Here is a 72,089-nt window from a genome sequence, read left to right on the forward strand (position 1 = left end):
AAATAATAAAACAAATTAAAATCTGTAAAAAAGTAAGATATATATAAAACAAATAATGTTAAATCAAAATTCATATGCCTACAAAAATATAAACTATTAAAAATCAATCATATTTTATTATTATATTTGAATAAATTTATATATTAAATTATTAATTAATAATAAAGATATAACTAAAAATTTATCAATGATTATTGAATTTATATTTATAAAATTTTATAAATATATAATTAGAAAAATTAAATTATATAGAAAGAAGAAGTATATACCTGAAATAAGTAAACAATATAATATAAACTGAATTGTTTTCTTGTCCGTAGTTATCAAATTATATTTTTTTTAAACTTATTATGCAATGGAGAGTTATTTGTTTGATTTATACAGTAGTTCTGATGTATACCTACACAAACACATTAATTAGTAAAATATTTTAAGTTAATTTTAATAAAAATAGTGATAATCTCTTTATTAAATATATAATATGTAACAAAATATAATTATTTAGAGAAGATATTATGACAAAATATTATTAATAAATTTAATAAGAAATATATATATATATATATATATATATATATATATATATATATATATATATATATATATATATATATATATATATTAGAGATTATAACCTAAAAGATTAAAGAAAAAATTATTATAATATTTTATTAATAAATTCAATGAAAAAGTATAATCCTTTATTAAACTATTATTACCATGTTTATTAATATTATCAAAAGGAATTAGGTTAATGTTTTAAAAATTAAATTTATTTTTATATTTAGTTGTCTAATTTAGTAAAATATTAATAAGATTTTAAATTATTAAAATTATCACAAGAAATTATGTTAATGTTTTATAAATAATTGTATTTATATATTTTGTTTATAGACAATTAATATGAAAAAAACACTTCATTTCTTGACTTATACACTTGTACTATCATATTGGTCCATTTTGAATTTTATTTTATAAATTTTAATAGTATTAAAAATTATAAATAATTATTATTTAAATTTTAATAATCTAAGAGTCAAATATTAGTTTGGCCAAAACCCGGTTCAAATTAATTTAACATAACTAATTCAAACAAGATTAGTTATTTGAAATCAGAGTCGCCAAGTGATTTTAAGAAAATCAATAAAATGATATGTGTATAAAAGTATTTATACTAGAATTTCTATAAGGGTTCATGTCTTAGTTACACTCGGAAAAAGACTTTTGCGATATGACCTCTACGCCTGTCAAATGACGACATTTATTTTTAAAAAATATACTTTGGCTATTTGAAAAAGTTTATTGATAACATTATTTTCTATTTTAGTAGTACATGGGTCCTAAACAAGGATAGTTTTAGATGTGATAAATAATTATACGAAATTATTAAAAGGGTGTACCTGTTACACTTATATCAAGTTTAACAAAACCTGAAAATATAAGAGAAAGGTATTAGAATTTAAAAATAAATTCAAATAGGGTCTTAGTTGAAAATATTTGTTTTTAGGAGACATTCCAGGAATATTTTATTTTTTTACTTCAAAAAACCATTTAAAAATGGAGCGGAGTTCCCAAAATTATAAAAATAAATTGGGTTTTGAAAAGTAGGACCTATTAGGCCTTAGGATCTAAATCTTAGGGCTTGGGTCCATTTAGATCGATATGGGCTCGGTCGGGCTCGGAAAGCACGGTACCGGACTCAGGTTACTTGATTAGGGTCCTAGGTCTTAGGTTAAGGTCTTATGTCTAAGGTTAGGGTTAAGTCTACCGGTTATGTGTCAAGTTAAGTCTTGGTCCTAGGTCTATGGTTAGGGTTATGTTTATCGGTCCTAGGTCAAGTTAAGGCTCGGTCCTAGGGTTAGAAACATTGATCCTAGGCTAAGAGGTGGGCTCGGTCCTAGGGTTGGAAACATCGTTCCTAGGTTAATAGGAGGGTTCAGTTCTAGGTTTAGAAATTTCCGTCTAGGGATAAGAAAAGGGCTCGGTCCTAAGTTAAAAACATGGTTGGAATCCGCAGTCCTAGGATAAAACCATCGGTCGTGGGGATTTTTCCTTCTTAAAGAACACTGGTACTAATCCTCAGTCGGAGTTGAAGAACATCTGTCCTAATCTTCGGTTGGAGCTGAAGAACAACGGTCCTGATCCTCGGTCGGAGGTTAAATTTCTCGGTCCAGATTTTGACCCAGGTTTGATTTCTCGGTCACGGCTGAAGAACCGAGGATTCCGGTATTAGGTTAAAGTCTTAGGACCGAGGTGTTCTTATTTTGGTCAAATTTTCAAATGGCTATAACTTTTGATTCAAATAATGGAATCATGATCTGTAACCTACAACTTGTTCATATGATCATGTAAAACAAAATCCATAACATAATTTACAATTGTTGGATCTTTACAAAGATCAATTTCAAAATACCATTTTTAGTTCAAATCTTGGATTTTAAAATTAGGTCATTTCAATGCCTGATTTTTGGTCTATTAGCTTTGAAATGATAAATATATAATTGATAACAACCAAATAAGAACATCATTCAAACATCAAAACCGTTTTTGAAGAATAATCAAAATTTAAAATTTTTTAAAAACACAGTTTGATCAAACATGAACAAAATGATGTTACAGTTGTTTGGAAATCATCATAACACATTGACAAAAATGTATATCTATAAATTGAATAAAAAATCATACTAAACTATAGAACACAAGATTTCAAAAATCCAGGTTTTGAACTTAAATTTTATAAAACGCAGTCAAATCGTTATTACAGTTTCTTGGAAATTATCCTAACACATCAAAAAAAACATGTATAGCAATTACTTGAATCAAAAAAATCATATTAAACTCAAAAATACCAAATTTTAAAAAATTCAGTTTTCAAACTAAATTTTTCAAAAATTATTTATTTAAATTGATTTGTTCTGTTTTTTTCAACAAAAAGTTCATACATGATATGTAGAATAATTCTAAACAAAGAATCACATAATTAAACTTCAGAACAGATCAAACCCGAACAAACAAGAAAATATGAAAAAAATTAAAATTAAAATTACAAATTGATATATATGAGTTATAGATTCATACCAATACTTGGAGAACACTCCCAAGGTATGTTGGAAGCTATCCAAAAGCCTAGATCGAAGAAGGAGTCACTGGAAAAGGTTTTTGACAAAAAAAGGTTCTTGATTGATTCTTCAATCTTTGATTCAAGTTGTATTTTTGTGTAATTTTTAAATGATCTACTTTAGAAAAAACTATGTAATATTTATACTGCTTCAAGGTCAGTTGAGGTAAGCCAATTCAAGTCGGATTTGATGATCTCCGATCTTATCCCTAGTTCTTATCCTAAATGTGGAAGCCTAGTTTTGGATAAGGTAAGTATAATAGGTTGAGGGTTATTGTAGGCAATAACGAGATGGAGATAAGGGAAAAAGAATCAGCGGATAAGGTGGAGAAATGACCCTGGTAACCCTTCTGGAAGAATCGCATTGGCGATGATTACGAATCTGGCGATCGATTGGACTAGAGAAAAAGACGATGCGAAACGGCATTGTTTCGTGTAATGAGACGCGAGATTCCGTTGTGTTACGTTCGCGATTAGCTCCTTTGACCAACAGGCGTCAACCAACCCGTTAATTCTTCTAGTATGGGAAGGGACGTGTGGCTTTGTTTTATCTCACTACGTGAGAGCGTCTAGGCTGTTGGATGAAGCGTGGGGGCGCTCATCTGTTGTCCATGTCTCTATTGCAAAAATTAAAATAAATCATGTTACACTGGATTATCAAATTTGTTTATTTTTATAAAAAAAAAGTTATATAAAATCGATTTTTAATCATTTTTTACGTCTTTCTTCACTAAAGATTTCACAAAAAAATATTTATATAATCATAATAAAAATTATGATCATATTTTATTCCTTGGATATTTTTGGGAGTTTTTTGGGTATTTATTTAATTTGTTTAAGTCATAAATTAAACATAATTCATGATTAAATCAAAATTAAAGATTTGTAACCTCTTATTTGGTCCAATTTGATATTTGGTCCAATTTGATTAAAATATATACATTATTTTATCCTTAAATTATTTTTGGAGTTTTGAAAATTTAATTATCACAATAATTAACCCTTAACTAGGGTTTAATTCCTAGTTTGAGTTATTTTGAATATAAAAATTCAATATATTATTTTAATATTATTAAAAATAATATTATTATTTAAAAATGAAGGTAAGTCAAATTTGTATACTTACAATTTTGTTTTATTTTATTTATAGACAATTAATATAGAAAAAACACTTCATTTATTTACTTATACTATCATATTGTTCCATTTTGAATTTTATTTTATTAATTTTAATATTATTGAAAAATTATAAATAATTAAACGATTTTCAATATTTATAGATGAACAGTACTATAATCAAATTAACTTGGTACAATAATAAAAAGAACTATTTCTCATTGAAGAAAACAATCATTATTTTAAAAAAATTAAGTTATAGAAATAAATAGTTATTCTCTTGAAACGATTAAAGGATTTTTTAATTTTTTATTTTTTATTAATTTTTAATTTTTTAACGATTAAATAGTTATAGAAATAAATATTTTTAATTTTTTTATTAATTTTAATAGTATTAAAAAATTATAACTAATTAAACGATTTTTTAAATATTTATAAATGAACAGTAATATAATTATATTAACTTGATATAATAAATTATTCTCTTGAAAAAATAAACAATACATAAAATATATATATAATCTTTAATTAATGTTTGAGATTAAAAAATTATCCTATATGGAGAATAAATAAAAAATTTATATTTCTTTTTAAACTAGGTTAGTCATTAAAATATAAATCTTAAATCATATAGTTCAACTTAAATATAAATCCAAATCATATTTTAGGAAAATCTTAATGATCCATATTTTGTGAGATTTAAGTATACCATTATTAAATTAATATAGTAAGTGAAATATATAATTATTAAAAGAATATATATAATAAATTTTACTTATATATTTTTAATAAATTTATATTATTAATTTATTAATAATAGATTCATATAATATCATAACTTTGTACATAAATATAATAATTATTATTATTATTATTATATTCTCTTGTCTTTATAATGGTAAGGCTTTTTACCAAAAAAAAAAAAAAAGTAGTTATTAACAATATTCTAAACACATTGCTATTGACCCAAAATATATAGACTCAAAACCCCCTATAGCAACAAAAACATGGATATATATTTTTACAACTTCTTTGTACATTACCAAATTACCAGTGTAAGATCCGCCTCCGGTTACTTAAGTTAGTAACCAATATGTTGTACACAAACAAAAAGAGTTAAAATAAAATTAAATATAAAAATCAATCATTTTAACGTGATTATATATTAAGTAAAATCAATTTATATTTTTTAATAGAAAATAATAATTTTATAATTTATTTAAAAAAGTTTATTTCACTATTAAATAAAAATATAATATTTACATTTAAAATTTGTATATAATACTCCACAATATTATATCTTTATTACTTTTTATTCATTCATGGATCTTTAAATGATTCTTATAGTTCTCTATAAATATTAAGATAAATAAAAATATACATTTAAACCAATTGAAAGTTTTGTATGGATAATATTAATATTATTTAAAAATTTAATTTTTTTTATAATACTCTACCTTGCAATGTGTTAAAATTTGAATTTGCACCATTCTCTTGGTCATGTGTAACCATGTAAATACTTGTCATATTAAATAAATAAGAATTAAAAATTATATATTATTGAAAAATAAATTAACAATCTTATTTATTGTCCATATAATTCATTTTTCATCTTAATCAACATAAGTAAAAGAGTCTTTAAATTTATTCATTTTTTAAAATTAAAACAAACTATTATGTGTCATATTTGTTTTAAAGGTAAAACCACTACAAGTTTAAATTATGCCTAAAAAACCACCTCTCATATTAAATAATAAAACAAATTAAAAGCTTTAAAAGATAATATATTTAACCAAAATTTAATATTAAATCAAAATTCATATATATTCCTACAAAAATATACACTATTAAAAATCAGTCATATTTTATTATTATATTTGAATAAATTTATATATTAAATAATTATTTAACAATAGAGATATAATTAAAATTAGACCAAACTTTATTGAATTTATACTTTTAAAATTTCATAAATATATATAATTAAAAAATTAAATCATATAGAAGGAAGAAAATATATACATAAAATAATAATTAACAACATAATAGAACATAATAGAAACTGAATTGTTTTATTGTAAATATTTATCAAATTAATTTTTTTATAATTTATTATGCAATGTAGAGTTAGATTGTTGATTTATAAAGTATACCTATTTTATAGGTACACAAACAAATTAATTAGTATAATATTTTAAGGTGATTTTAAAAAAAATGGTGATGATCTCTTTATTATATATATAATAGGTAACAAAATATAATTCTTTATAAAAAATATTATGAAAATATTATTAATAAATGTAATAACAAAAACATAATTTTTTATTTAAGAGATTGTAACGTAAATTATAAAATAAAATTTTATTAATAAATTGAATAAAAAATATAATCTTTTATTAAATTATTATAATCATTATTTTATTAATGTTATCATAAAGAATTATGTCAATGTTTAAAAAATAAAATTAATTTTTATATTTAGTTGTATAATTTAAAATAACAAAATATTATAAGAGATTATGATATTATTTTTAAGGTAAGAAATAAAAATTTAATAAGATTTTAATTTATTAAAATTATAATAAGAAATTATGTTAATGTTTTATAAATAATTTTATTTATATATTTTGTGGACCCCGGGAATGGGCTCTGCATCTCTTAGCACGTGTCGTAAATGACGCGTGACAATACAAATGAATACATTGTGGAGTGGTTCAAGGTTCGATGCGTTTCAAACTTAGTTGCGTGTCAAGCTTCTTTTAAAAGAAAACATTATTTTAAAATGTTTGGAAACTTTGAAATTAATTATGTAAAAATAATTAATTTTTATTCAAATTTTAATAATTTGGGAGCCAAATAATAGTTTGGCCAAAAATCGGTTCAAACTAATTTAACATAAATAATTCAAAAGAGATTATTTATTTGAAATCAGAGTCACCAAGTGATTTTAAGAAAATCAATAAAATGATACGTGTATAAACGTATTTATACCAGAATTTCTGTAATAGTTCATTTCTTAGTTACACCCGTCAAATGACGACATTTATTTTTTTAAAATATACTTTGGTTATTTGAAACAATTTATTTATAACATTATTTTCTATTTTAGTAGTACACGGGTCCTAAACAAGAATAGGTTTAGATGTGGTAAATAATTGTATAAAATTATTAAAAGGGGTGTATCTGTAACATTGGTATCAAGTTTAACAAAACCTGAAAATGTAAGAAAATGGTATTCGAATTTAAAAATAAATTCAAACAGGTTCTTAATTGAAAATATTTGTTTTAAAGAGACATCCCATGAATAATATATTTTTGGACTTCGGGAAACCATTTATAAATAGAGAGGAGTTCCCAAAATTATTAAAATAAATTGGGTTTTTACAAATAGGACCTAATAGGCTCGGTCGGGCTTGGAAAGCTCGATACTGGACTCAGATTACTTGATTAAGGTCCTAGGTCTAGGTTTAGGGTTCAGTATACCGGTCCTATGTCAAGTTAGGGCTTGGTCTTAAGTGTAGTGTTAGGGTTAGCTTTATCGGTCCTAGGTCAAGTTAGGGCATAGTCCTAGGGTTAGAAATATCGGTCATAGGCTAAGAGGAATACTCAGTTCTAAGTTAAAAAATTGGTCGGAATCCTAGGTCATCGGATAATACCATCGACCGTGGGGCTTGGTCATTCTTGAAGAACACCGATACTAATCCTCGGTCGTAGTTGAAAAACATCGGTCATGATCTATGTTTGGAGCGGAAAAACAACGGTCCTGATCCTCAGTCGGAGGCTAAATTTTCTTAGTTCCAGGTTTTGACCCGGGTTCGTTTTCTTGGTCTCGATTGAAGAACCAGAGCAATGATTATCGGTATATGGTTTAAAGCCTTAGGACCGATGTGTTCTTATTTTGGTAAAAAATTTAGAAGGCTATAATTTTTTATTCAGATCATGGAATCATGATCTGTAAGTTACAGTTAATTCATATGATCATGAAAAACAAAATCCATAACATAAATCACGATTATTGGATCTTTACAAAGATCAAATTCAAAATACCATTTATAGTTCAAATATTGGGTATTTTCAAATCAAGACATTTCAAGACCTGATTTTTGTTCTATTAGATTTGAAATGATGAATATAATTGAACACAATAAAAACAAGAACATCATTCAAACATTAAAACAATTTTTGAAGATTAATCAAAATCCAATTTTATTTATAAACACAGTTTGATCAAGCATGAACAAAATGATTTTACAGTTGATTGTAAATCATCATAACACATTAACAAATATGTTTAGCAACTAACCGAATCAAAAAATTCAGACTAAACTCAAGAACACAAGATTTCAAAAATCCATGTTTTAAGCCTAAATTTTATAAAACACAGTTCGATCAAACGTTGTTATAGTTGCTTGAAAATCATCCTAACACATCAACAAACATATATAACAACTAATTGAATCAAAAAATTCAGATTAAACTCAAAAATACCAAAATTTTAAAAAATCTTGTTTTCAAACTAAATTTCTCAAAAAATATTTATTAAAATTTATTTGTTTTTGTTTTATTTCAACAAAAAGTTCTGTTAACATGATATATATAGAATAATTCTAAACAAATAAATCACATAATGAAATTTAAGTACAAATCAAACAAGAAAATGTGAAAATATTCAAAATTTTCAATTACATATTGATATATATATATATATGAGTTCTAAATTCATACAAACATTTTTAGAACACTCCAAAGGTATGTTGGAAGATATCCAAAAGCCTGGATCGATAAAGGAGTCACAGGAAAAGGTTTTGACAAAACACGGTTCATGACTGATTCTTCAATCTCATATTCAGGTCGTATTGTTGTGTAATTGTTTAATGATCTATATAGAAAGAATTATGTAGTATTTATATTACTTTAAGGTCGGTTGAGATAAGCCAATTCAAGTTGGATTGGATGATCTCGGGTCTTATCCCTAGTTCTAATCCTAAACGTGGATTCCAAGTTTTAGGATTAGGTAAGGTTAATAGGTTGAGGGTAATTGTAGGAAATGGCAAAGTGGAGATAAAGACGAAAGAATCAGCGAATAAGATGAAGAAATGACCCCAGTAACCCTCATGGAAGAATCGCGTCTTGCGAATCTTGCAATCGGCTGGCCTATAAAAGAAGACAATGCGAAACGATGTCATTTCGTGTATCGAGACGTAGGATTCCGTTGCATTTCGTCCACGGTCAGCTCCTTTGACCAACAGGCGTTAGCCATGTTAGTTGTTCTAGTGTGGGCGGGCACGCGTGACTTCGTTGCATCCGACTGCATGAAAGCATCTAGGATGTTGGATGAAGCCTGGGGGCGCTCATCTGATGGTCCATGTCTCTACTGCAAAAATTAAAAATAATCCGGTTACACTGGATTATCAGATTTATTTATTTTTTTTTATAAAAAAAGGTTATTTAAAATATATTTTTAATCATTTTTTACGTTTTTCTTCAAAAAAAAATCACAAAAAATATTTATATAATCCTAATAAAAATTATTATGATATTTTATTTTTTGGGGAATTTTTAGGGTATCTATTTAATTTGTATAAGTCATAAATTAAATATAATTAATGATTAAATGACAATTAAATATGTATAAACTCTTCATTGGTCTAATTTGAGTAAAATAAATACAATATTTTATCCACAAATTATTTTTGGAATTTTAAAAAATAAATTATTAATTAGAGTTTAATTATCAAAATAATTAAGTCTTAATTAGATTTTAATTCTTTTTTGAGTTATTTTGAATACAACATCTCAACATAATAATTTAATATTATTAAAAATAATAATATTATTCAAAAATTAGAGTAAGTCAAATATTTATACTAAAAATTTTGTTTTATTTAATTTATAGACAATTAATAGGTAAAAAACACTTCATTTCTATACTTATACTATCATATTGTTCCATTTTGAATTTATTTTATTAATTAAAATAGTATTGTAAAATTATAAATAACTAAACCATTTTTTAATATTTATATATGAACAGTAATATAATCAAATTAACTTGATACAATAATAAAAAGAACTATTTCTTATTGAAGAAAACAAACATTGCATAAAAAAAAAAAAAAAGTTATAGAAATAAATAGTTTTGACCATATTTATAATGTCTATGAAGTTGATTACATTGATTGTATAAGAAATATAGACTTAATTGAATTTGGGTATACAATTTTCTCAAATCAATTATCTAATGCAATCTTTATAATTAGGGTTATATATAATAAAACCAAACCATAGATTATAGAATTAAAGTATCATATTTGGTTTCTTTATTATGTACCAAAAGATTAATTAAGGAAACTTAATAAACATTAAGTTAAACATTATTTTTAATTTTTTCAATAAATAGTTATTTCTTTAAATAACTTTAATGTTGAATTAACTAAAACTCTAACTATAATCATAAACTAAGTAAGAATTAAAATATAAAAATTTAAAATAAGAAATAAATCCACCTAAATTTTGAATGAAACCAATTTAAAAACAGAATTTAAGTCGACATATCTTAAATAGTAGTTTAATTGAGAAATAAAAATTATTGTCAAAATACTAATAAGATATGAATGCAAAACAAGAATTTACAATATTTAATCATTAATTAATGTTTGAGATTAAAATATAAAATAACCTATATTGAGAATAAATAAAAAAAATTATATTTCATTTTAAACTAGGTTAATCATTAAAATATGTATTTTATTACCTTATATAATTTATCTTAACTCAAAATCATTTCATTGTTTTAATTTGTCTCAATATATTATAGTGTGTATTTAGATTACATAATATTCTAAATTTATATTTAATTTCTTTAAATAAACTTAAATTTAAATCCAAATCATATTTTACAAAAATCTTAATGATCCATATTTTGTGAGATTTAAATATACCATTATTAAATTAATATAGTAAGTGAAATCTATAATTATTAAAAGAATTTATATATTCTTAATATATTTATATTATTAATTTATCAATAATATATTCATAGAATATCATAACTTTGTGCATAAATATAATTATTATTATATTCTCATATCTTTAGAATTGTAAGGTTCTCGTACAAAAGTAATTATTAACAATATGCTACACACATTGCTATTGACCCAAAACATATAGACTCAAATCCACTATAGCAACAAAAACATGGATTCATAGTTTTACAACTTCTTCGTACATACAAGTGTAAGATCCGCCTCCTAACCCATTAGGTTGTACATTGATTCCTGTTACGTCCACAAACAAAAATAGTTAAAACAAAATTAAATATATAAATTAATCATTTTAACGTGATTATATGTTAAATAAAATGAATTTATATTTGTTAATAATATATAATCATTTTTATAATTTATATAAAAAGGTTTATTTCACTTTTTAATAAATACATAATAATTATATTTAAAATTTGTATATAATACTCCAAAATATTATATCTTTATTACTTCTTATTCATTCATGGATTTTTTATGATTCTTATAATTCATTATAAAAATTAAGATAAATAAAAATATTAACTTAAACCAATTTAAAATTTTTATGGATAATATTAATATTTATTAAAAATTTAATTTTATTATACTCTACCTTGCAATGTATTATTATTTGAATTTGTTCCATTCTCTTGGCCATTTGTAACCATGTAAATACCTGTCATATTTAAATAAATAAGAATTAAAAATTATATAATATTGAAAGATAAATTAACAATCATATTTATTGTCCATATAATTCATTTTTTATCTTAATCAATATAAGTAAAAGAGTCGAATAAAATCATCCATTTTTTAAAATTAAAACAAACTATTATGTGTCATATTTGTTTTAGAAGTAAACGACTAAAAGTTCAAATTATGCCTATAAAACCAGCTCTCATATTAATATGATAAAACAAATTAAAAGCTGTAAAAAATAAGATGTTTAACAAAATTTTAATGTTAAATCAAACTTCATATATAGCCGTACAAAAATATACACCATTAAAATCAATCATATTATATTATTATATTTGAATAAATTTATATATTAAACAATTAATTAAAAATAGAGATATAATTAAAAATATATAAAAAATTATTGAGTTTATACTTATAAAATTTAATAAATATATATAATTAGAAAAATTAAATCATATAAAAGGAAGAAGTATATACATGAAATAAGTAAATAACATAATAGAAACTGAATTGTTTTATTGTCCATAGTTATCAAATTATACTTTTATAACTTATTATGCAATGTAAAGTTAGATGTTTGGTTTATATACTATTTCAAATGTATACATATACAAACAAATTAATTAGTAGAATATTTGAAGGTAATATTAATAAAAATGGTGATAATCTCTTTATTATATATATAATAGGTAACAAAATATAATTCTTTAAATAAGATATTATTGATAAATGTAATAACAAAACAATAATTTTTTATTTAAGAGATTATAACATAAATGATTAAAGAAAATTTTATGATAATATATTATTAATAAATTGAATAAAAAATATAATCCTTTATTAAAGTATTATTACCATTTTTATTAATGTTATCATAAGGAATTATGTTAATGTTTTAAAAATTAAATTAATTTTTATTTTTAGTTGTATAATTTTAAATAATAAAATATAATAAGAAGAGATTATGATATTACTTTTTAAGGTAAGAAATAACAATTACTAATGTTTTAACTTATTAAAATTATAATAAGAAATTATGTTAATGTTTATAAATAATTTTATTTATATATTTTGTGGACCCCTGGAAATTGGCTTTGCATCCGTAGCTTAGCACATGTCGTAAACGACGCGTGGTAATACAAAGGAATACATTGCGGGGTAATTTGAGGTTCGATGCGTTTCAAACTTGGTTTGCGTGTCAAGCTTCTTTTAAAATAAAAACATTATTTAAAAAGATTTTTATATTAATGTTTGGGAGCTTTGGAATTAATTAGGTAAAAATAATTAGTTTTTGTTCAAATTTTAATAATCTAGGAGCCAAATAATAATTTGGCCAAAACCCGGTTTAAATTAATTTAACATAACTAATTCAAAAGAGATTATTTATTTGAATTCAAAGTCTTTAAGTGATTTTAAGAAAATCAATAAAATGATACGTGTATAAACGTATTTATACCTGAATTTCTATAAGGGTTAATGTTTTAGATACACTCGGGAAAAGACTTTTGTGATCATTAAATGACAGCATTTATTTTTAAAAAAATATTTTGGCTATTTCAAAAACTTTATTTATAACATTGTTTTCCATTTTAGTAGTACAGAAGACCTAAACAAGGATAGGTTTAGATGTGGTAAAAAATTGTACGAAATGATTATAATGGGGTGTACTTGTTGCATTGGTATCAAGTTTAACAAAAACCTAAAAATGTAAGAGGAAGGTATTAGATTTTAAAAATAAAATCAAATAGGGTCTTAGCTAAAAATATTTGTTTTGGGGAGGCAACTTGGGAATATTTTATTTTCTGACTTCAGGAAACCATTTAAAAACGGAGCGAATTTCCCGAAATTATAAAAATAAATTAGGTTTTGAAAAGTAGAACCTAATAGGCCTTAGGATTAGAAACCTAGGGCTTTGGTCCATTTAGATCGATATGGGCTCAGTCGGGCTTAGAAAGCTCGGTACCAGACTCGGGTTACTTGATTAAGGTCCTAGGTCTTAGGTTAGGTCCTAGGTCTAAGGTTAGGGTTAAGTCTATCGGTCATGGGTCAAGTTAGGGCTTGGTCCTAGGTCTATGGTTAGGGTTAAATTTACCGGTTCTTGGTCAAGTTAAGGCTCGGTCCTACAGTTATAAACATCAATCCTAGGCTAAGAGGAGGGCTTTATCCTAGGGTTGGAAACATCATTCCTAGGCTAAGAGGAGGGCTCGGTCCTAAGTTAATAACTCGGTCGAAATCCTTGATCCTAGGTTAAAACCATCGATCGTGGGGCTCGGTCCTTCTTGAAGAAAACCATTCCTGATCCTAAGTCGGAGTTGAAGAACATCGGTCATGATCCTTGGTTGGGGCTGAAGAACACCAGTCCTAATCACCGGTCGGAGGCTAAGTTTTATCGATCCCAAGTTTTGACCCAGGTTTGTTTTCTTGGTCGCGACTGAAGAACGAGATTGAGGATTACCGGTACTAGGTTAAAGCCTTAGGACCGAGGTGTTCTTATATTGGTCAAATTTTCAAAAAACTATAACTTTTGATTCAAATCATGGAATCATGATCTATAAGTTATAGTTTGTTCATATGATCACGAACAAAACCCAAATATAAATCACGATTGTTGGATACTTACAAAGATTAATTTCAAAACACCATATCTAGGTCAAATTTTAGGATTTTTCAAATCAGGCTATTTCAATGCCTGAGTTTCATTCCATTATCTTTGAAATGATAAATATAGTTGAACACAACCAAAACAAGAACATCATTCGAATATTCAAATAGTTTTGAAGATTAAATTAAAATTCAAAAATTTTTATTAACACAATTTCATTAAACATGATCAAAATAATGTTACAGTTACATGAAAATTATCCTAACAAATTAACAAAGATGTATAACAACTAACTGAATAAAAAATTTAGACTAACTCAAAGAACACATGATTTTAAAAATCCAGTTTTAAAGTTTAAATTTTAAAAAACGAAGTTTGATCAAACATTGTTACAGTTGTTTAAAAATTATCTTAACTCATTAACAAACATGTATTAAAACTAATTGAATCAAATTAAAGTCAAGAAATCCAAATTTTTAAAAATCCAGTTTTCAATGTTAAATTTTAAAAAAAGTTTATTCATATTGATTTGTTTTGTTTTATTTCCTTGGAAAATCCATACATGATATATAGAATGATTCTAAAAAAAGAAATTACATAATCAAAATCAAGAACAAATCAAACACGATCAAACAAGAAAGTTTGAAAAAAAATCAAAATTTTCAATTACAGATTGATATATGTGTTTTTGATTCATACCAACACTTGTATTTGAGAGAGGAACTTGTGATTAGTGTAATTGAGAGTAGTGTTATTCCCATAGGCATAATAGTACTATTATGACTCATGGAAGTGATGAGTCCACAACAATAGATTCTCATTATCTAACAAGGCCATTCTGTGATGTATAATCAACTTTGACAAATATGTCGCTTGATTTTGATAAAAGAAAACATGATTAGAGATGTATAGTAAATCTATGATAGATATATGCATTTATAATAAATAAGCACAAACTGAGTCGCCAAGAGATTTAATGAAATATCAAGAAAATAATATATGTTCAAACGTATTTATATAAGAGTTTCTAAAAAAGGTAGTTCGTTGTCTGTTTACGCTCGGGAAAGGGCTTTCACGCTATGTCCTCTAAGTCCACCTAAGGATGGTTTTTAAAAAATTATTCTAAAATAAACAAAGTCTGACTTATATAAATCCAATTATAATATTTATTACCATTAATTAGTAGTCTAAGGATGCTATGTAAGGGTGGGCTTTAAATAATTGTACAAAATTATTTAAAAGGGACGTCGACATATTGCGTTGGTATTCAGATTTAATAAAACCGAAAAATATCAAGTAATAATGTTAAAATAATTTTGTATTTTGAAAAGTAGAATCAAACAGACCTTAGGACCAGAGTCTTAACATTTGGATTCGGTTTGGCCGATCTAGGCTCGGTGGGGCTCGGTGAGACCTGGGTGGTCCGGACTAGGACTCGGGAGGCTTGGTTCCAAACTCGGGTGGCTCGGTCGAAGACTGGAGAGGCTCGATTCTAGATCAAGTCTACTGGTCTAGGTATTTAGTCATAGGGTTAGGAAGCTATTGGTCCTAGGTCTAGGGTTAAGGATATGTTTATTGGTCCCAAGCTACGTGAGGGCTCGGTCCTAAGGTTAGAAACATCGGTCCTAGGTCTAGGGTTAAGGTCAAGTATACCGGTCCTAGCTCAAGTGAAGGCTAGATCATATGGTTAGAAACATTGCTCTTAGGCCTAGGGTTATGGTTATGTTTACAGGTTCTAGGTCAAAGTGAGGACATAGGGTTAGAAACATTGGTCTTAGGTCTAGGGTTAATGTCAAGTTTATTAGTCCTAGGCTAAGTAAAGGTTCAGTCCTAGGGTTAGAACATTCGGTCTTGATCCTCGGTCCTAGCTGAAGTACATTGGTCCTGGTCCATAGTCCTGACTGAAGATCACTGGTCCTAGTCCTCGGTCATAGTTGAAGAACACTAGTCTATGTTCAGAAAACTCGGTTCAGGGATTCTCGATCTTGTGTGCAATTTCTCAGTCCTAGGTTTTGACTTGGGGTCCGTTTTCTCGGTCCCTATTGTAGAATAGAACCGAGAATCACCAGTCCTAGGCTAAAACTTTAAGACCATGTGTACTTATTTTGGTCCAAATTTCAGAACTCCAAAACTTTTGATTGGGATCATAAAATTATGATCCATAATCTATAGTAAGTTCATATAATCATAAAGAACAAATGTATTAACATAAAGCACAATTTTTAAGTCTTTACAAGGATCAATTTTAAAACACCATTTATAGGTCAAATTTTGGGATCTTTCAAATTAGGTATTTTCAAGGCCTCATTTTTGTTCTATTAATTTTGAAATGGTGAATATTGTACTTAATCTTAACCAAAATAAGAATATCATAACATCATTAAAATATTTTTTAAAGATTGAATCAAAATGTAAAATTTTCAAAAACAACATTTGATCAAAATGATCAAAGTGATGAAACAGTTACTTGGAATTTATCCTAACATGTTAACAAACATGGATATCAACTAACTGGATCAAAAATCCAGATTAAAACCAAGAACACAGAGATTTTAAAAATCCTGTTTTCAAACTTAAATTTTCAAAATTTTGATTCAAGTAGATTTGATCGATTCTCTTTAAATAGAAAGTTCATACATGATATACATAATGATTCTCAACAAAGAAATCACATAATTTTAAAGTTTAGAACAACCTAAATACGATCAAACAAGAAAAAATTGAAAAAATTCAAACATTACAATCACAAATCGTGATACAAACAATATGGATGCATACCAACATTGGGAGAACACCCCTGAGGTGTATTAATAGCTATTCAAGGGCCTGGATCCAGATTTGGATAGTCAGAACCGGTTTTGACAAAAATCAGTTCGCTAGAATTTTCAAAGTTTGGATTTAGGTGATAAAATCGGGTGATTGATGAATGATTGTTTGATGGTTTGGTAGTGAGAGGGCAATGGGCTATTTATAGTGCCTCTAAGGCGGTTGGGTATGGGTAATTGAAGTTAGATTTACCCTTCTCCGATCTTAACCCGAAATCGTGGAAGCCTTATCTACAACATGATAAGGGGGAAATGTGGGCACTGATGAGGGGGATTCGTGGACAAAATTTGGAGCGATAAGGATGCATGTAGCATGAGCTAAAGCTTCTGCAAAAATCGCGTCGGAGAGGTGGCGATTTTGGGGAGTCCTATATCCTAGTGAAGAAGAAGACTGAAACGACGTCGTTTCATCTAATGTCGGCCACGTTCCGTTGGACGATCAGCGGCTTGACTAACGGGGTTAGTAAGTCCTATTTGTTTATCCGGTGCGGTTGATTGCGCGTTGGATTCGTTGTAGTAAGGATCTAGCGCGATCTAGGCTGTTGGATAAGATCTGGGCGCTCATTTAATATTCCAGAATCCTGCTGCAAAAATTAAAAATAATTTATGCTACACACGATTATTAAATTTTATTTTTATTTAAAAGTTTATTAAAAAACGAATTTTAATCCCTTTTAAATCGGTTTCTTCAAAAAAAAATTCACAAAAATAATTTATGGAACCATAATAAAAATTATTATCACAATTTACTTTTTTTTGGTATTTTCAGGAATTTTAAGATATTTTATTTAATCAGTGTAAGTCATGAATTAAACATAAATCATGATTAATTCACAATTAAATATTGTTAACTTCTTCTTTGGTCTAATTTGAGTAAAATAAATATAATATTTTATTCTCAAATTATTTTTGAAATTTTGAATAATTTTCTTAATTAGGATTAATTATCACAATAATTAACCCTTAATTAGGTTTTAATTCCCTCTTTAAGTTGTTTTGAATATAAAATTTTAAAATATTATTTTAATATTATTAAAAAATCATTATATTATTTTAAAATAGGATAAGTAAAATTTTCATACTTACAAAAATTAATTTTTTTGAGAAAACGCTTAAACCATTTCATTAAAATCTCAAAAGTGGAAGGGTAAAAAATGAAAATTAGACAAACCCTAGCTAGATTAAAAGATGACAATTAAACGACCCTACAAACCTAATTAGTAGCAATCAAACATACAATCAGATTTTATAAACAAAGTTTATAAACTGTATCAAATACTAACTATCCCAATTAGAATTTTTATTTCCAAACCAACCTGTTGAATCAACAGGTTGTCTTTCTCTTTCCCTTTTCCTTACTCTTCCTCTTCTCTTTCTTTTGCAATGAAAAAATGATAACCGAAGAGATTGTTGAATATTGTCTATTCTTATTTTGATTTCTTTCTTTATATTAATGTCTTTATTATACATTAACTTACAATGTATTATTATTTGAATTTGTATCATTCTCTTGTCCATGTGTAACCATGTAAATATATGTTATATTTAAATAAATTATAATTAAAAATAATATAATATTAAAAGATAAATTAACAATTATATATATTGTCCATATAATTCATTCTTCATCGTAATTAATATAAGTAAAACAATCATTAAAATTATTCATTTTTTGAAATTAAAACAAACTATTATTATGTGTTATATTTTCTTTTTAAAGGGTAAACAACTAACATTTCAAATTTATGCTTAGAGAACTATCTATCAAATTAAATAATAAAACAAATTAAAATCTGTAAAAAAGTAAGATATATATAAAACAAATAATGTTAAATCAAAATTCATATGCCTACAAAAATATAAACTATTAAAAATCAATCATATTTTATTATTATATTTGAATAAATTTATATATTAAATTATTAATTAATAATAAAGATATAACTAAAAATTTATCAATGATTATTGAATTTATATTTATAAAATTTTATAAATATATAATTAGAAAAATTAAATTATATAGAAAGAAGAAGTATATACCTGAAATAAGTAAACAATATAATATAAACTGAATTGTTTTCTTGTCCGTAGTTATCAAATTATATTTTTTTTAAACTTATTATGCAATGGAGAGTTATTTGTTTGATTTATACAGTAGTTCTGATGTATACCTACACAAACACATTAATTAGTAAAATATTTTAAGTTAATTTTAATAAAAATAGTGATAATCTCTTTATTAAATATATAATATGTAACAAAATATAATTATTTAGAGAAGATATTATGACAAAATATTATTAATAAATTTAATAAGAAATATATATATATATATATATATATATATATATATATATATATATATATATATATATATATATATATATATATATATTAGAGATTATAACCTAAAAGATTAAAGAAAAAATTATTATAATATTTTATTAATAAATTCAATGAAAAAGTATAATCCTTTATTAAACTATTATTACCATGTTTATTAATATTATCAAAAGGAATTAGGTTAATGTTTTAAAAATTAAATTTATTTTTATATTTAGTTGTCTAATTTAGTAAAATATTAATAAGATTTTAAATTATTAAAATTATCACAAGAAATTATGTTAATGTTTTATAAATAATTGTATTTATATATTTTGTTTATAGACAATTAATATGAAAAAAACACTTCATTTCTTGACTTATACACTTGTACTATCATATTGGTCCATTTTGAATTTTATTTTATAAATTTTAATAGTATTAAAAATTATAAATAATTATTATTTAAATTTTAATAATCTAAGAGTCAAATATTAGTTTGGCCAAAACCCGGTTCAAATTAATTTAACATAACTAATTCAAACAAGATTAGTTATTTGAAATCAGAGTCGCCAAGTGATTTTAAGAAAATCAATAAAATGATATGTGTATAAAAGTATTTATACTAGAATTTCTATAAGGGTTCATGTCTTAGTTACACTCGGAAAAAGACTTTTGCGATATGACCTCTACGCCTGTCAAATGACGACATTTATTTTTAAAAAATATACTTTGGCTATTTGAAAAAGTTTATTGATAACATTATTTTCTATTTTAGTAGTACATGGGTCCTAAACAAGGATAGTTTTAGATGTGATAAATAATTATACGAAATTATTAAAAGGGTGTACCTGTTACACTTATATCAAGTTTAACAAAACCTGAAAATATAAGAGAAAGGTATTAGAATTTAAAAATAAATTCAAATAGGGTCTTAGTTGAAAATATTTGTTTTTAGGAGACATTCCAGGAATATTTTATTTTTTACTTCAAAAAACCATTTAAAAATGGAGCGGAGTTCCCAAAATTATAAAAATAAATTGGGTTTTGAAAAGTAGGACCTATTAGGCCTTAGGATCTAAATCTTAGGGCTTGGGTCCATTTAGATCGATATGGGCTCGGTCGGGCTCGGAAAGCACGGTACCGGACTCAGGTTACTTGATTAGGGTCCTAGGTCTTAGGTTAAGGTCTTATGTCTAAGGTTAGGGTTAAGTCTACCGGTTATGTGTCAAGTTAAGTCTTGGTCCTAGGTCTATGGTTAGGGTTATGTTTATCGGTCCTAGGTCAAGTTAAGGCTCGGTCCTAGGGTTAGAAACATTGATCCTAGGCTAAGAGGTGGGCTCGGTCCTAGGGTTGGAAACATCGTTCCTAGGTTAATAGGAGGGTTCAGTTCTAGGTTTAGAAATTTCCGTCTAGGGATAAGAAAAGGGCTCGGTCCTAAGTTAAAAACATGGTTGGAATCCGCAGTCCTAGGATAAAACCATCGGTCGTGGGGATTTTTCCTTCTTAAAGAACACTGGTACTAATCCTCAGTCGGAGTTGAAGAACATCTGTCCTAATCTTCGGTTGGAGCTGAAGAACAACGGTCCTGATCCTCGGTCGGAGGTTAAATTTCTCGGTCCAGATTTTGACCCAGGTTTGATTTCTCGGTCACGGCTGAAGAACCGAGGATTCCGGTATTAGGTTAAAGTCTTAGGACCGAGGTGTTCTTATTTTGGTCAAATTTTCAAATGGCTATAACTTTTGATTCAAATAATGGAATCATGATCTGTAACCTACAACTTGTTCATATGATCATGTAAAACAAAATCCATAACATAATTTACAATTGTTGGATCTTTACAAAGATCAATTTCAAAATACCATTTTTAGTTCAAATCTTGGATTTTAAAATTAGGTCATTTCAATGCCTGATTTTTGGTCTATTAGCTTTGAAATGATAAATATATAATTGATAACAACCAAAATAAGAACATCATTCAAACATCAAAACCGTTTTTGAAGAATAATCAAAATTTAAAATTTTTTAAAAACACAGTTTGATCAAACATGAACAAAATGATGTTACAGTTGTTTGGAAATCATCATAACACATTGACAAAAATGTATATCTATAAATTGAATAAAAAATCATACTAAACTATAGAACACAAGATTTCAAAAATCCAGGTTTTGAACTTAAATTTTATAAAACGCAGTCAAATCGTTATTACAGTTTCTTGGAAATTATCCTAACACATCAAAAAAAACATGTATAGCAATTACTTGAATCAAAAAAATCATATTAAACTCAAAAATACCAAATTTTAAAAAATTCAGTTTTCAAACTAAATTTTTCAAAAATTATTTATTTAAATTGATTTGTTCTGTTTTTTTCAACAAAAAGTTCATACATGATATGTAGAATAATTCTAAACAAAGAATCACATAATTAAACTTCAGAACAGATCAAACCCGAACAAACAAGAAAATATGAAAAAAATTAAAATTAAAATTACAAATTGATATATATGAGTTATAGATTCATACCAATACTTGGAGAACACTCCCAAGGTATGTTGGAAGCTATCCAAAAGCCTAGATCGAAGAAGGAGTCACTGGAAAAGGTTTTTGACAAAAAAAGGTTCTTGATTGATTCTTCAATCTTTGATTCAAGTTGTATTTTTGTGTAATTTTTAAATGATCTACTTTAGAAAAAACTATGTAATATTTATACTGCTTCAAGGTCAGTTGAGGTAAGCCAATTCAAGTCGGATTTGATGATCTCCGATCTTATCCCTAGTTCTTATCCTAAATGTGGAAGCCTAGTTTTGGATAAGGTAAGTATAATAGGTTGAGGGTTATTGTAGGCAATAACGAGATGGAGATAAGGGAAAAAGAATCAGCGGATAAGGTGGAGAAATGACCCTGGTAACCCTTCTGGAAGAATCGCATTGGCGATGATTACGAATCTGGCGATCGATTGGACTAGAGAAAAAGACGATGCGAAACGGCATTGTTTCGTGTAATGAGACGCGAGATTCCGTTGTGTTACGTTCGCGATTAGCTCCTTTGACCAACAGGCGTCAACCAACCCGTTAATTCTTCTAGTATGGGAAGGGACGTGTGGCTTTGTTTTATCTCACTACGTGAGAGCGTCTAGGCTGTTGGATGAAGCGTGGGGGCGCTCATCTGTTGTCCATGTCTCTATTGCAAAAATTAAAATAAATCATGTTACACTGGATTATCAAATTTGTTTATTTTTATAAAAAAAAAGTTATATAAAATCGATTTTTAATCATTTTTTACGTCTTTCTTCACTAAAGATTTCACAAAAAAATATTTATATAATCATAATAAAAATTATGATCATATTTTATTCCTTGGATATTTTTGGGAGTTTTTTGGGTATTTATTTAATTTGTTTAAGTCATAAATTAAACATAATTCATGATTAAATCAAAATTAAAGATTTGTAACCTCTTATTTGGTCCAATTTGATATTTGGTCCAATTTGATTAAAATATATACATTATTTTATCCTTAAATTATTTTTGGAGTTTTGAAAATTTAATTATCACAATAATTAACCCTTAACTAGGGTTTAATTCCTAGTTTGAGTTATTTTGAATATAAAAATTCAATATATTATTTTAATATTATTAAAAATAATATTATTATTTAAAAATGAAGGTAAGTCAAATTTGTATACTTACAATTTTGTTTTATTTTATTTATAGACAATTAATATAGAAAAAACACTTCATTTATTTACTTATACTATCATATTGTTCCATTTTGAATTTTATTTTATTAATTTTAATATTATTGAAAAATTATAAATAATTAAACGATTTTCAATATTTATAGATGAACAGTACTATAATCAAATTAACTTGGTACAATAATAAAAAGAACTATTTCTCATTGAAGAAAACAATCATTATTTTAAAAAAATTAAGTTATAGAAATAAATAGTTATTCTCTTGAAACGATTAAAGGATTTTTTAATTTTTTATTTTTTATTAATTTTTAATTTTTTAACGATTAAATAGTTATAGAAATAAATATTTTTAATTTTTTTATTAATTTTAATAGTATTAAAAAATTATAACTAATTAAACGATTTTTTAAATATTTATAAATGAACAGTAATATAATTATATTAACTTGATATAATAAATTATTCTCTTGAAAAAATAAACAATACATAAAATATATATATAATCTTTAATTAATGTTTGAGATTAAAAAATTATCCTATATGGAGAATAAATAAAAAATTTATATTTCTTTTTAAACTAGGTTAGTCATTAAAATATAAATCTTAAATCATATAGTTCAACTTAAATATAAATCCAAATCATATTTTAGGAAAATCTTAATGATCCATATTTTGTGAGATTTAAGTATACCATTATTAAATTAATATAGTAAGTGAAATATATAATTATTAAAAGAATATATATAATAAATTTTACTTATATATTTTTAATAAATTTATATTATTAATTTATTAATAATAGATTCATATAATATCATAACTTTGTACATAAATATAATAATTATTATTATTATTATTATATTCTCTTGTCTTTATAATGGTAAGGCTTTTTACCAAAAAAAAAAAAAAAGTAGTTATTAACAATATTCTAAACACATTGCTATTGACCCAAAATATATAGACTCAAAACCCCCTATAGCAACAAAAACATGGATATATATTTTTACAACTTCTTTGTACATTACCAAATTACCAGTGTAAGATCCGCCTCCGGTTACTTAAGTTAGTAACCAATATGTTGTACACAAACAAAAAGAGTTAAAATAAAATTAAATATAAAAATCAATCATTTTAACGTGATTATATATTAAGTAAAATCAATTTATATTTTTTAATAGAAAATAATAATTTTATAATTTATTTAAAAAAGTTTATTTCACTATTAAATAAAAATATAATATTTACATTTAAAATTTGTATATAATACTCCACAATATTATATCTTTATTACTTTTTATTCATTCATGGATCTTTAAATGATTCTTATAGTTCTCTATAAATATTAAGATAAATAAAAATATACATTTAAACCAATTGAAAGTTTTGTATGGATAATATTAATATTATTTAAAAATTTAATTTTTTTTATAATACTCTACCTTGCAATGTGTTAAAATTTGAATTTGCACCATTCTCTTGGTCATGTGTAACCATGTAAATACTTGTCATATTAAATAAATAAGAATTAAAAATTATATATTATTGAAAAATAAATTAACAATCTTATTTATTGTCCATATAATTCATTTTTCATCTTAATCAACATAAGTAAAAGAGTCTTTAAATTTATTCATTTTTTAAAATTAAAACAAACTATTATGTGTCATATTTGTTTTAAAGGTAAAACCACTACAAGTTTAAATTATGCCTAAAAAACCACCTCTCATATTAAATAATAAAACAAATTAAAAGCTTTAAAAGATAATATATTTAACCAAAATTTAATATTAAATCAAAATTCATATATATTCCTACAAAAATATACACTATTAAAAATCAGTCATATTTTATTATTATATTTGAATAAATTTATATATTAAATAATTATTTAACAATAGAGATATAATTAAAATTAGACCAAACTTTATTGAATTTATACTTTTAAAATTTCATAAATATATATAATTAAAAAATTAAATCATATAGAAGGAAGAAAATATATACATAAAATAATAATTAACAACATAATAGAACATAATAGAAACTGAATTGTTTTATTGTAAATATTTATCAAATTAATTTTTTTATAATTTATTATGCAATGTAGAGTTAGATTGTTGATTTATAAAGTATACCTATTTTATAGGTACACAAACAAATTAATTAGTATAATATTTTAAGGTGATTTTAAAAAAAATGGTGATGATCTCTTTATTATATATATAATAGGTAACAAAATATAATTCTTTATAAAAAATATTATGAAAATATTATTAATAAATGTAATAACAAAAACATAATTTTTTATTTAAGAGATTGTAACGTAAATTATAAAATAAAATTTTATTAATAAATTGAATAAAAAATATAATCTTTTATTAAATTATTATAATCATTATTTTTATTAATGTTATCATAAAGAATTATGTCAATGTTTAAAAAATAAAATTAATTTTTATATTTAGTTGTATAATTTAAAATAACAAAATATTATAAGAGATTATGATATTATTTTTTAAGGTAAGAAATAAAAATTTAATAAGATTTTAATTTATTAAAATTATAATAAGAAATTATGTTAATGTTTTATAAATAATTTTATTTATATATTTTGTGGACCCCGGGAATGGGCTCTGCATCTCTTAGCACGTGTCGTAAATGACGCGTGACAATACAAATGAATACATTGTGGAGTGGTTCAAGGTTCGATGCGTTTCAAACTTAGTTGCGTGTCAAGCTTCTTTTAAAAGAAAACATTATTTTAAAATGTTTGGAAACTTTGAAATTAATTATGTAAAAATAATTAATTTTTATTCAAATTTTAATAATTTGGGAGCCAAATAATAGTTTGGCCAAAAATCGGTTCAAACTAATTTAACATAAATAATTCAAAAGAGATTATTTATTTGAAATCAGAGTCACCAAGTGATTTTAAGAAAATCAATAAAATGATACGTGTATAAACGTATTTATACCAGAATTTCTGTAATAGTTCATTTCTTAGTTACACCCGTCAAATGACGACATTTATTTTTTTAAAATATACTTTGGTTATTTGAAACAATTTATTTATAACATTATTTTCTATTTTAGTAGTACACGGGTCCTAAACAAGAATAGGTTTAGATGTGGTAAATAATTGTATAAAATTATTAAAAGGGGTGTATCTGTAACATTGGTATCAAGTTTAACAAAACCTGAAAATGTAAGAAAATGGTATTCGAATTTAAAAATAAATTCAAACAGGTTCTTAATTGAAAATATTTGTTTTAAAGAGACATCCCATGAATAATATATTTTTGGACTTCGGGAAACCATTTATAAATAGAGAGGAGTTCCCAAAATTATTAAAATAAATTGGGTTTTTACAAATAGGACCTAATAGGCTCGGTCGGGCTTGGAAAGCTCGATACTGGACTCAGATTACTTGATTAAGGTCCTAGGTCTAGGTTTAGGGTTCAGTATACCGGTCCTATGTCAAGTTAGGGCTTGGTCTTAAGTGTAGTGTTAGGGTTAGCTTTATCGGTCCTAGGTCAAGTTAGGGCATAGTCCTAGGGTTAGAAATATCGGTCATAGGCTAAGAGGAATACTCAGTTCTAAGTTAAAAAATTGGTCGGAATCCTAGGTCATCGGATAATACCATCGACCGTGGGGCTTGGTCATTCTTGAAGAACACCGATACTAATCCTCGGTCGTAGTTGAAAAACATCGGTCATGATCTATGTTTGGAGCGGAAAAACAACGGTCCTGATCCTCAGTCGGAGGCTAAATTTTCTTAGTTCCAGGTTTTGACCCGGGTTCGTTTTCTTGGTCTCGATTGAAGAACCAGAGCAATGATTATCGGTATATGGTTTAAAGCCTTAGGACCGATGTGTTCTTATTTTGGTAAAAAATTTAGAAGGCTATAATTTTTTATTCAGATCATGGAATCATGATCTGTAAGTTACAGTTAATTCATATGATCATGAAAAACAAAATCCATAACATAAATCACGATTATTGGATCTTTACAAAGATCAAATTCAAAATACCATTTATAGTTCAAATATTGGGTATTTTCAAATCAAGACATTTCAAGACCTGATTTTTGTTCTATTAGATTTGAAATGATGAATATAATTGAACACAATAAAAACAAGAACATCATTCAAACATTAAAACAATTTTTGAAGATTAATCAAAATCCAATTTTATTTATAAACACAGTTTGATCAAGCATGAACAAAATGATTTTACAGTTGATTGTAAATCATCATAACACATTAACAAATATGTTTAGCAACTAACCGAATCAAAAAATTCAGACTAAACTCAAGAACACAAGATTTCAAAAATCCATGTTTTAAGCCTAAATTTTATAAAACACAGTTCGATCAAACGTTGTTATAGTTGCTTGAAAATCATCCTAACACATCAACAAACATATATAACAACTAATTGAATCAAAAAATTCAGATTAAACTCAAAAATACCAAAATTTTAAAAAATCTTGTTTTCAAACTAAATTTCTCAAAAAATATTTATTAAAATTTATTTGTTTTTGTTTTATTTCAACAAAAAGTTCTGTTAACATGATATATATAGAATAATTCTAAACAAATAAATCACATAATGAAATTTAAGTACAAATCAAACAAGAAAATGTGAAAATATTCAAAATTTTCAATTACATATTGATATATATATATATATGAGTTCTAAATTCATACAAACATTTTTAGAACACTCCAAAGGTATGTTGGAAGATATCCAAAAGCCTGGATCGATAAAGGAGTCACAGGAAAAGGTTTTGACAAAACACGGTTCATGACTGATTCTTCAATCTCATATTCAGGTCGTATTGTTGTGTAATTGTTTAATGATCTATATAGAAAGAATTATGTAGTATTTATATTACTTTAAGGTCGGTTGAGATAAGCCAATTCAAGTTGGATTGGATGATCTCGGGTCTTATCCCTAGTTCTAATCCTAAACGTGGATTCCAAGTTTTAGGATTAGGTAAGGTTAATAGGTTGAGGGTAATTGTAGGAAATGGCAAAGTGGAGATAAAGACGAAAGAATCAGCGAATAAGATGAAGAAATGACCCCAGTAACCCTCATGGAAGAATCGCGTCGGTGATGATTGCGAATCTGTCAATCGGCTGGCCTAGAAAAGAAAACAATGTGAAACGATGTCATTTCGTGTATCGAGACGTAGGATTCCGTTGCGTATCGTCCGCGGTCAGCTCCTTTGACCAACAGGTGTTAGCCATGTTGTTAGTTGTTCTAGTGTGGGCGGGCATGCGTGACTTCGTTGCATCCGACTGCATGAGAGCGTCTAGGATGTTGGATGAAGTTTGGGGGCGCTCATCCGATGTCCATGTCTCTACTGCAAAAATTAAAAATAATCCGGTTACACTGGATTATCAGATTTATTTATTTTTTATAAAAAAAAGTTATTTAAAATATATTTTTAATCATTTTTTACTTTTTTCTTCACAAAAAAACACAAAAAAATATTTATATAATCCTAATAAAAATTATGATCATATAATATTTTTGGGGAATTTTAGGGTATTTATTTAATTTGTATAAGTCATAAATTAAATATAATTAATGATTAAATCACAATTAAATATGTATAAACTTTTCATTGGTTAATTTGAGTAAAATAAATACAATATTTTATCCACAAATTTTTTTTAAATTTTGAAAAATAAATTATTAATTAGAGTTTAATTATCAAAATAATTAACTCTTAATTAGATTTTAATTCCTTTTTTGAGTTATTTTGAATACAATATCTCAACATAATAATTTAATATTATTAAAAATAATAATATTATTTAAAAATTAGAGTAAGTCAAATATTTATACTAAAAATTTTGTTTTATTTAATTTATAGACAATTAATAGGTAAAAAATACTTCATTTCTATACTTATACTATCATATTGTTCCATTTTGAATTTATTTTATTAATTTTAATAGTATTGTAAAATTATAAATAACTAAACCATTTTTTTAATATTTATATATGAACAGTAATATAATCAAATTAACTTGATACAATAATAAAAAGAACTATTTCTTATTGAAGAAAACAAACATTACATAAAAAAAAAAAAGTTATAGAAATAAATAGTTTTGACCATATTTATAATGTCTATGAAGTTGATTACATTGATTGTATACGAAATATAGACTTAATTGGATTTTGGATATACAATTTTCTCAAATCAATTATCTAATGCAATCTTTATAATTAGGGTTATATATAATAAAACCAAACTATAGATTATAGAATTAAAGTATCATATTTGGTTTCTTTATTATGTACCAAAAGATTAATTAAGCAAACTTAATAAACATTAAGTTAAACATTATTTTAATTTTTTCAATAATTATTTCTTTCTTTAAATAACTTTAATATTGAATTAACTAAAAGTCTAACTATAATAATAAACTAAGTAAGAATTAAAATATAAAAATTTTAAATAAGAAATAAATCCATCTAAATTTTGAATGGAACCAATTTAAAAACAGAATTTAAGTCGACATGTCTTAAATAGTGGTTTAATGGAGAAATAAAAATTATTGTCAAAATACTAATAAAATATGAATGCAAAACAAGACTTTACAATATTTAATATTTGAGATTAAAATATAAAATAACCTATATTGAGAATAAAAAAAAATTATATTTCATTTTAAACTAGGTTAATCATTAAAATATTTATTTTATTACCTTATATAATTTATCTTAACTCAAAATCATTTCATTGTTTTAATTTGTCTCAATATATTATAGTGTATATTATAGTGTGTATTTATATTACATAATATTCTAAATTTATATTTTATTTCTTTACTTAAACTTAAATTTAAATCCAAATCATATTTTATAAAAATCTTAATGATCCATATTTTGTGAGATATAAATATACCATTATTAAATTATATAGTAAGTGAAATCTATAATTATTAAAAGAATTTATATATTAAATTTTATTTATATATTTTTAATAAATTTATATTATTAATTTATCAATAATATATTCATAGAATATCATAACTTTGTGCATAAATATAATTATTATTATATTCTCATATCTTTAGAAATGTAAGGTTCTCTTACAAAAGTAATTATTAACAATATGCTACACACATTGCTATTGACCCAAAACATATAGACTCAAAACCTCTATAGCAACAAAAACATGGATTTATAGTTTTACAACTTCTTCGTACATTACAAGTGTAAGATCCGCCTCCTAACCCATTAGGTTGTACATTTATTCCTGTTACGTCCACAAACAAAAACAGTTAAAACAAAATTAAATATATAAATTAATCATTTTAACGTGATATATATTAAATAAAATAAATTTATATTTTTTAATAATATATAATCATTTTTATAATTTATATAAAAAAGTTTATTTCACTTTTAAATAAATACATAATATTTATATTTAAAATTTGTATATAATACTCCAAAATATTATATCTTTATTACTTCTTATTCATTCATTGATCTTTTGATGATTCTTATAATTCACTATAAAAATTAAGATAAATAAAAATATTAACTTAAACCAATTTAAAATTTTGTATGGATAATATTAATATTTATTAAAAATTTAATTTTATTATACTCTACCTTGAAATGTATTATTATATGAATTTGTTCCATTCTCTTGGCCATTTGTAACCATGTAAATACCTGTCATATTTAAATAAATAAGAATTAAAAATTATATAATATTGAAAGATAAATTAACAATCATATTTATTTTCCATATGATTCATTTTTTTTATCTTAATCAATATAAGTAAAAGAGTCAAATAAAATCATCCATTTTTTAAAATTAAAACAAACTATTATGTGTCATATTTGTTTTAAAATTGTTTTAAAAGTAAACGACTAAAAGTTCAAATTATGCCTATAAAACCAGCTCTCATATTAAACAATAAAACAAATTAAAAGCGGTAAAAAATAAGATGTTTAACAAAATTTTAATGTTAAATCAAAATTCATATATAGCCGTACAAAAATATACACTATTAAAATCAATCATATTATATTATTATATTTGAATAAATTTATATATTAAACAATTAATTAAAATAGAGATATAATTAAAAATATATAAAAAATTATTGATTTTATACTTATAGAATTTAATAAATATATATAATTAAAAAAATTAAATCATATAAAAGGAAGAAGTATATACATGAAATAAGTAAATAACATAATAGAAACTGAATTGTTTTATTGTCCATAGTTATCAAATTATACTTTTATAACTTATTATGCAATGTAAAGTTAGATGTTTGATTTATATACTAGTTCAAATGTATATATATATACAAACAAATTAATTAGTAGAATATTTGAAGGTAATTTTAATAAAAATGGTGATAATCTCTTTATTATATATATAATAGGTAACAAAATATAATTCTTTAAATAAGATATTATGAAAAAATATTATTAATAAATGTAATAACAAAACCATAATTTTTTATTTAAGAGATTATTACATAAATGATTAAAGAAAATTTTATGATAATATATTATTAATAAATTGAATAAAAAATATAATCCTTTATTAAAGTATTATTACCATTTTTATTAATGTTATCATAAGTAATTATGTTAATGTTTTAAAAATTAAATTAATTTTTATTTTTAGTTGTATAATTTTAAATAACAAAATATAATAAGAAGATATTATGATATTACTTTTTAAGGTACGAAATAACAATTTAATAAGGTTTTAATTTATTAATGTTATAATAAGAAATTATGTTAATGTTTTATAAATAATTTTATTTATATATTTTGTGGACCCCGTGAATGTGTTCTGCATTCTCTTAGCACGTGTTGTAACGACGCTCGATAATACAAATGAATACATTAGGGAGTGGTTCGATGCGTTTCAAACTTGGTTTGCGTGTCAAGCTTATTTTAAAAGAAAACGTCATTTAAAATTATTTTATAATAATGTTTGGGAGCTTTGAAATTAATTATTATTCAAATGTTAATAATCTAGGAGCCAAATATTAGTTTGCCAAAACCCGGTTCACTAATTCAAAAGAGATTAGTTATTTTAAATCAGAGTCGCCAAGTGATTTTAAGAAAATCAATAAAATGATACGTGTATAAACGTATTTATACTAGAATTTCTATAAGGGTTCATGTCTTAGTTACGCTCGGGAAAAGGCTTTTGCGATATGACCTTTGCGCCTGTCAAATGACGACATTTATTTTTAAAAAAAAATACTTTGGCTATTTGAAAAAGTTTATTTATAACATTAAAGGTTTGTTTTCTTGGTCGCGACTGAAGAACGAGATTGAGGATTACCGGTACTAGGTTAAAGCCTTATGACCGAGGTGTTCTTATATTGGTCAAATTTTCAAAAGACTAAAACTTTTGATTCAAATCATGGAATCATGATCGGTAAGTTATAGTTTGTTCATATGATCAAGAACAAAACCCAAAAATAAATCACGATTGTTGGATACTTACAAAGATCAATTTCAAAACACCATATCTAGGTCAAATTTTAGGATTTTTCAAATCAGGCTATTTCAATGCCTGAGTTTCATTCCATTAGCTTTGAAATGATGAATATAGTTGAACACAACCAAAACAAGAACATCATTCGAATATTCAAATTGTTTTGAAGATTAAATCAAAATTCAAAAATTTTCATTCACACAATTTAATCAAACATGATCAAAATGATGTTACAGTTGCATGAAAATCATCCTAACAAATTAATAAAGATGTATAACAACTGACTGAATAAAAAAATTCAGACTAACTCAAAGAACACATGATTTCAAAAATCCAGTTTTAAAGCTTAAATTTTAAAAAACGCAGTTTGATCAAACTTTGTTACAGTTGTTTGAAAATTATCTTAACTCTTTAACAAACATGTATAAAAACTAATTGAATAAAAAAAAATCAAATTAAAGTCAAGAAAACCAAATTTTAAAAAATCCAGTTTTCAAGGTTAAATTTTAAAAAAAGTTTATTCATATTGATTTGTTCTGTTTTATTTCCATAGAAAATCCATACATGATATATTGAATGATTCTTAACAAAGAAATTACGTAATCAAAATCAAGAATAAATCAAACCCGATCAAACAAGAAAGTTTGAAAAAATTCAAAATTTTCAATTACAGATTGATATATGTGTTTTGGATTCATACCAACACTTGTATTTGAGAGAGAAACTTGTGATTAGTATAGTTGAGAGTAGTGTTATTCCCATAGTCATAATAGTACTATTATGACTCATGGAAGTGATGAGTCCACAACAATAGATTCTCGTATCTAACAAGGCCATTCTGTGATGTGTAATCAACTTTGATAAATATGTCGTTTGATTTTGATAAAAGCAAACATGTCGTTTGATTTTGATAAAAGAAAACATGATTAGAGATGTATAGTATATCTAATATAGATGTATGCATTTATAATAAATAAGCACAAACTGAGTCGCCAAGAGATTTAATAAAATATCAAGAAAATAATATGTGTACAAACGAATATATATTAGAGTTTCTAAAAAAGGTAGTTCGTTGTCTGTTTACGCTCGGGAAAGGGCTTTCACGCTATGTCCTCTACGTCCACCCAAGGATGGTTTTTGAAAATTATTCTAAAATAAACAAATTCTGACTTATATAAATCCAATTATAACATTTATTAACTTTAATTAGTATTCTAAGGATGCTATGTAAGGGTGGGCTTTAAATAATTGTACAAAATTATTTAAAAGGGGTGTCGACATATTGCGTTGGTATTCAGATTTAATAAAACCGAAAAATATCAAGGAATAATGTTAAAATAATTTTGTATTTTGAAAAGTAGAACCAAACAGACCTTAGGACCAGAGTCTTAACATTTAGATTCGGTTTGGCCGATCTAGGCTCGGTGGGGCTCGCTGAGACCGGGGTGGTCCAGACTAGGGCTCGGGAGGCTCGGTCCCAAACTCGGGTGGCTCGGTCGAAGACTGGAGAGGCTCAATTCTAGATCAACTCTACTGGTCTAGGTATTTATTCATAGGGTTAGGAAGCTATTATTCCTAGATCTATGGTTAAGGATAGGTTTATTGGTCCTAAGCTACGTGAGGGCTCGATCCTAAGGTTAGAAACATCAGTCCTAGGTCTAGGGTTAAGGTCAAGTATACCGGTCCTAGGTCAATTGACGACTTGATCATAGGGTTAAAAACAGTGCTCTTAGGCTTAGGGTTATAGTTATATTTACCAGTCCTAGGTCAAAGTGAGGGCATAGGGTTATAAACATTGGTCTTAGGTCTAGGGTTAATGTCAAGTTTATTGGTCCTAGGCTAAGTAAGGTTTCGATCCTAGGGTTAGAACATTCGGTCTTGATCCTCGGTCCTAGCTGAAGTACATTGGTCCTGGTCCATAGTCCTAGCTGAATATCACTGGTCCTAGTCCTCGGTCATAGTTGAAGAACACTAGTAGTCTATGTTCAGAAAACTCGGTTCAGGGATTCTCGATCCTGTGTGCACTTTCTCAGTCCTAGGTTTTGACCATGGGTCCGTTTTCTCGGTCCCTACTGTAGAATAGAACCGAGAATCACCAGTCCTAGGCTAAAACCTTAAGACCATGTGTTCTTATTTTGGTCCAAATTTCATAACTCCAAAACTTTTGATTGGGATCATAAAATTATGATTCATAATCTATAGTAAGTTCATATAATCATAAAGAACAAATGTCTTAACATAAAGAACAATTTTTAAGTCTTTACAAGGATCAATTTTAAAACACCATTTATAGGTCAAATTTTGGGATCTTTCAAATTATGTATTTTCAAGGCCTGATTTATGTTCTATTAATTTTGAAATGGTGAATATAGTACTTAATCTTAACCAAAACAAGAATATCATATCATTAAAATAGTTTTTAAGATTGAATCAAAATGTAAAATTTTCAAAAACAACATTTGATCAAAATGATCAAAGTGATGAAACAGTTACTTGGAATTTATCCTAACATGTTAACAAACATGTATTAACTAACTAGATCAAAAAATCTAGATTAAAACCAAAAACACAAAGATTTTAAAAACCCTATTTTCAAACTTAAATTTTCAAAATTTTGATTCAATTAGATTTGATCGATTCTCTTTAAATAGAAAGTTCATACATGATATACATAATGATTCTCAACAAAGAAATCACATAATTAAAGCTTAGAACAACCTAAATACGATCAAACAAGAAAAAATTGAAAAAATTCAAACTTTACAATCACAAATCGTGATACAAACGATATGGATGCATACCAACATTGGGAGAACACCCCTGAGGTGTATTAATAGCTATTCAAGGGCCTGGATCGATACTTGGACAGTCAGAACCGGTTTTGACAAAAATAAGTTCGCTAGAATTTTCAAAGTTTGGATTTAGGTGATAAAATCGGGTGATTGATGAATGATTGATTGATGATTTGGTAGTGAGAGGGCAATGGGTATTTATAGTGCCTCTAAGGCGGTCGGGTAGGGGTAATTGAAGTTAGATTTACCCTTCTCCGATCTTAACTCTAAATTGTGGAAGCCTTATCTACAACATGATAAGGGGGAAATGTGGGCGCTGATGAGGGGGATTCGTGGCCAAAATTTGGAGCGATAAGGATGCATGTAGCATGAGCTAGAGCTTCTGGAAGAATCGCGCCGGAGAGGTCGCGATTTTGGCAAGTCCTATATCCTAGTGAAGAAGAAGACTGAAACGACGTCGTTTCATCTAATGTCGGCCACGTTCCGTTGGACGATCAGCAGCTTGACTAACGGGGTTAGTAAGTCCTATTCGTTGATCCAGTGCGGTTGATTGCGCGTTGAATCCGTTGTAGTAAGGATCTAGTGCGTTCTAGACTGGGTGATAAGATCTGGGCGCTCATTTAATATTCCAGAATCCTGCTGCAAAAATTAAAAATAATTTATGCTACACAAGATTATTAAATTTTATTTTTATTTAAAATTTTATTAAAAAACGAATTTTAATCCTTTTTAAATCTATTTATTCAAAAAAAATTCACAAAAATAATTTATGGAACTATAATAAAAATTATTATCATAATTTACTCTTTTTTGGTATTTTTAGGAATTTTATTTAATTAGTGTAAGTCATGATTAAATCACAATTAAATATTTTTAACATATTCTTTGGTTTAATTTGGATAAAATAAATATAATATTTTATTCTCAAATTATTTTTGAAATTTTGAATAATTTTCTTAATTAGGATTAATTATCACAATAATTAACCCTTAATTAGGTTTTAATTCCCTCTTTAAGTTGTTTTGATTATAAAATTTTAAAATATTATTTTAATATTATTAAAAAAAATTATAATATTATTTTAAAATAGGGTAAGTAAAATTTTCATACTTACAAAAAATAATTTTTTTTTGAAAAAACGCTTAAACCATTTTATTAAAATCTCAAAAGTGGAAGGGTAAAAAATGAAAATTAGACAAACCCTAGCTAGATTAAAAGATGACAATTAAACGACCCTAAAAACTTAATTAGTAGAAATCAAATATACAAACAGATTTTATAAACAAAGTTTATAAACTGTATAATCAAGATTTTTATTTCCAAACCAACCTGTTGAATCAACAGGTTGTCTTTCTCTTTCCCTTTTCCTTACTCTTCCTCTTCTCTTTCTTTTGCAATGAAAAAATGATAATTGAAGAGATTGTTGAAATTCTTATTTTAATTTCTTTCTTTATATTAATGTCTTTATTATACACTACCTTACAATGTGTTATTATTTGAATTTGTATCATTCTCTTGTCCATGTGTAACCATGTAAATATATGTCATATTTAAATAAATTATAACTAAAATTAATATAATATTAAAAGATAAATTAACAATCATATATATTGTCCATATAATTCATTCTTCATTGTAATTAATATAAATCGTAATTAATAGAAGTAAAACAATCATTAAAATTATTCATTTTTTGAAATTAAAACAAACTATTATTATGTGTTATATTTTCTTTTTAAAGGGTAAACAACTAACATTTCAAATTTATGCATAGAAAACTATCTATCAAATTAAATAATAAAACAAATTAAAATCTGTAAAAAATAAGATATATATATAAAAAAATAATGTTAAATCAAAATTCATAGGCCTACAAAAATATAAAATATTAAAAATCAATCATATTTTATTATTATATTTGAATAAATTTATATATTAAATTATTAATTAATAATAAAGATATAATTAAAAATATATCAAAGATTATTGAATTTATATTTATAAAATTTTATAAATATATAATTAGAAAAATTAAATTATATAGAAAGAAGAAGTATATACTTGAAATAAGTAAACAATATAATATAAACTGAATTGTTTTCTTGTCCATAGTTATGAAATTATATTTTTTTTAAACTTATTATGCAATGGAGAGTTATTTGTTTGATTTATACAGTAGTTCTAATGTATACCTACACAAACACATTAATTAGTAAAATATTTTAAGGTATATATATTAGAGATTATAACTTAAAAGATTAAAGAAAAAATTATTATAATATTTTATTAATAAATTCAATGAAAAAGTATAATCATTTATTAAACTATTATTACCATGTTTATTAATATTATCAAAAGGAATTATGTTAATGTTTTAAAAATTAAATTTATTTTTATATTTAGTTCTCTAATTTAAAAAACAGAAATAAATAAATTAGTAAAAGATTAATAAGATTTTAAATTATTAAAATTATCACAAGAAATTATGTTAATGTTTTATAAATAATTGTATTTATATATTTTGTTTATAGACAATTAATTAATATGGAAAAAACACTTCATTTCTTGACTTATACACTTGTACTATCATATTGTTCCATTTTGAATTTTATTTTATTAATTTTAATAGTATTGAAAAATTATAAATAATTATTATTCAAATTTTAATAATCTAAGAGCCAAATAATAGTTTGGCCAAAACCCGGTTAAAATTAATTTAACATAACTAATTCAAACGAGATTAGTTATTTGAAATCAGAGTCGCCAAGTGATTTTAAGAAAATCAATAAAATGATACGTGTATAAACGTATTTATACTAGAATTTCTATAAGGGTTCAAATGACTTTTGCGCCTATGACTTCTGCGCCTGTCAAATGACGACATTTATTTTTAAAAAATATACATTGGCTATTTGAAAAAGTTTATTGATAACATTATTTTCTATTTTAGTAGTACATGGGTCCTAAACAAGGATAGTTTTAGATGTGATAAATAATTGTACGAAATTATTAAAAGGGTGTACCTGTTACACTTATATCAAGTTTAACAAAACCTGAAAATGTAAGAGAAAGGTATCAGAATTTAAAAATAAATTCAAATAGGGTCTTAGTTCAAAATATTTGTTTTTAGGAGACATCCCAGGAATATTTTATTTTCTTACTTCAAGAAACCATTTAATAATGGAGCGGAGTTTCCGAAATTATAAAAATAAATTGGGTTTTGAAAAGTATGACCTATCAGGCCTTATGATCTAAATCTTAGGGCTTGGGTCCATTTAGATCGATATGGGCTCGATCGGGCTCGGAAAGCACGGTACCGGACTCAGGTTACTTGATTAGGGTTCTAGGTCTTAGGTTAAGGTCTTATGTCTAAGGTTAGGATTAAGTCCCGGTCATGTGTCAAGTTAAGTCTTGGTCCTAGGTCTATGCACTAGTAAAAAAGTAACATTTAAAGGCGGTTTTTACCGCCTTTATTGCATAATTTACCGCTGTTAAAAGACAATTACAGCGGTAAAATTACCGTAGTCAACCGCCGTTAATAGTTCCGTCGTTAAAGAGATTTTGACATTTAAGGGCGGTAAATTTACCGTAGATAATAGCCTTTAACTGCGGTTTATAAAGCCGCAGTTAATAGTCTCTAATTGCGGTTTATAAAACCGTAGTTAATAGTCTCTAACTACGGTTTATAAAACCGTAATAAATTGTTTACTTATAGAGACGGGATTTTCACCGTAAGTAATAGTTTCTAATTGCGGTTTAAAAACCGCAATTAATATTGGCTATAAAGGCGGTACAAAACCGTAGTTACTAGTTAGTTGGCTATATATAAATGTGATATTTTTACATAAGTAATAGTTTTTAGGTTCTGTTTAAAAACCGTAATTAATAGTGGTCATAAGTTAATAGTTAGTTGGCTATATATAAAAGCAATATTTTTATCGCAAATAATTGTCTCTAATTACGTTTTAAAAATAGCGGGCTTATAAGTGTAGTTATAAGTGTAATTAATAGTCAATTGGAAACAATAAAAATCATTCAAAATAATATTATATAATTAACACTCCATTTCTATATTATAATATTATCTAAAAATATAATTATATCCAAATATAATTACATCAAAATATAATTACATAGTATTCAAATTCATACAAATAAACATTATTATATCAACAAAAATGATTAAATCCCAAAATTTTAAACAACTTCTCTTCCTTCTCTTCGGACCTATAAAACATTCAAATGAAAATTTATCAATTAGTAACAAATTACACTTTTTTACTCTCTTTCAACAAGGATGAATTAAATAAAATATTTCCTATATTAAATAAATTGATATAAATCACATATGATAAATTCATTGGAAGAAAGAGTTCATACTAACCTGCTAATGTGGCGCTGCAAATTTCCTTCAAAGAAATTTTATTGTCCTTGTCTTAAATTGAACACAAAAAGAGATCACTGAAAGAATATCATGGAGAAAAATGAGGAAATGAATTTATCTCTTGAATATTCATTAATTGTTTCAAATTTATATCAATGACAACCACATTATGATCAACCTAAAATTCATAAATAAAGTTAATTATATTCAATTACCCAATTTCTTGTCATGTTTCTATTAATACACAATAACACAACTTAATAAATTAATGAATCTTTACACACCTACAAATAATCATTATCTCCAAGATGGAGGACCTGGCCGATGAAAAAAAAAGTACTATACTTACAATTATGCAGAAATTTTCTTCAAATGTACTATAATAGGAAATGTAGATAATGTTGTTAGAGAATGTAGATAATGGCAAAAAAGAATAGGAAATGTAGTAGGTTGAAGCTCCACACAAAGAGGAAGGTGAAACCGTGGAGAATAAAATGGAGGACTGGGTGGAGTGAAATAACTCTTAATTCCTTAATATTTTTATTATTTTATATAATTAAAATTTACATAATATTTCTCAATTATATTTATAAATTTACATATTATATAATTCAAAGATATTATATGCATTTCATTTTTTTAATTAAATTCTTATATTTTTTATTTATATTTAAAAATTATAAATGTAATTTTATTTTATCTACTTATTAGAACAAATATTATAAAAAATACGCTAATATTAATTAAATTGATAATTATAATTTTTTTATACAATATATTTATATTCTCGTATTACTACAAAGTTTATATTTGCTTTTTTTTTTTTTTTGATTACAAGATTATAAATTATAAATAAAATAAAAAATTAAAATACAGAAATATTATTATTATTTTACACACTTTCTTAATTAGTTTTTGATTGTTTTTTTTTTAATTTTCATTAATTAAAACACGAAGATATTTTATTGTATTTTATAATTTATAAATTAAAATACAGAAATATTATTAATAATTAAACAAATAGTTTAAACTAAATTCAAAAACAAATACAACAAAATACTAAATATATAATTGATAACAATTTATTTCCATTAATCAATAAGAAAATAGTCATTGAAATTATCAAATCTTCATTAAACATATTTTAGGAATGTAAATGAGATAAAAATAACTAGTCCTCTATATTTTTAGAATTTATTTAATAAAGAGTTTATCTTAATATATATATCAAATTATAAAAGTACACAAAGATAAAGAGTTTATATTAATATATATATATATATATATATATATATATATATTATTAATGTTTTATTATTTGAAATTTAGATATATTATTTGTAAATGTGATTAAATTATTTAATATAAAACTAATCTTAAATATAAAAATAAAATAAAAATATTTATATAATTGTTATGCACATGACAAATTACCTAGTTTTTATGACATTTGTTATCTATATAAATATAAATTTATAAATTAGATTTTTGTTATTAATTAAAATTTTATTTTATAAATTAATTTGTGATTAATTAGTCTATTTTTTTAATTTATTATTTAATTAGTGATTAAATATGAATAAGATTTAATATTATTTTTAGTATTATTTATAAACTAAATTTTTATAAAATTATGAAACTAAATTTTTTTTATCGATATAATAGGTTAATATTTAAATTTATAATAATATATAATTATTGACTCAATCACTATATATATTTTATAATAATACATATATTAGTGGTTATAACTAATTTTATTACGGTTTAAAGTCTTAATAATGTTAATATATATATATATATATATTTATTATATTATTTCAGGAATTTAATTAAAATATAAGTTAAAAAACTAATATAAAAAAATGCTAAATAAATAATTAATAACAATTTATCTCCATTAATCAATAAGAAAATAGTCTTCGCAATATCAAATCTCCATTAAACATATTTTTAAAACCTAAATGAGATAAAAATGACTATTTATCCATGTTTTTAGAATTTATTTCAGATAAAAAGATAAGAGTGAATACCAAATTATATAAAGGTTTATACAAAAATGATAAATAGTTTATCTTAATATATATATATATATATATATATTATTTTATAAAAGACATAATTTAAATATAAATTTTGATTAAAATGATAAAAAAGTTTATCTTCAATTAAAATGAATATAATATATATATATATATATTATATTATATTATATTATTTGAAATTTAGATATAATATTTATAAATGTGATTAAAATATTTACAATTTACATGAACTAATCTTAAATAAATATTTTTTTTATATATTATTGTGTTAATTACATTAACTAATCTTAAAAAAATATTAATAATTGTTATTAATTCATCTTAAATAAAAAAATATTAATTTTTTTTATATAATTGTGATGCACATGTCAAATTACTTTGTATAAGACATTTGTTATATATAAATATAAACTTATAAATTAGAATTTTGTTATTATTTAAATTTTATTTTATAAAATAATTAGTGATGAATTAGTCTATTAAATTAATTAAATTAATGCGAAAGAGAAAAATATTAATAAGATTTAATATTATTTTTAGTATTATTTATAAACTAAATGTATATAAAATTATGAAACTAAATTTAACCAATATAATAGGTTAATATTTTAATTTATAATAATATATAATTATTGACTCAGTCACTTTTTTAAACTTATATTCTAACTAAATTTCTAAAATAATGTAAATAAATAATCTTATTTAACTCCTTAAAATCAATTCAATATTTATTTTTAACTTATTTTTATAAAAAAAAATTATATATACATATGAGAGAATTGGGAGAAAATTTAGTAGAGGGAATGATATCCTAATTATTAATTGGTTGAAAAAACTAAATAACTTTCTCTCTTCTCTTTTTTATTTTTCTTTACACTCTTTCATTTTTTTTAACTTCACATCATTCCTCTCCTCCTATCATATATATATATATATATATATATATATATATATATATATATATATATATATATATATATATATATAATTAATAAATATATTAATAGTAATATATATATATATATTACATTATTTCATTAATTTAATTAGAATATAAGTTTAAAAAATAATACAATAAAAATTCTAAATAAATAATTAATAACAATTTATCTCCATTAATCAATAAAAAAATAGTCATAATATCAAATCTTCATTAAACATATTTTTAATAATGTATATGAAATAAAATAACTAATTTTTTATATTTTTAAAATTTATTTGACTTAAAAAATATAATAGTGCATACCAAATTATAAAGGTTAAAAAATAATAAATAATTTATCTTAATATATATATATATATATATATATATATATATTATTTTATAAAAACTAATTAGTGATAAATTAATCTATTATTTAATTAGTCATTAATTATAAGAGAGAAAAATATTAATAAGATTTAATATTATTTTTAGGATTATTTATAAACTAAATGAAATGAAGTGTATATGATATACAGTTATATATTAATATGAAGTCTTAATATAATATTTTATTATTTAATTTTTTTTTTTATTGTTAATTCATGTAAGGTATATTTATTGAACTAATGTTTAATAAAATAATATTTTAAAAGTATATATATTTTTTAATTAACTTATCTAATATTATATATATATATATATATATATATATATATATATATATATATATATATATATGAAGAGGTTGGCATAAAAGATTCATTAAAATGGTTTTGTTTAAAGATAAATATATATATATTTTTTGATAAATATAATTTTGCAATATTAACCTATTATATATATATATATATGGGTTAAATTTAAACTTAATTCTCTATATTGGTTGAATATATAAAATATAAAGGTTTCATAATTTTACATAAATTTAATTTAGAATTAATACTAAATAAAATATTAATTAGAAATAAAATTTTATATTAAATAAATATAACAATAATTAAATAGACTATAAAGAATAAATTAATTTATTACTAATTAATTTATAAAATAAAAAAATCAAATTTATAATTTCATATTTATATATAAATATGCCATTGTCAATATTACGTTCATATAATTATAAATAATTTAATAATTAAAAATTATTAATAAAAATTTTTTATGATTTATAATTAAGACTTGTAACATTTTTTATACAGTTAAACGTATGGCTTTTAAATGTGGATCTATATACTGAAGTTAAACATAGGATTTTTGACTGCGGTATAAAAAAAACCGCAGTTAGAGATAAATCTTTAACTACGGTATAAAAAATTGCAATTAAAAATAAGACTTTTAACTACGGTTTTTATATAACACAGTTAAATGTAAGACTTTTAAAGGCGGTTTTATATACCGTAGTTAAAGATAATATATTTAAAGGCGGTTGTATATACTGCAGTTAAAAATAAGGTATTAACTACGATTTTAAATACCGCCGTAAAATTTCGCCGTTAAAAACACATTTTTTACTAGTGATGGTTAGGGTTATGTTTATCTGTCCTAGGTCAAGTTAAAGCTCGGTCCTAGGGTTAGAAACATTGATCCTAGTCTAAGAGGTGGGCTCGGTCCTAGGGTTGGAAACATCGTTCCTAGGTTAATAGGAGGGTTCAGTTCTAGGTTTAGAAATGTCGGCCCTAGGATAAGAGAAGGGCTCAGTCCTAAGTTAAAAACATGGTTGGAATTTGCAGTCCTAGGATAAAACCATCGGTCGTGGGGCTTTGTCCTTCTTGAAGAACACTGTACTAATCCTCAGTCGGAGTTGAAGAATATCTGTCCCAATCTTCGGTTGGAGCTGAAGAACAATGGTCCTGATCCTCGGTCGGAGGTTAAATTTCTCGATCCAAATTTTGACCCGGGTTTGTTTTCTCGGTCACGGATGAAGAACCGAGGATTCCGGTATTAGGTTAAAGTCTTAGGACCGAGGTGTTCTTATTTTGGTCAAATTTTTAAAAGACTATAACTTTTGATTCAAATAATGGAATCATGATATGTAACCTACAACTTGTTCATATGATCATGAAAAACAAAATCCCTAACATAAATCACAATTTTTGGATCTTTATAAAGATCAATTTCAAAATACCATTTATAGTTCAAATCTTGGATTTTTAAAATTAGGTCATTTCAATGCCGGGTTTTTGTTCCATTAGTTTTGAAATGATAAATATATAATTGATAACAACCAAAACAAGAACGTCTTTCAAACATCAAAACAGTTTTTGAAGATGAATCAAAATTTAAAATTTTTTAAAAACACAGTTTGATCAAACATGAACAAAATGATGTTACAGTTGTTTGGAAATCATCATAACACATTGAAAAAAATGTATATCTATAAATTGAATAAAAAAATCATATTAAACTCAAGAACACAATATTTCAAAAATCCAGGTTTTGAACTTAAATTTTATAAAACGCAGTTTGATCAAACTTGATCAAATCGTTATTACAGATTCTTGGAAATTATCCTAACACATCAACAAACATGTATAGCAATTACTTGAATCAAAAAAATCATATTAAACTCAAAAATACCAAATTTTAAAAAATTCAGTTTTCAAACTAAATTTTTCAAAAATTATTTATTAAAATTGATTTGTTCTGTTTTCTTTCAACAAAAAGTTCATACATGATATGTAGAATAATTCTAAACAAAGAATCACATAATTAAACTTCAGAACAGATCAAACCCGATCAAACAAGAAAATATGAAAAAAATTAAAATTAAAATTACAAATTGATATATATGAGTTCTAGATTCATACCAATACTTGGAGAACACTCCCAAAGTATGTTGGAAGCTATCCAAAAGCCTAGATCGAAGAAGGAGTCACTGGAAAAGGTTTTGACAAAAAAAGGTTCTTGATTGATTCTTCAATCTTTGATTCAAGTTGTATTGTTGTGTAATTTTTAAATGATCTACTATAGAAAAAACTATATAGTATTTATACTGCTTCAAGGTCGGTTGAGGTAAGTCAATTCAAGTCGGATTTGATGATCTCTGATCTTATCCCTAGTTCTTATCCTAAATGTGGAAGCCTAGTTTTGGATAAGGTAAGTATAATAGGTTGAGGGTTATTGTAGGCAATAACGAGATGGAGATAAGGGAAAAAGAATCAGCGGATAAGGTGGAGAAATGACCCTGGTAACCCTTCTAGAAGAATCGCATTAGCGATGATTACGAATCTGGCGATCGATTGGACTAGAGAAAAAGACGATGCGAAACGGCGTTGTTTCGTGTAATGAGACGCGAGATTCCGTTGCGTTACGTTCGCGATTAGCTTCTTTGACCAACAGGCGTCAACCAACCCGTTAATTCTTCTAGTATGGGAGGGGACGTGTGGCTTTGTTTTATCTCACTACGTGAGAGCGTCTAGGCTGTTGGATGAAGCGTGGGGGCGCCCATATGTGGTCCATGTCTCTATTGCAAAAATTAAAAATAAATCCTGTTAAACTGGATTATCAAATTTGTTTATTTTTTATAAAAAAAAGTTATATAAAATTGATTTTTAATCATTTTTTACATTTTTCTTCACTAAAGATTTCACAAAAAAAATATTTATATAATCATAATAAAAATTATGATCATATTTTATTCCTTGGATATTTTTGCGAGTTTTTTGGGTATTTATTTAATTTGTTTAAGTCATAAATTAAACATAATTCATGATTAAATCAAAATTAAAGATTTGTAACCTCTTATTTGGTCCAATTTGATATTTGGTCCAATTTGATTAAAATATATACAATATTTTATCCTTAAATTATTTTTGGAATTTTGAAAATTTAATTATCACAATAATTAACCCTTAACTAGGGTTTAATTCCTAGTTTGAGTTATTTTGAATATAAAAATTCAATATATTATTTTAACATTATTAAAAATAATATTATTATTTAAAAATTAAGGTAAGTCAAATTTGTATACTTATAATTTTGTTTTATTTTATTTATAGACAATTAATATGGAAAAAACACTTCATTTATTTACTTATACTATCATATTGTTCCATTTTGAATTTTATTTTATTAATTTTAATAGTATTGAAAAATTATAAATAATTAAACAATTTTCAATATTTATAGATGAACAGTACTATAATCAAATTAACTTGGTACAATAATAAAAAGAACTATTTCTCATTGAAGAAAACAATCATTATTTTAAAAAAATTAAGTTATAGAAATAAATAGTTATTCTCTTGAAACGATTAAACGATTAAACGATTAAAGGATTTTTTTAATTTTTAATTTTTTTAACGATTAAATAGTTATAGAAATAAATATTTTTAATTTTTTTTATTAATTTTAATAGTATTAAAAAATTATAACTAATTAAACGATTTTTAAAATATTTATAAATGAACAGTAATATAATTATATTAACTTGATACAATAAATTATTCTCTTGAAAAAATAAACAATACATAAAATATATATATAATCTTTAATTTATGTTTGAGATTAAAAAATTATCTTATATGGAGAATAAATAAAAAATTTATATTTCTTTTTAAACTAGGTTACTCATTAAAATATAAATCTTAAATCATATAGTTCAACTTAAATATAAATCCAAATCATATTTTAGGAAAATCTTAGTGATCCATATTTTGTGAGATTTAAGTATACCATTATTAAATTAACATAGTAAGTGAAATATATAATTATTAAAAGAATATATATAATAAATTTTACTTATATATTTTTAATAAATTTATATTATTAATTTATTAATAATAGATTCATAGAATATCATAACTTTGTACATAAATATAATTATTATTATAATTATATTCTCTTATCTTTATAATGGTAAGGCTTTTAAAAAAAAAAAGTAGTTATTAACAATATTTTACACACATTGCTATTGACCCAAAATATATAGACTCAAAACCCCTTATAGAAACAAAAACATGGATATATATTTTTACAACTTCTTTGTACATTACCAAATTACCAGTGTAAGATCCGCCTCCGATTACTTAAGTTAGTAACCGTTATGTTGTACACAAACAAAAAGAGTTAAAATAAAATTAAATATAAAAATCAATCATTTTAACGTGATTATATATTAAGTAAAATCAATTTATATTTTTTAATAGAAAATAATAATTTTATAATTTATTTAAAAAAGTTTATTTCACTTTTAAATAAATATATAATATTTACATTTAAAATTTGTATATAATACTCCACAATATTATATCTTTATTACTTTTTATTCATTCATGGATCTTTAAATGATTCTTATAGTTCACTATAAATATTAAGATAAATAAAAATATACATTTAAACCAATTGAAAGTTTTGTATGGATAATATTAATATTAATTAAAAAAATTAAATTTTTTTATAATACTCTACCTTGCAATGTGTTAAAATTTGAATTTGCACCAAGTAAAAGAGTCATTAAATTTATTCATTTTTTAAAATTAAAACAAACTATTATGTGTCATATTTGTTTTAAAGGTAAAACCACTAAAAGTTTAAATTATGCCTAAAAAACCAGCTCTCATATTAAATAATAATAAAAAATTAAAGGTTTAAAAGATAATATATTTAACCAAAATTTAATATTAAATCAAAATTCATATATATTCCTACAAAAATATACACTATTAAAAATCAGTCATATTTTATTATTATATTTGAATAAATTTATATATTAAATAATTATTTAACAATAGAGATATAATTAAAATTATACCAAAAATTATTGAATTTATACTTTTAAAATTTCATAAATATATATAATTAAAAAAATTAAATCATATAGAATGAAGAAAATATATACATAAAATAATAATTAACAACATAATAGAACATAATAGAAACTGAATTGTTTTATTATCAATAGTTATCAAATTAATTTTTTTATAATTTATTATGCAATGTAGAGTTAGATTGTTGATTTATAAAGTAGACCTATTTTATACATACACAAACAAATTAATTAGTACAATATTTTAAGGTGATGATTTCTTTATTATATATATAATAGGTAACAAAATATAATTCTTTATAAAAGATATTATGAAAATATTATTAATAAATGTAATAACAAAATCATAATTTTTTATTTAAGAGATTGTAACATAAATGATAAAATAAAATTTTATGATAATATTTTATTAATAAATTGAAATAAAAATATAATCTTTTATTAAATTATTATAATAATTATTTTTATTAATGTTATCATAAAGAATTATGTCAATGTTTTAAAAATAAAATTAATTTATATATTTAGTTGTATAATTAAAAATAACAAAATATTATAAGAGATTATGATATTATTTTTTAAGGTAAGAAATAACAATTTAATAAGATTTTAATTTATTAAAATTATAATAAGAAATTATGTTAATGTTTTATAAATAATTTTATTTATATATTTTGTGGACCCCGGGAATGGGCTCTGCATCTCTTAGCACGTGTCGTAAATGACGCGTGACAATACAAATGAATACATTGTGGAGTGGTTCGAGGTTCGATGCGTTTCAAACTTGGTTGCGTGTCAAGCTTCTTTTAAAAGAAAACATTATTTTAAAATGTTTGGGAACTTTGAAATTAATTATGTAAAAATAATTAATTTTTATTCAAATTTTAATAATTTGGGAGCCAAATAATAGTTTGGCCAAAAATCGGTTCAAACTAATTTAACATAAATAATTCAAAAGAGATTATTTATTTGAAATCAGAGTTATCAAGTGATTTTAAGAAAATCAATAAAATGATACGTGTATAAACGTATTTATACCAGAATTTCTGTAATAGTTCATGTCTTAGTTACGCCCGTCAAATGACGACATTTATTTTTTTTAAATATACTTTGGTTATTTGAAAAAATTTATTTATAACATTATTTTCTATTTTAGTAGTACACGGGTCCTAAACAAGAATAGGTTTAGATGTGGTAAATAATTGTATAAAATTATTAAAAGGGGTGTATCTGTAACATTGGTATCAAGTTTAACAAAAACCTGAAAATGTAAGAAAAAGGTATTCGAATTTAAAAATAAATTCAAACAGGTTCTTAATTGAAAATATTTGTTTTAAAGAGACATCCCATGAATATTATATTTTTGGACTTCGGGAAACCATTTATAAATAGAGCGGAGTTCCCGAAATTATTAAAATAAATTGGGTTTTTATAAGTAGGACCTAATAGGCTCGGTCGAGCTCGAAAAGCTAGATACTAGACTCATATTACTTGATTAGGGTCCTAGGTCTAGGTTTAGGGTTCAGTATACCGGTCTTATGTCAAGTTAGGGCTTGGTCTTAAGTGTAGTGTTAGGGTTAGCTTTATCGGTCCTAGGTCAAGTTAGGGCACAGTCCTAGGGTTAGAAATATCGGTCATAGGCTAAGAGGAATACTCAGTTCTAAGTTAAAAAATCGGTCGGAATCCTCGTTCATGGGATAATACCATCGACTGTGGGGCTTGGTCATTCTTGAAGAACACCAATACTAATCCTCGGTCGTAGTTGAAAAACACCGGTCCTGATCTATGTTTGGAGCGGAAGAACAACGGTCCTCAGTCGGAGGCTAAATTTTCTTAGTTCCAGGTTTTGACCCGGGTTCGTTTTCTTGGTCTCGATTGAAGAACCAGAGCAATGATTATCGGTATAAGGTTTAAAGCCTTAGGACCGATGTGTTCTTATTTGGTAAAATATTCAGAAGGCTATATTTTTTTATTCAGATCATGGAATCATGATCTGTAAGTTACAGTTAATTCATATGATCATGAAAAACAAAAGCCCTAACATAAATCACGATTATAGGATCTTTACAAAGATCAAATTCAAAATACCATTTATAGTTCAAATATTGGGTATTTTCAAATCAAGACATTTCAAGACCTGATTTTTGTTCTATTAGATTTGAAATGATGAATATAATTGAACACAACAAAAATAGGAACATCATTCAAATATTAAAACAATTTTTGAAGATTAATCAAAATCCAATTTTATTTATAAACACAGTTTGATCAAGCATGAACAAAATGATTTTACAGTTGATTGTAAATCATCATAACACATTAACAAATAAGTATATCAACCAACCGAATCAAAAAATTCAGACTAAACTCAAGAACACAAGATTTAAAAAATCCATGTTTTAAGCCTAAATTTTATAAAACACAGTTCGATCAAACGTTGTTACAGTTGCTTGAAAATCATCCTAACACATCAACAAACATGTATAACAACTAATTGAATCAAAAAATTCATATTAAACTCAAAAATACCAAAATTTTAAAAAATCTTGTTTTCAAACTAAATTTTTCAAAAAATATTTATTAAAATTTATTTGTTTTTGTTTTATTTCAACAAAAAGTTCTGTTAACATGATATATATAGAATAATTCTAAACAAATAAATCACATAATGAAACTTAAGATAAAATCAAACAAGAAAATGTGAAAATATTCAAAAATTTCAATTACATATTCATATATATATATATATATATATGAGTTCTAAATTCATACAAACATTTTTAGAACACTCTAAAGGTATGTTGGAAGATATCCAAAAGCCTGGATCGATAAAGGAGTCACAGGAAAAGGTTTTGACAAAACACGCTTCACGACTGATTCTTCAATCTCATATTCAGGTCGTATTGTTGTGTAATTGTTTAATGATCTATATAGAAAGAATTATGTAGTATTTATATTGCTTTAAGGTCGGTTGAGATAAGCCAATTCAAGTCGGATTGGATGATCTCGGGTCATATCCCTAGTTCTAATCCTAAACGTGGATGCCAAGTTTTAGGATTAGGTAAGGTTAATAGGTTGAGGGTAATTGTAGGAAATGGCAAAGTGGAGATAAAGGCGAAAGAATCAGCGAATAAGATGAAGAAATGACCCCAGTAACCCTCATGGAAGAATCGCGTCGGTGATGATTGCGAATCTGGCAATCGGCTGGCCTAGAAAAGAAGACAATGCGAAACGATGTCATTTCGTGTATCGAGACGTAGGATTCCGTTGCATTTCGTCCGCGGTCAGCTCCTTTGACCAACAGGCGTTAGCCATGCTGTTAGTTGTTCTAGTGTAGGCGGGCATGCGTGACTTCGTTGCATCCGACTGCATGAGAGCGTCTAGGATGTTGGATGAAGTTTGGGGGCGCTCATCCGATTGTCCATGTCTCTACTGCAAAAATTAAAAATAATCCAGTGGATTATCAGATTTATTTATTTTTTATAAAAAAAGGTTATTTAAAATATATTTTTAATCATTTTTTACTTTTTTCTTCACAAAAAAAAATCACAAAAAAATATTTATATAATCCTAATAAAAATTATGATCATATTTTATATGTGGGGAATTTTAGGGTATTTATTTAATTTGTATAAGTCATAAATTAAATATAATTAATGATTAAATCACAATTAAATATGTATAAACTCTTCATTGGTTAATTTGAGTAAAATAAATACAATATTTTATCCACAAATTATTTTTAAATTTTGAAAAATAATTTATTAATTAGAGTTTAATTATCAAAATAATTAACTCTTAATTAGATTTTAATTCCTTTTTTGAGTTATTTTGAATACAATATCTCAACATATTAATTTAATATTATTAAAAATAATAATATTATTTAAAAATTAGAGTAAGTCAAATATTTATACTAAAAATTTTGTTTTATTTAATTATAGACATTTAATAGGTAAAAAACACTTCATTTCTATACTTATACTATCATATTGTTCCATTTTGAATTTATTTTATTAATTTTAATAGTATTGTAAAATTATAAATAACTAAACCATTTTTTTAATATTTATATATGAACAGTAATATAATCAAATTAACTTAATACAATAATAAAAAGAACTATTTCTTATTGAAGAAAACAAACATTACATAAAAAAAAAATAAGTTATAGAAATAAATAGTTTTGACCATATTTATAATGTCTATGAAGTTGATTACATTGATTGTATACGAAATATAGACTTAATTGGATTTTGGATATACAATTTTCTCAAATCAATTATCTAATGCAATCTTTATAATTAGGGTTATATATAATATAACCAAACTATAGATTATAGAATTAAAGTATCATATTTGGTTTCTTTATTATGTACCAAAAGATTAATTAAGCAAACTTAATAAACATTAAGTTAAACATTATTTTTAATTTTTTCAATAAATATTTCTTTTTTAAATAACTTTAATATTGAATTAACTAAAAGTCTAACTATAATCATAAACTAAGTAAGAATTAAAATATAAAAATTTTAAATAAGAAATAAATCCATCTAAATTTTGAATGGAACCAATTTAAAAACAGAATTTAAGTCGACATATCTTAAATAGTGGTTTAATGGAGAAATAAAAATTATTGTCAAAATACTAATAAGATATGAATGCAAAACAATACTTTACAATATTTAATCATTAATTAATGTTTGAGATTAAAATATAAAATAATCTATATTGAGAATAAATAAAAAACATTATATTTCATTTTAAACTAGGTTAATCATTAAAATATTTATTTTATTACCTTATATAATTTATCTTAACTTAAAATCATTTCATTGTTTTAATTTGTCTCAATATATTATAGTGTGTATTTATATTACATAATAATCTAAATTTATATTTTATTTCTTTACTTAAACTTAAATTTAAATCCAAATCATATTTTATAAAAATCTTAATGATCCATATTTTGTGAGATTTAAATATATACCATCATTAAATTATATAGTAAGTGAAATCTATAATTATTAAAAGAATTTATATATTAAATTTTATTTACATATTTTTAATAAATTTATATTATTAATTTATCAATAATATATTCATATAATATCATAACTTTGTGCATAAATATAATTATTATTATATTCTCATATCTTTAGAATTGTAAGGTTCTCTTACAAAACTAATTATTAACAATATGCTACACACATTGCTATTGACCCAAAACATATAGACTCAAAACCTCTATAGCAACAAAAACATGGATTTATAGTTTTACAACTTCTTCGTACATTACAAGTGTAAGATCCGCCTCCTAACCCATTAGGTTGTACATTTATTCCTGTTACGTCCACAAAAAAAATAGTTAAAACAAAATTAAATATATATATATATATATTAATCATTTTAACGTGATTATATATTAAATAAAATAAATTTATATTTTTTAATAATATATAATCATTTTTATAATTTATATAAAAAAGTTTATTTCACTTTTAAATAAATACATAATATTTATATTTAAAATTTGTATATAATACTCCAAAATATTATATCTTTATTACTTCTTATTCATTCATGGATCTTTTGATGATTCTTATAATTCACTATAAAAATTAAGATAAATAAAAATATTAACTTAAACCAATTTAAAATTTTGTATGGATAATATTAATATTTATTAAAAATTTAATTTTATTATACTCTACCTTGCAATGTATTATTATATGAATTTGTTCCATTCTCTTGGCCATTTGTAACCATGTAAATACCTGTCATATTTAAATAAATAAGAATTAAAAATTATATAATATTGAAAGATAAATTAACAATCATATTTATTGTCCATATGATTCATTTTTTTATCTTAATCAATATAAGTAAAAGAGTCAAATAAAATCATCCATTTTTTAAAATTAAAACAAACTATTATGTGTCATATTTGTTTTAAAAGTGTTTTAAAAGTAAACGACTAAAAGTTCAAATTATGCCTATAAAACCAGCTCTCATATTAAACGATAAAACAAATTAAAAGCTGTAAAAAATAAGGCGTTTAACAAAATTTTAATGTTAAATCAAAATTCATATATAGTCGTACAAAAATATACACTATTAAAATCAATCATATTATATTATTATATTTGAATAAATTTATATATTAAACAATTAATTAACAATAGAGATATAATTAAAAATATATAAAAAATTAATAATTTTATACTTATAAAATTTAACAAATATATATAATTAGGAAAATTAAATCATATAAAAGGAAGAAGTATATACATGAAATAAGTAAATAACATAATAGAAACTGAATTGTTTTATTGTCCATAGTTATCAAATTATACTTTTATAACTTATTATGCAATGTAAAGTTAGATGTTTGATTTATATACTAGTTCAAATGTATATATATACAAACAAATTAATTAGTAGAATATTTGAAGGTAATTTTAATAAAAATGGTGATAATCTCTTTATTATATATATAATAGGTAACAAAATATAATTCTTTAAATAAGATATTATGACAAAATATTATTAATAAATGTAATAACAAAACCATAATTTTTTATTTAAGAGATTATAACATAAATGATTAAAGAAAATTTTATGATAATATATTATTAATAAATTGAATAAAAAATATAATCCTTTATTAAAGTATTATTACCATTTTTATTAATGTTATCATAAGTAATTATGTTAATGTTTTAAAAATTAAATTAATTTATATTTTTAGTTGTATAATATTAAATAACAAAATATAATAAGAAGATATTATGATATTACTTTTTAAGGTACGAAATAACAATTTAATAAAGTTTTAATTTATTAAAATTATAATAAGAAATTATGTTAATGTTTTATAAATAATTTTATTTATATATTTTGTGGACCTCGTGAATGTGTTCTGCATTCTCTTAGCACGTGTCGTAACGACGCGTGATAATACAAATGAATAAATTATTTTATAATAATGTTTGGGAGCTTTGAAATTAATTATTATTCAAATGTTAATAATCTAGGGGCCAAATATTAGTTTGGCCAATACCCGGTTCACTAATTCAAAAGATATTATTTATTTGAAATCAAAGTCGCCAAGTGATTTTAAGAAAAATCAATAAAATGATACATGTATAAACGTATTTATACCAGAATTTCTATAAGGGTTCATGTCTTAGTTACGCTCAGGAAAAGGCTTTTGCAATATAACTTCTGCGCCCGTCAATTGACGACATTTATTTTTAAAAAATATACTTTGGCTATTTGAAAAAGTTTATTTATAACATTAAAGGTTTGTTTTCTTGGTCGCGGCTGAAGAACGAGATTGAGGATTACCGGTACTAGATTAAAGACTATAACTTTTGATTCAAATCATGGAATCATGATTTGTAAGTTATAGTTTGTTCATATGATCACGAACAAAACCCAAATATAAATCACGATTGTTGGATACTTACAAAGATCAATTTCAAAACACCATATCTAGGTCAAATTTTAGGATTTTTCAAATCAGGCTATTTCAATGCCTAAGTTTCATTCTATTATCTTTGAAATGATGAATATAGTTGAACACAACCAAAACAAGAACATCATTCGAATATTCAAATAGTTTTGAAGATTAAATCAAAATTCAAAAATTTTCATTAACACAATTTCATCAAACATGATCAAAATGATGATACAGTTGCATGAAAATCATCCTAACAAATTAACAAAGATGTATAACAACTAACTGAATAAAAAATTCAGACTAACTCAAAGAACACATGATTTCAAAATTCCAGTTTTAAAGCTTAAATTTTAAAAAACGCAGTTTGATCAAATTTTGTTACAGTTGTTTGGAAATTATCTTAACTCATTAACAAACATGTATAAAAACTAATTGGATCAAAAAAATCAAATTAAAGTCAAGAAAACCAAATTTTAAAAAATCCAGTTTTCAAGGTTAAATTTAAAAAAAAAGTTTATTCATATTGATTTGTTCTGTTTTATTTCCATAGAAAATCCATACATGATATATAGAATGATTCTTAACAAAGAAATTACATAATCAAAATCAAGAACAAATCAAACCCGATCAAACAAGAGTTTGAAAAATTCAAAATTTTTAATTACAGATTGATATATGTGTTTTGGATTCATACCAACACTTGTATTTGAGAGAGGAACTTGTGATTAGTGTAGTTGAGAGTAGTGTTATTCCCATAGGCATAATAGTACTATTATGACTCATGGAAGTGATGAGTCCACAACAATAGATTCTCGTTATCTAACAAGGCCATTCTGTGATATATAATCAACTTTGACAAATATGTCGTTTGATTTTGATAAAAGCAAACATGTCGTTTGATTTTGATAAAAGCAAACATGATTAGAGATATATAGTATATCTATTATAGATGTATGCATTTATAATAAATATGCACAAACTGAGTCGCCAAGAGATTTAATGAAATATCAAGAAAATAATATGTGTACAAACGTATTTATATAAGACTTTCCAAAAAAGGTAGTTCGTTGTCTGTTTACGCTCGGGAAAGGGCTTTCACGCTATGTCCTCTACGTCCACCTAAGGATGGTTTTTGAAAATTATTCTAAAATAAACAAATTCTGACTTATATAAATCCAATTATAACATTTATTAACTTTAATTAGTAGTCTAAGGATGCTATATAAGGGTGGGATTTAAATAATTGTACAAAATTATTTAAAAGGGGTGTCGACATATTGCGTTGGTATTCAGATTTAATAAAACCGAAAAATATCAAGGAATAATGTTAAAATAATTTTGTATTTTGAAAAATAGAACCAAACAGACCTTAGGACCAGAGTCTTAACATTTGGATTCAGTTTGGCCGATCTAGGCTCGGTGGGGCTCGGTGAGACTGGGGTGGTCCGGACTAGGGCTCGGGAGGCTCGGTCCCAAACTCGGGTGGCTCGGTCGAAGACCGGAGAGGCTCGATTCTAGATCAAATCTACTGGTCTAGGTATTTATTCATAGGGTTAGGAAGCTATTGGTCCTAGGTCTATGGTTAAGGATAGGTTTATTGGTCCTAAGCTACGTGAGGGCTCGGTCCTAAGGTTAGAAACAACGGTCCTAGGTCTAGGGTTAAGGTCAAGTATACCGGTCCTAGGTCAAGTGACGGCTTGCTCATAGGGTTAGAAACATTGCTCTTAGGCCTAGGGTTATGGTTATGTTTACCGGTCCTAGGTCAAAGTGAGGGCATAGGGTTAGAAACATTGGTCTTAGGTCTAGGGTTAATGTCAAGTTTATTGGTCCTAGGCTAAGTAAGGTTTTGGTCCTAGGGTTACAACATTCGGTCTTGATCCTCGGTCCTAGCTGAAGTACATTGGTCCTGGTCCATAGTCCTAGCTGAAGATCACCGGTCCTAGTCCTCGGTCATAGTTGAAGAGCACTAGTCTATGTTCAGAAAACTCGGTTCAGGGATTCTCGATCCTGTGTGCACTTTCTCAGTCCTAGATTTTGACTTGGGGTCCGTTTTCTCTGTCCCTACTGTAGAATAGAACCGAGAATCACCAGTCCTAGGCTAAAACCTTAAGACCATGTGTTCTTATTTTGGTCCAAATTTCAGAACTCCAAAACTTTTGATTGGGATCATAAAATTATGATCCATAATCTATAGTAAGTTCATATAATCATAAAGAACAAATGTCTTAACATAAAGCACAATTTTTAAGTCTTTACAAGGATCAATTTTAAAACACCATTTATAAGTCAAATTTTGGGATCTTTCAAATTAGGTATTTTCAAGGCCTGATGTTTGTTCTATTAATTTTGAAATGGTGAATATAGTACTTAATCTTAACCAAAACAAGAATATCATAACATCATTAAAATAGTTTTTAAAGATTGAATCAAAATGTAAAATTTTCAAAAACAACATTTGATCAAAATGATCAAAGTGATGAAACAGTTACTTGGAATTTATCCTAACATGTTAACAAACGTGTATTAACTAACTGGATCAAAAAATCCAGATTAAAAGCAAAAACACAAAGATTTTAAAAATCATGTTTTCAAACTTAAATTTTCAAAATTTTGATTCAAGTAGATTTGATCGATTCTCTTTAAATAGAAAGTTCATACATGATATACATAATGATTCTCAACAAAGAAATCACATAATTAAAGCTTAGAACAACCTAAATATGATCAAACAAGAAAAAATTGAAAAAAAATCAAACTTTACAATCACAAATTGTGATACAAACGATATGGATGCATACCAACATTGGGAGAAAACCCCTGAGGTGTATTAATAGCTATTCAAGGGCCTGGATCGATACTTGGATAGTCAGAACCGGTTTTGACAAAAATCAGTTCGCTAGAATTTTCAAAGTTTGGATTTAGGTGATAAAATTGGGTAATTGATGAATGATTATTTGATGGTTTGGTAGTGAAAGGGCAATGGGCTATTTATAGTGCCTCTAAGGCGGTCGGGTAGGGGTAATTGAAGTTAGATTTACCCTTCTCCGATCTTAACCCTAAATCGTGGAAGCCTTATGTCGTGACCTTACTGTCAATCACGATGTAAATCTCACAATAATAGTTTCGTAGAATAGATAAAGAAGAACAGAACGAGTAAAAGAACAGAATGAGAACAGAATAAGTAGAAGAACATATTGAATAGAATAATAGATTGATAAAAGAAACAGAATGAATAGAAGGACAGACTGAATAGAAATTGGGAGTTTATTAGGGTTAGGGTTACCAGGAGCGACGGCTCTAGTAATTAGAAAGAGAGAGTATAACAATTTAGAGTACCAAAAATATATCCCTCTCCTTACAATTCTATCCTTATTTATAGACTAACAAATTATAAAATAACCCTTAAAAGATATAACTACGTCTATTTCAACCCTCAGCAATTTTGGAAATAGAATGCTCATCTTTGGAAATGGCATCCTCATCTTTGGAAATAGAATTCTCATTGTTGTGAATATTATATTCACAACATCCCCTTCCCCTTAAGAACTTCCTTGCCCTTTTCGAACGTAGCTTCTGCATCGGAAACTATTTACAGAATTCAGGAATTTGGGCTGATAAAAGAGTTGTAGACTCAGCATTCATAAAAAATAGTTGATCCCCAAAACAATCGTCACCCTTCTTCACATTACGAGCTACGTCGTCCCCTGTCATTAAATAAAAGGAATTGCCCTCTTTATCACCCGACAGTCGAATTTTCTCACCTGATAACCTAGCTTTCATAACTCTCGCCTCAAAATCAAGGCTCACTGGTCCATATTTAGTCATCCAATCAAATCCCAAAACCATATCATAACCTCCCAACTTGATCGTTCGGAAGTCTAGTAGAAAATCATGACTCTGCATTTTCCAAGCCAAATTTGTGCATAAGAATTGACTAAATATTCTACCTCCTCCTACAATAGTCACCCCCATAGGCATTGTTTCCTTTAGAACACAACCCAACTGAGATGCAGTACCCTCATCAATAAACGAATGTGTACTGCCACTATCAATTAATATAGTGATTTTCCTTTTCTTGAGCTGCCCAAGAATCTTGAGCGTAGCATTATTAGCACTCCCATTAAGAGCGTGCATTGAAATCGAACCCCCTTCGTTAACTCCTTCGACTCTAGCCTCCTCTTTAGCCTTAATACAGTCATCATAGATATATTCGGCTTTGAACTCCTCTTTAGCTTTAACCCAATCGTCTATCTCGTCTTCCATTACTCCAATATTGAATAACTGATGACGATTGGGGAAAACGTGATCTTTGGAATATTTTTTGTCACACTTGAAACAAATACCTTTAGCACGTTTTTCTTTCATTTCTACAAACGTGAGATCTCTAATTGGTATTTCAGTAGTATTTTCATTAATAGTTAGTTTAAACGTACTGATAAGAAAAATTAAGTAAGTTAATTTTCAAACCGGCCACACATTACAAGTTTTGAATATTTATTCTAAATAATCAAAAAGGGAGAAATTAATAAGAAAATTTAAGTAAAGTTAATTTTTGGAACCGGCTAGAAAAACTAAACAACTGTTAACTTCTATGTGCAGGAGCAGATCAAATCGTATAAACCGGCTGGAGCCTCATGAACCGACTGTTGAAACACTTCAAAGAAAATCAGTTCCAAGTGATCAAGTCAAGATCAGAGGAACCGGTTTAACTCTCTCTCAAGAGACCGGCTAGCAAAGACAAAGTTTACATTCCAGTTGGACTATATTATGTAAGAAACAAACCGGAAACTACAATCTGCAGAAGTGACGTAATATGATGAAATAGACATGTCTCGAAGGGATAAAAGAAGATAAGATCCGATCAGAAGCATGCGAGGAAAGCAATGATGATTTACTGATCCAACGTTGACAACCGGAAGGTGCATGCTTGACACGTGTCCGAATCTGCAAACCGGCAACGTCATATTTACCTGAGGAGTTCCTGCATGTTTGCCAAGTGTTGAGGAAGGTGAAGCGTGCAAGCAACCTCCCTGCACCGGCGTGATGCTGGATCAACCAATCCCACGGTGAGAGAAGAATGTGACCGTTGAGATCGTCCTCACTATAAAAGGAATACGAAGCGACCTCATCAAAAAATACACAGCAGTGAACACAACGAACGATCAAGCGAAACAATTTACGAAAATCTTAGAGAGATAAAGAAGTCTTACGAACAATCCAAAACCGGTGTGTCATAAACCGGAAGCTTTCTGTGTGTATTTGTGTTGTGTTATTGTATTACATCAAGAGTGAGTTGGTGTAACCGGCGAGTAGCGAGTTGGGCTCGACCGGCATTGTAAGTGTTGTAACTTTGAAAGTTAGTGGAGATCCTTCTCATAATCTGAGAAGAAGGGGTGACGTAGGAGGGTTTGCTCCGAACATCCATAAAAAATCTTGTCTCGTGTTATTTCCTTCATTTTACTGCTTACTCACCTAAACTTAACCAAAATCAATCTTACTCCGTATATCAAAAACCGGTCCACTCATATCTCTAAAACCTACTCCTTCTAAACATCATCAAAGTCGCATACATTGCTTCAGACTGAAACAGACATTTCCGCCCTTGAACCCGGTTCAAGAGTCTGTGACAGTTTGCGAAGTGCTGAGAACGGTTATAGTCTCTAACCGGACTATCACCAAAGTGTTGTGTGTGTTGTAAGAGGTCACCCTTCCTAAAACCGGAAACACCCCGGTCCTCCAAGGGCGTCCCCGATCCTAACAGGTTTCTTACCTCGGACAGAGAGGTCTGACCTATAACCGAGCCTCCCAGGTCCACGACCGAGAAAGTTAGACCTAGGACCGAACATCTCGGACCTAGCATCGAGTAGCCTGAATTCAGGACTATGCCTCATGAACCTCAGGACCAAGCCCTATGGTCCCAAACCTAGGACCGAGCCTTCTGAATCCATGGACCCACACTCTCGATCCCTGATCCAGACCATCCATGTCTAGACCGAGCCCATTAGATCCTAGATCGGCAAAATCGGACCCAAACCTTAGCACTCCAGTCATAAGGTCTGTTTGGTTCCACTTTTCAAAATTCAAAATTATTTTTGTAATTTTTGAATCCTAATCCATTTTCAAATATTCCCGAAGGGTCAGAAATTAGTATTTAAATATTTTTGGGATATTTCCCAAATAAATATATAGGCTAAGGCCCCATTTAGATTTTATTTTTAAATTCTAACACTTTTCTTATATTTTTCAGGGTTTTTTCTCAATTATATTAACGCAATCGCATTGTAAGTGTTGTAACTTTGAAAGTTAGTGGAGATCCTTCTCATAATCTGAGAAGAATGGGTGACGTAGGAGGGTTTGCTCCGAACATCCATAAAAAATCTTGTCTCGTGTTATTTCCTTCATTTTACTGCTTACTCACCTAAACTTAACCAAAATCAATCTTACTCCGTATATCAAAAACCGGTCCACTCATATCTCTAAAACCTACTCCTTCTAAACATTATCTAAGTCGCATACGTTGCTTCAGACTGAAACAGACATTTCCGCCCTTGAACCCGGTTCAAGAGTCTGTGACAGTTTGCGAAGTGCTGAGAACGGTTATAGTCTCTAACCGGACTATCACCAAAGTGTTGTGTGTGTTGTAAGAGGCCACCCTTCCTAAAACCGGAAACACCCTGGTCCTCCAAGGGCGTCCACTGAGCCCCTCAAACATGGACGAAATCATGGCTGGCGTAGGTTTAAATACCTCGGAAGCCATTGTGGACGTAGTCCAAAGCATTGCTAAGGAAACCAACGACGATGTGTCAAGTCGTCTTAAGCCATCTGGTCAGGTTGAGATACCCGGTCAAAGTGAAAAACATTCGGTCGAAGAAACGGCCAAAACTGTGAACATCACACCTCCGGCTCAGGAGAGAAATTCTGAAGAACAGGAACCATCCGGTTCCGCAGGGAACAAGTCTGCTCCAAACGATACAACGATCCAATCGGCCCAAGATGGGCCAGATGATTCAACAATCATACCTGAAGGTCCAGTTCAGGTTAACAAGGGCAAAGCGGTTTTATTCGAAGACTCCACGGTAAAGGGAAAATGTGTTCTGCAAACCGGCTCCCAACCTGAGATTCTAACCGAAGCCAAGGTCGCCTTTTCCGCAGAAGAAGAGGAGGAGATGTTTGAGGGGCTCATAAGGGATATGAACAAAAATGCAAGTGAGTTGATATCACCATACCTTCTATGGGTATAGCTTCGTTGTGAGACAAAGTTGTCAGATATGATCCCGGAGATGAGTGGTAACAAATATTGGGAGAAACTCTTAGAATTAGAAGAGTTGGCTCTCAAGCTAGCAAATACCAATATTATCCAAGCCGCATTCAGCAAAACCGCGCTAATTCACGAATACGCCTGGTTACAAGCGGTAGAAGACGCATTAAGGGAAGTAGAAGGAGCAACGTTAACTCCTATTGAATCAAGAATGACTGAACGGTTTCACCCAGTACGGGAAAAGCTCCTTAAAAGTGTTGACCGGCTCGATGCACAATGGAGGAACAACTGCAGACATCAATTAATCAATGCCGACTTATATCAAAGCAAACCTTTCTTTGCTGCCGGGGAGACATCCATGACAGCAAAAAACCGGGGAAGTGATCCTCCTCAAACTGATAAGGCTCCGGAACTTGAGCAGGTAAAGTAGGTGGTGATCGATACAATTGAGTCTTGTCTTGGGAACTACAGCATTGCAACCGATGAGAAGATTGCAACAGCTGAAGCCAATCTGTCAAACACCATCCGGGGATCAGTTCAAACCGAAATGGCCAACACCGTTCAAACAACGATCAGATCTATGATAGATGAAGCCGTGCAAACTTCTATCAAATCATTGATCGCAGAATCCATTCAAACCACAACCGCTCCCTTAGTCGATATGTTGCAGGCTATGGCTGTTCAAATTGGGGAGTTCTCCAAACTCCAAGTGAGCAAAACTCAAGAGCAAATCAATTCTGACGCCGAAACCGCAAAGAAACAACAAGACGAAGAAAGGAAAAGGGAACGGTCAAGGAAGGAACTTGAAGACAAAGATCTGTCAAACACCATCCGGGGATCAGTTCAAACCGAAATGGCCAACACCGTTCAAACAACGATCAGATCTATGATAGATGAAGCCGTGCAAACTTCTATCAAATCATTGATCGCAGAATCCATTCAAACCGCAACCGCTCCCTTAGTCGATATGTTGCAGGCTATGGCTGTTCAAATTGGGGAGTTCTCCAAACTCCAAGTGAGCAAAACTCAAGAGCAAATCAATTCTGACGCCGAAACCGCAAAGAAACAACAAGACGAAGAAAGGAAAAGGGAACGGTCAAGGAAGGAACTTGAAGACAAAGATCATGAGCTTGCCCAGAAGTGTAATGAGGAAGAATAGGTAGCTATCCAGGAACCCATACCGGCTCAACCCTCGCACGCTATGAAGACGAGAAATAAGAACAAAAGGAAAGCGGTTGCAGAGGTGATGAAGCGGGCAGAACAAAACAGTCAAAGAGTGATCGAACCAGTCGGGTTGAACGTGCAACCTCTTGATGAAGAAGAAGAAGAGGACGTCGAAGAACTTAACCGGCGTAAGAAGAAAGCGGTCGAAACCACAACCGCAACCTCAGGTTCCAGACCGATCGTTGCTCAAACATCTCGACCACCAAAACCAGTCTGTGTCGGTTTTGGATTCGGCAAAAGAACTCCCGGCATATCAAGTATAGTTGACGGATGGAAGATTGACGCTGCAAGAAGAGCCAGGGAATGGAAGGCAAGGGAAGATGAAGAAATAAGGCGGCTGGAAAAAGAACTTGAAAAGGGGGGACCATCCAAGCCTTAGTTTCCTTTTCTTTCCTTAAAGAACAATTTATGTTTGATTTGGTTTCAGAACTCAGTCGTTTTATTATGTTTTGAAGTTATTAATTTCTACATATCTTTTGAAAAATCAATACATGTTTTGAAATTTTTCTTAAACAGAAAATAATCAAAAAGGGAGAAATTGCTAAAACAGATTTTTCAAACCGGCCTCACATTACAAGTTTTGAATATTTATTCTAAATAATCAAAAAGGGAGAAATTGATAAGAAAAATTAAGTAAGTTAATTTTCAAACCGGCCACACATTACAAGTTTTGAATATTTATTCTAAATAATCAAAAAGGGAGAAATTGATAAGAAAAATTAAGTAAAGTTAATTTTTGGAACCGGCTAGAAAAATTAAACAACGGTTAACTTCTATGTGCAGGAGCAGATCAAATCGTATAAACCGGCTGGAGCCTCATGAACCGGCTGTTGAAACACTTCAAAGAAAATCAGTTCCAAGTGATCAAGTCAAGATCAGAGGAACCGGTTTTAACTCTCTCTCAAGAGACCGGCTAGCAAAGACAAAGTTTACATTCCAGCCAGACTATATTATGTAAGAAACAAACCGGAAACTACAATCTGCAGAAGTGACGTAATATGACGAAATAGACGTGTCTCGAAGGGATAAAAGAAGATAAGATCCGATAGAAGCATGCGAGGAAAGCAATGATGATTTACTGATTCAACGTTGACAACCGGAAGGTGCATGCTTGACATGTGTCTGAATCTGCAAACCGGCAACGTCATATTTACCTGAGGAGTTCCTGCATGTTTGCCAAGTGTTGAGGAAGGTGAAGCGTGCAAGCAACCTCCCTGCACCGGCGTGATGCTGGATCAACCAATCCCACGGTGAGAGAAGAATGTGACCGTTGGGATCGTCCTCACTATAAAAGGAATACGAAGCAACCTCATCAAAAAATACACAGCAGTGAACACAACGAACGATCAAGCGAAACAATTTACGAAAATCTTAGAGAGATAAAGAAGTCTTACGAACGATCCAAAACCGGTGTGTCATAAACCGGAAGCTTTTTGTGTGTATTTGTGTTGTGTTATTGTATTACATCAAGAGTGAGTTGGTGTAACCGGCGAGTAGCGAGTTGGGCTCGACCGGCATTGTAAGTGTTGTAACTTTGAAAGTTAGTGGAGATCCTTCTCATAATCTGAAAAGAAGGGGTGACGTAGGAGGGTTTGCTCCGAACATCCATAAAAAATCTTGTCTCGTGTTATTTCCTTTATTTTACTACTTACTCACCTAAACTTAACCAAAATCAATCTTACTCCGTATATCAAAAACCGGTCCACTCATATCTCTAAAACCTACTCCTTCTAAACATCATCTAAGTCGCATACGTTGCTTCAGACTGAAGACATTTCCGCCCTTGAACCCGGTTCAAGAGTCTGTGACAGTTTGCGAAGTGCTAAGAACGGTTATAGTCTCTAACCGGACTATCACTAAAGTGTTGTGTGTATTGTAAGAGGTCACCCTTCCTAAAACCGGAAATACCCCGGTCCTCCAAGGGCGTTCCCGATCCTAACAGGTTTCTTACCTCGGACAGAGAGGTCTGACCTATAACCGAGCCTCCCAAGTCCACGACCGTGAAAGTTAGACCTAGGACCGAACATCTCGGACCTAGCATCGAGTAGCCTGAATTCAGGACTATGCCTCATGAACCTCAGGACCAAGCCCTATGGTCCCAAACCTAGGACCGAGCCTTCTTAATCCATGGACCCACACTCTCGATCCCTGATCCAGACCATCCATGTTTAGACCGAGCCCATTAGATCCTAGATCGGCAAAATCGGACCCAAACCTTAGGACTCCAGTCATAAGGTCTGTTTGGTTCCACTTTTCAAAATTCAAAATTATTTTTGTAATTTTTGAATCCTAATCCATTTTCAAATAATCCAGAAGGGTCAGAAAATAGTATTTAAATATTTTTGGGATATTTCCCAAATAAATATATAGGCTAAGGCCCCATTTAGATTTTATTTTTAAATTCTAACACTTTTCTTATATTTTTCAGGGTTTTTTCTCAATTATATTAACGCAATCGCATGTACGCCCTTTCAAATAATTTTGTAAAACTATTTACGTAATCTAAATCTATCATTATTTAAGATCTCGGGACTACTAATTAAAAAAATAAATGTTATAAATAAAACTCATAATAGCCAGACTTTGTTTTAATAAAATAAAACTATCATTTGATGGGTGTAGAGGACATAGCGTGAAAGCTATTTCCCAAGCATAACCAAAAACTAAACCTCTTATAGAAACTTTAGTATAAAGTACGTTTATACATGTACATTTTACTGATTTATCTAAAATCATTTGGCAATTCTGTTTTCAAATAAATAATCTTTTAAATTAGTTATGTTTGATTAATTTAAATCGGGTTTTAACTAAATTATTATTTGTCCCCAAATTATTAAAATTTCAATAAAATTAATTATTTTTACATAATTAATTTTAAAAACTCCCAGGTATTCTCAAAATCTTTTTAATTTTTTCTTTTCAAAGACGCCTTGCAAGCAAACTAATGTTGAAACGCATCGAACCTCGAGCCACCCCCTGATCCCCATATTGGCCTGTATCATCCAGACACGTGTTAAGCTATAGAAGGAATTTCCTAGGGGTTATATATATTATAATTATATAAATTATAAATTAATTAATGCAAATAAATTTAAATATATCACAAATAAATTTATAAAATGGAGTAAAATAAAGCAAGCTTCACTAAATAGCGCTTCGTTCACTCTGTTTTACATTGCAAGGCTGATGTTAAAGTGGTGTAAAATGGAGTAAAGTATCACTTTTTTGCATTGCGCTTCTCAGGTTGGTGATGTAATACAGAGTGAAGTGAAGCTTCACTTTTATGCGCTTTAGGCTGAACCCGTGATATATTTGGGTTCTGCATATATCTTTTTTTAACCTGTAGCTTATTTATTAATATAATAATCAAACTACATTTTGATTGGTCTGGAACAGGGGAACACTGAAATCAGTAATAGAAGATCCAGACTACTATATAGATTTTTGACTGAAAAATAGATTATATCTATAGTAGAGGCACAAAGTAGAATCAGAACTTTCAAACATTTGCAAGCTGATGAATCATTATTGTTCTTCTATAAGAAGTGAGTTTAACTATGCGTATGTGTATATACTCTAGGTTAGTGGTGTTAGAAATTAAAGTAATAATAATAATAATAAATGTGTCTTTTTATTATTCAAGAGTCTCTTGAATTATCCAAGTCTCTTATAATTATCTCTAATAGAGAACCTTCAAGTCTCTTATTTAAATGTCTAAGTTTTGTATAACCTTATATAACTTGTAATCGTATCCTTATTTTAAAAAGTTCAATAGAAATAATTTCTTTCAAGTTTGTTTCTCTCTAAAGTCTTTATTTACATTTCTAATAAGATTCTTCATGGTTCGATAATCGAAGTCTTAATTGTGATCAAAGTTTGGTTACATTAAAAAAAGTATTGTTGTTATTCGATATAGAGAGTGGTGGTCGTGTTGCTGGACTCGGTTTGGAGTTGTTAAACAAGAAAAAATATCGGATATGGAAGTCTTGTATAGAATCATACATGATCAGGGAAGACTTGTGGGACATCGTCGTAGACGATGATGCTATAGATCTTGAGGATGTCGCTGAAAATGCAGAAGCGCCGAAGAAGTGGAAGAAACTCAGCGTGAAGGCAGAATTTGTGTTGAAGAGGTCAATCTCCCACAATCTGTTCGAGCACATCAACGATTGTGGATCTGCTCATGAGATCTGGGAAATGCTTGATCGTCTTTTTAACAAGAAAAACGAGACTTGTCTCTAGATGCTTGAAAACGAGTTGTCAGCCACAAAGTAAATTGGAACTGTCTCGGAGTTCTTTCTTAAGGTAAAGAACATATGCTTAAAAATTTCTTTACTGAATAGAGATGAGAAAATTTTAGAGGCTCGAACGAAGAGGTGTATTTTTTAAAGGATTTGAACCGAGTATACGTCATTCATCACTTCGATTCAAGGTTGGGCTCAACAACCTTCACTTGAGGAGTTCAAAAATCTCTTGTCATCTCAAGAGACGTTGGCCGCACAAATGGCTGGAATAATTATAAAAGAGGAGTCGAAAAGTGCGTTGTTCATGAAGAAATCGAGTTGGAAAATAGAAAAGTCGAAGAATAAAGAAACAGGTAAGGATTCTTCAAATATTCCTTAAAATCCCCTTAAGTGTTTTAGATGCGGAAAGACTAGACACTTCAAGAGAAATTGTCGAGTAAATATGGATGAAAATTTTATTAGTTCAAATCTCGGTGAAAAGTCTAACTAGTGTGTTGAGGAGGACTTAGACAAGGCTTTTCATGTCGATGTGATGATTTCGATGGAAAAGAAAACAAAGGCGTCTCATGGTAAACATGAGATCGATCAAAGGTGGATCGTTGATTCAGGGTGCGGACATCACGTTATTGGAGATGATTATGTGTTCTTATCAAGTCGAATTCATAATGGGGTGGTGGTATTATCACAATAAATAACTCAGTTCTTGAATTTAAAAAGTAAGGATTGGTTATAATTAATAGCAGCAATGGAGAACCTATTACTCTGAAGAATGTCAACCATGTTCTAGGAATTCAGAAAAACCTTTTATTGGTAGAAAATGTTGTAAATACTGAAAATCTTGTGTTGTTCGGTCCACATGATGTGAGGATTTTAAGGAACATGAATGAAATCATGAAGGATGAGGTTCACACTAGAACTTGGGTTAATGATCTATTTGTCCTTTCAACATCAACTTCATACATCGAAAAGGTGAATGACAAAAGCACCTCCTTTCTATGAAATGTAAGCCTTGGACATCTCAATATGACTAAGCTTAGTGTTATGTCTCGAAAGAAACTTTTGAAAGGTCTATCAAAAATCTGAGGATCGAGGAGGGCAGTGTGTGTGAAGGATGTCAATATGGGAAGGCTCGTCGACTTCTATTCAAAAACTTTGTATCAGGAAGTAAGGGTCCTTTAGATTGAGTTCATTGTGACTTGATGGGACCAACTCGGACTACCTCATACTCAAGAAGTAAATATATGTTGTTGTTTGTGGATGATTTTTCCCGGTTCACTTGAGTGTCCTTCGTGAAAGAGAATTCCAAAGTGTACTCTAAATATCTCGAGTTCAAATAGAAGGTAGAAGGAGAACAATATAGGAAAATTCGAGTACTGCGAACAGACAATGGTGGAGAATTTTTCTTAAAAGAGTTTGAATTGTTTTGTAGGTAAAATGGTATAAAAAGATAACTCTCCTATCAAGAGACCCCATAACAGAATGGGATTGGAAAAGGAAGATTTGACAACTTATAAAGACTTGTAAGTTGTGGCTGCATATGAAAAATATAACAAAGCAGTTATGGGTGGAAGGCATGAGTTGGGTTGCCCATGTCATCAATCGAGTTCCACTTATCCCAAATAAGTTGAAATCTTCATTCGAGATGTTTTATGGTTTTAAGACAAGTGTTAAGTATTTTCGATTTTTTTTATCTACTTGTTATGTCCATATTCTAGACTCAAGAAGGAGCAAACTAGATTCAAAGGCGGTCAAGTGCGTGCTCATCAGCTATGACGAGAGAAGAAAACGGTGGTGGTGTATGGATTCATCAACTCACAAATGAATTGTGTCGAGAGATGTGGTTTTCGACGAAATCTCTTCATACTACATCAAGGATGTTGAGGAAACTGTTCAGACTAATATTCTCATACACACGTCTACGGAAAGCTCTTCTAGTTATGATAATAGTGATAGAGGGAGCCCTGACATAGCTCAAGATTGATGAAAGAGTTGAAAGTGGAAGTTTACCAAGAAGTTCACATCAGGAAGAATTTAGTCACCAACAGAATTGGGAATCTCGGCAAAAAGGAACATTGTGAGGCCCTATAGATTTAGGGATGATAATTTTGTAACAATCTTTTCTTGTTTCTTCACAAAGGCAATAGACGACGAGGAACCACTTCTTATAATAAAGAAAATAATGTCAAGGAATGGGTGGCAACAATGGAAGAGGAAATGCACAGTCTCAAGAAGAATGAGACATGGGATGTCGTTCTGAAGCCTCTTAGTACTCAAGTAGTCACATGTAAGTGGGTCTATCGAATCAAGTGAAAGTATGATGGAAGCATAGATCGATACAAAGCAAGATTGTCCGTTCGCGGATTCTCACAGAAGTATAGAGAAGATTACGAGGAGATATTTAGTCCAGTTGCGAAGATGATGTCAATTCGCACAATGTTGGCCTTAACAGCAAGTTCTCGATGGAAGTTGTGGCAATTGGACGTCAAGAGTGTATTTCTCTATGGAGAACTTGATCGTACAATATATATGGAACAACTATCTGAATTTGAAAAGAAGGATGGTCACCAGTAGGTTTGTAGACTAAAGAATACACTATATGGATTAAAACAAGCCATGTGTGCTTAGTATAGAAAGATTGGAGATTATCTTCAATTTTGTGGGTACAAAGCTTCGGAATCCGACTCAAGTCTATTTATAAAGAATCATCAAGGACAGATGGTGGTGGTGCTTCTATATGTGGATGACATAATCTTGAGATGTAGTAACTATGATGAGGTTGCTCGGCTACAAGATGAGCTCTCGCTTCGTTTTAAGATGAAAAATCTTGGTGAACTTAGAACTTTCCTTGGTCTATAAATAGAAAATTTCGAGAAAAGTTTGTTTGTATCGCAAATCAACTACGCAAAGAATTGTTAGAAATTAAAGTAATAATAATAAATTTATCTTATTGTTATTCAAAAGATTATCCAAGTCTCTTAGAATTATCTCTAGTTAATGAAACTCTTCAACTCTCTTATTTTAATGTCTTAAGTTTTGTTTAACTATATAAGTTGTAATCGTGTTC

This window comes from Impatiens glandulifera, chromosome 9, assembly GCF_907164915.1.
Source record: "Impatiens glandulifera chromosome 9, dImpGla2.1, whole genome shotgun sequence".
Lineage (NCBI taxonomy): Eukaryota > Viridiplantae > Streptophyta > Magnoliopsida > Ericales > Balsaminaceae > Impatiens > Impatiens glandulifera.